Source organism: Aphelocoma coerulescens, chromosome 3 (assembly GCF_041296385.1).
Source record: "Aphelocoma coerulescens isolate FSJ_1873_10779 chromosome 3, UR_Acoe_1.0, whole genome shotgun sequence".
Taxonomy (NCBI): domain Eukaryota; kingdom Metazoa; phylum Chordata; class Aves; order Passeriformes; family Corvidae; genus Aphelocoma; species Aphelocoma coerulescens.
In genome coordinates this window covers 109,626,991-109,699,079 of record NC_091016.1, presented here as the reverse complement: position 1 = coordinate 109,699,079, position 72,089 = coordinate 109,626,991, and the positions used below count along the sequence as shown (strand labels likewise).

At 41.9% G+C, this 72,089-nt stretch overlaps 1 long non-coding RNA gene across 1 annotated transcript; it reads left to right on the top strand.

The window, feature by feature from the left end:
- The first annotated feature begins 46,691 nt into the window (after positions 1-46,691).
- On the top strand, positions 46,692-71,286 carry LOC138108628 (uncharacterized). Its single transcript, XR_011150032.1, has 3 exons — positions 46,692-47,013; positions 61,984-62,141; positions 70,422-71,286. It is a non-coding gene; the product is annotated as an uncharacterized lncRNA (long non-coding RNA).
- The last annotated feature ends 803 nt before the right edge of the window (positions 71,287-72,089 follow it).

Sequence of the window (72,089 nt, the reverse complement as noted above, 5' to 3'; positions counted from 1 at the left end):
ATAGATGTCAGGAGGATTATAGCATTTACATTCTGGTGATGATTATATATTCTAGATGCCAAATCAGATTGCATTACAAAATTCTAAATTAAGAAAATATTGTGCCTAGTTCTATGAGCCATTATTTTAAAGCTGATCTGGTTGAAAAATAGTGGCTGTTTTGCTTTGGAATAGCTATTATACAGCCTTACACTCTGATCTTTTCTGCTTCTTTCCCTTTGCCTTTGTTCTTACTCAGAGCACAGGAAATAAGTCACCGATTTCTGCACACCTTGCGTAAAAACAGTGCTTATGCATATTTATCAGAGCATCATACAGTCCTTCTTCCACCTCTTCTTCCTTTTCAGGTAAATTCTACTTAGCAGTTCATTTCTGTTTACCCTTGGTGATTTGCAGTACTTTGGAAATTCTCATTAAATGGTAGTGAATAACATTAAAAAAAAAAAGTAAAGCAGAGCTGTTTGTCTTGCTGTGTCTTTAAATCTGACCTTTATTGTTCAAGTTGCATTTGAAAAAAAAAAAAAAGTCAATTTGTTGAAAGATGACTGAATTCCATTATACTGTGCTCAAAGCACTGGGAAAATCCCATTGAGGCAGGGACACCAGCCAGTGTTTACAGTGCTGCATTTTAAATGCATCTTGGAAAAACAATGATAACAACATGAATTTCCTGCATCTAAGACTTCTATAGTTAAGAAAGCATAATTGCACCAAATGCCAGGATTTCTTTTCAAGAGCAACCTGATTCTCCAGTGGTGTCAATGAATTGTGTTGTGGCTTGAGAAGGGAAATTCTCTCTGGTTGTGCACTGATGCTCTCGGCTCCCTCCGAGAGAGGGACTCCGAGGCACGAGTGTCCAAGCATGGACGTGGTTGGAAGAGGGGCTTTGAAGGAATGTGGCTACCAACTCTTGTCTCACCTCTTCTGTGTTTCCTCTGACTCATACCTTTGTTTTGAGGTGGATTTCTTCTCTGCTCCCCCCCAGTAGATATATTCAGAAATTCAAACATATATAAATATATGTACATGCTCGTTTTTCTTTGCTTCAGGCGTCTTGCTGAAGGGACAGATTGCTTCATAAGAGTTGGATACTGGTCTTGCAGTCAAAACAAGTCAGGCCTGCAATAGTGGTGGTGGTACAGGAAAAAGATGTTGTTTTGCTGGGGGAGAGGGAAAAATAGAAACAAGAGGATCTCAAATAATGAGATCAAGCTTAGTGTGCAGGAAAACTTGGAACTTTTCTAAAAGGCATACTGAGTCAACTGGAAACCAAGTTACTATAGTCTAGAGCTTATTTGAATGACATCTGTGAATAGTTTTTTTCCATTAATTGTTGAATAAATGACTCAGAAATACATTTGCCCCTCTTTGACGAGCTTCATGTATGGTTGAATACTCTTTTCCAAATAAATTATTCATAAATTTTGAGCAATCATTGAGTAATTTATTCAAAATATTTTTTTCATTATACACTCCTGTATCCCATGGACTGTGAGTGAAACTCTGACTGTGTTAAAGTTAGTGAAAACATTCTAAATTGTTTGACCAAAGCCATGACTTCACCTAATTCAGAGCCTTTTGAGAACTAAGTATTACATTTACTTATGGAACTTTGGTTTAAATATTAGTGATAAACTTACCTGTGACCTTTTCAATGTGTAGAAAAAAATGGTCAGGAATTACTTCAGCTTTTATTAATCTAACTCATTTAAATTAAAATTTGACTCTGGAAATGTGAATTCACAGTCAAATTGTTTTTTTTTCTTGGATTTCTACAACATGATATTTCCTGTCACCTGGATTCCCAGTTTATGATGAGTGAAATCACTACAACAGTTGTTGAAGAAATCTCAGGTCTTGGGTGATTTCCAGTTTTTAATAAAGTTATTCAGGAGTACACCAGTGGGGTATTATTTTTGCTTTTGGGTTTTTTTTGTTAATTGCAGCAATCTTTGAAAGTGTTCAGAGTTTGGGTTGGGTTTAACTGTTCTCGTTGTTGACCAGATAAAAATTGTTAGGATGTTTCCACAATTCTGGAAATAAGTGTAATTAATTTTATTGTGAATTTATTTGCATTTTACAACTAGTTTTGGTAATTATAACACTCCAGCCTTAATTCTCCCTGCAAATATGACGTGAGTCTTCACTTCCTGTCCTAAATTTGTATTGTGTAACTTCATGCAATTAAGGCATGGCTGGCATTATGCCACTGTTCGTGGGTGAAATTATTCCTATGTAAATACTTCATTTTGTACTGTTAATTGGCAAATGGTATAGAGAGCTTTGGGATCCATCTGGAGAAAAGTTACTGCATATGCTTATGATCATTATTACTGTGTTATCTTGTTCCTTTAAGATACACAACTGCTTTATTATTTGCCGAGCTCCAGGAGAGTACTTGGTACTGTACAGACATACAAGGGGAAAATGCTACTGCTACTGCTACTGGAGCCTACAGTAGACTTGGCTGAGTGAGACAATAGGTATTGAGCTGTGTGAAATACATAGGTTCAAGATCCACATTTCTTATTAACGGGGATTTAAACATCTCTCTGTAGCATTATGATTAAGATACTTTGTGTGAGAAATGCACTGCAAGTGATTGACAAAAGAGGAGAAAAGTAACTTGGTGAATAACAAAAGAGAGAGCAAAGCCTAAAACAGAGGGGCAGAAAGATGAGAATAGGAGGAGGACTCACGTGAGGCAATTTAGAGATAGCTTGGAAGGAGGGAAGAGAGGCTGGGAAACTTGTGCTGTTTTACAGATATGATAGACGGAGGGAAGGGAGTAGTAAAGGAGATAAGCTGGTAGAGAACAAAGAAGAGCAGTGATTTTAGCACTGTGATTTGTATTGGGGAATGTGGGTTGCATAATGGGAAAATGATGACTGCTGATGTCTGGGGATGGAGAAAAAAAGAGGTGAAGATGAGTTGGTGAAAAATAAAACTGATTTAGTTGTAGTTTTGAGAGTCTGTGTAATAAAGAAGACTGGGTAACTTTTTGAGAAAAGGGATCTGTTTGACACAAAGAAAATCTGAGGTTAATGGTGTGATACTGTAGTAACTGATGATGTGAAATTTCACTGAAAGAGGAAGAAGAATTGAGATAAAAGGCTGGGTTTAGATGTGGATAACTTAAAATGTGGCAACCATTTCAGGAGCTGCCAATTCATTAATTAACTAATTTATTAGTTGGCTTTAAACTCAGACCTTTCTCTAAAGCTGGAAGATTCAGCCAGGCCTTTTCCTCAGAGAAAAAGTAGGAAAAATCTACTGAAATTTTTTTGTTTAAATATTTTGATGGAAAATAATTTTGTTTTCCTCTGTTGCTCAAAGATGTTGCTATAATTGAAGGCCCTGATCAATAAGGCATTGAGGAATCCGTGTCTTTGAAAACACATAGGGTAAGAAGGCATCTTAAAAGTAAGATACCAAACCAGAGCTTGATAGAACTGAGAACTGTTTCTGGCTTTCTTTAGGTATTTTTTGGGGTTTTGAACAAGCCAGCATTTCTGTGTCATTTCTTTGTACTTAATGGACATAACAGTTTATTTCTGTCCATCATTCTGGTCATTCATCTGTTTATTGTGTTGAGGTGTCTTTCTATCCTTATTGGCAAGACATGGATCAAAGGGAGACTGTATTCAAACTGGATACCTCATAGAGATGCCTATGTTGTATAGGGTTAGTTCATATTTTCATATGTCTGTGCAATGCAAAGCATAAACAGAATTACAGAATATTGTGTTCCACAACTCTAATTAAACTTCTTGTCATTGCCTGCCTATGGAGTCAGGTCTGAAAGCTCTGGATTATGGGTGATCTGAAGGGAATGCTATTCTCTGGAATTTCTTTGAGACTGCACTGGTTGTGATCCCTAAGTTAGCCATATACAGGTTGAATATGATCCCACATCAAAATAAAAATGATGCTGATATAGTATGGTAATCTGAAGATTCAAAATTAAAAAGACAGGCCAGTGAAATTGTTATCAGATGTTGTGTCTGAAATACCTCCAGTTTTCTCTAGGGGGAAAAAGGGTTGGCAGTGCAGTTGCATGGTATCAGTTGTCAAACAACCTTTTACAAGAGACTGCTGTAAAAAGACTTTTTCTGATGTGAAGGCCCACACGTGAGACATTTTTGTAAATACAGAAGAAAACAGTCATCTTAGCAATAAACTGTATCTTGTGTAAGTAGGTTGTGTAGATGGTGTGGAAGGCTAAAAAATGTTTTAAGTTTGTAGTTAAGTTCACTTAATATTACCTTGATTAATGGTAGTTTTTTCATGTATCCGATCATTTTGTGCTAATTCAGTACAACAGTGTCTGCCTAATAACAATCAATAGTAAATGATTTCCTGCTTAAATATCAATTGAAAATCAGTGATTTCCTGCTTCCAACTGCACTTGGTGTCAGTATTGCACATGGCGCTGCTTGACGCAAGTGATTTGTTTGTCAAGCACTTAGCACGCAGAGATGCGGCCTATCGGCGCAAAAGCACCATCCCCAGACAGTGATAAGGCCGGAAACATTTATTAGAAAAGCATACAGTTTTTATAATATTTTTACCATCAGATTAAAATAACATGCCTCTAGACAGCCAATAGAATTTATGATTTGAGCATCAGATAATTTCTTTCAGACCAAGTGTTTTGTTATAGCTTTATTGCAAACGACTGTGGTTCTATCTGTTACATTTTAGAAACTTTGTTACATCTTCTCCCCGGCTCAGCGGAATAAGCTTTTTTTATTTAACTAAGTGGTCTTCTTTCTTCTTTTACTAAGCCTCCTTTGTTTTCTCGTCCCATAGATAGATAGATAGACAGATATTTGAGTCTGGTTTCATCACAGTAGACTCTGAGAAGTTATTGAATTGTACATGACTTGGTTCAGTGCAACAGTCTCAGTCCAAATGAAGATGGCATTCCGCTAGACTGAGCATCCCCAGACCTGGCCCATGACTCACTGGATCAATTATTAGAACAATCCTGAAAGGTTCTTTTACTCCTAAGTAAATGAATTAATTATATGAAACTCAAATAGAATGATTTCTGTGCTTGAGGAATATCAAATTTCTTACTGAATATCTGACTGTCAAAAATGTGACAAAGAGATGCTGGTGAAAGGAAGGCTTGGAATTATTTTTTATGACAGTTTTTTCTTGGGATACTTTGCTATTTTGCTTCCAGTCCATTTCTTTTTGTGAAAGATGAACCAAAATGGCTGATAAAATCCTAGGCAGACATGAGGTGGCATTCTGGGCTGGAAAACCATCTCGCAGTGCTGCAGAGTACATCATCCCTCTTTCCATATGTCTTTGCTTACTAGTGAGGATGAGTAGGTGTTGCAGTAGGAGGCACTACCTGAATCATCTGAGGGAGTAATAAATTTCCCAGGGAGGCAGTTGCCCATCATCCTGTCTGCAGGTAGACAGGTACCCTGCTTTGGAAGTGCTCAGGTGTCTGTGTATTGAGAAATGTATTTCTTTTTCCTGGCTTTGTTTTCAATTTCCAAACTCCCTCTCCTAGATGATTATACTTCGTTTAGGAGATCTCTTTGTTAGTCTCAAGCGAGACAGATGCTCTGGCTTGAGCTGGTAATAGTGCTGTTTGGGGGCTGACAAGCTGGGTGAATTTGCAGTGTGGTTGTATACATCCTCTTCAGTCACCAGTGCCGTGTGTTTAACTTCTCAATATGTTCCATCTGTGGTAGCTAACAGGGGTATGGAATTTATGACTGCAAAGACTATAACATACCACAATACAGGAGTGCCTCTTGAGCTGAAATGGTGTTTTTAATCAGTACATTAAATGTTGCAGTTGATTGACAGATGGCTCTTTCTATTTTCTGGAATGAATGTACTTTAACTTAATTGTAACAAGAGTATCACATGTTTTATAACACCTTTTACACTAACAGGTACAGAATTTTAAAGTCCACATGCAAAGAACACTTCATACATCATGGAAATGCAACCACCTTGGGTGAAATGTGGGGAATTTAGGTAGCGAGAATGTAATTACCCGTGCTGGAATTTGGCCAGCACCCTGAGATTAAAACCCGTAATCTTACAAAGAGTACCATGGGATCTCTAATGACCACAAATGGTCAGATCACAATTTTATGTCTCTGGCTACAATGCTTTACTACAACAAGGGTATTTTCAACTGTATAGTGCATTCATTATGATTATGCAGCTAATTTTATTCTCATTGTAATTTCTAATAATAAAGTTACAATACTGCCATTAAAATGTTTGAACAAAATGATATGACACAATGTTATGTTACATATATTTTGGGGGCATATTCTGCTCTCACTTATAGTGGCATCTTTCTTTGAAGCCAATGGAATTCCTCCAGGTTTGTGCTGGAATAACTGACAACAGAAGTTGTCTTTCCAAGAGAGCATTTTTTTATGCACATATATTGTAGATATGTTTGAAAAGTTAAATATTTATATTCTGTCCAAGTATGGGAGAGTCTTTCTTCTTTTATTTTTAAAACCATAAAATTGTTAGCAGATCCATGAAAAAAGAATATTATGGCTCTATGTCTGTTGGTTAACCTTCACCACAAAAATTGATCTGTGGGAATTTCTCACAGTGTAACATACTGTATCCAATTCCATAGTTATTACTGTAAACCTATTAGTGCCACCTGGGTTTGCATATCCGCAATGCTGTCCAAGTGAAGACAGATTAGCTCTATCACATGTTATGCCAGAGGGACAGCCTCACGAGGAGCCTGCCCTCAGGGAAAAAAAAAGGGCTCAGACCTTTAATGAGAATACAGTGCTTTATAATAGTGTTTGGTGGCCTAGAGATTTTCTGTCAAGTCATTTCAAATTAAATTGGCAGCCTTGCAATGTTCAGCCCATATGAGTTTTTGTGCCACGTGCATCGTTAGTGTTAAACCAATTCGTACAGAAGATGAACACAGAGGCACTGCTTGCATTGGTCCCTCTTTTAAAGTCTGGGCCTTTATAAACTGCTGAAAAATGCTTTTTCCAGGACAAAATCTAACTTTGGCCTGATTTATTAATGTGTAAATTCAGGCAATTTATTTGTGAAATTATTTGTAAATAATTATACGTTTCTATATAGTGTAATAATGAAATTAGTACCAGTCTAGGAGTGAACCAAACGACTTTGTTACCAATTAGTGTGACTCTACTCCCACTTCCTCAGGCTGACTCCCAAGGAAAGGGTGCAGAATTTGCCACTGAGAACTCCATTTATTTCTGTAGCTTCCAGGACTTTCCTTTTTTAAAATGTAACATTTATGTGGTATTTTAGTCCTTCTAGTGTCTGAAAATTTAAAAAGCAGATGATACTTAAAGCTGAACTGCTATCATTATGCAGGAAGTTTTTTCCTTAAGTGTTTCTCACATTTTTCATTCAGGGCTAAGCCTGAAAAACTCACATTGGTATAGTCTTTCTGTGATGTATTGATTCATTAGTTTTATGGGAAACTGGGGTTTGCATCCTCAGAAGTAGGTAAGTACCTTGTTCAATGGAATTCAAGAAGAACTGGGCAGCTGAATAGCTATGAGGATCCCAGTTTGCATTTCCAGTTATGCAAATTCCTAAGAATATCTGCGAGATTCTGAAGGTTTGTAAGCTATGTTACATTTAATGATAAAGGAAGTAGTTTTTAGTTTTACAATTTCTAAGCACAGAGCATTAGCTGTAGCTAGTACATGATAATATTAGATCAAAGTGTGCTTTCCAGCTGGTTTGGTAGAAAGGAAAGTCTAACTCACTGAAATAAGTGAAAAAAGGGGCTATTTGTGTGTTTGGAGCTACAGGTTATCTTAGTCCATTATTGTACTAATATCAGGTGAATAAGATTAGTCATATAATAATAAAACCAGGTTTTTCTTTTACTAGGGAGCATGCAATTTCCACGTTTTTCCAGAAAAGCTCCTAAGATCTTCCATTCCATATTTGGTATGTGCACATTTGTAAATCAGACATGAGTATTAGTTTTGTTAGAATTATCTAAGTAAAACCGAAGCACCACAGTCATGAAACAAGTTTGAATACCCCCTTTTATTTAATATAATCCTTGTTTTGGGATACAGTCCAATACTGTGATTTCATAACATCCCCTACCCTCTGTATTCTCTTTTGTAATTGAAGGAAAAGTGATGACAGAAAATCTTCCTAATGTGATAGCATTCTTATATGTAATTGTAAAAAGAAAAATCCAAATCTCGCTTCTTCAAATTAGAGGAGTAAGTCCACTTCATTTGGTAAGAGATTTACACTGCCAGAGCAAGCATGACATGATCCTGTGTGTGATGCAAGCACATTTTTTTCCTATCTGTTAAATGTGTAGTCTTACTTCAGTGCATGTTCCTTTGGCTTAATTTAGCTCAATTTTCCTAACTTGCAGCGCTAGACCAAATTCAGCTGTGCTCCAAATCCATTGTCTTCTTTGGAGTTACTAAATTATTGGATTTGACATAATACACTCTTCACTGAGTGCCATCTTGCTTTTCAGGGAGGTTAACACAATAAAATTTTCTATTTCTGCACTCAAACATAAGCATCTTTTTTTTTTTCTTTTAATTCCTGTTAGAGGGAGTAGACAAACTGCTGCTGTAAATAGTGCTAAATATCTAATGGGTATCCACAACTGCCTTGAAACTTCACTTTGTCAGTTGAAATCAATAGTAAAATTCCTAGTGACATTAAGATGGCAGGAATTTTCCACTGTTGCACCTAGCTATTCTTATAGTCAGCTCTCCTTCCATAAAAGTGCAGCATTATTTCCATTTCACAGGCAGCAGTGTTCATACCTGGAGAAGAACCTGGAAATTAAGGCCCTAACAGTAATGTGCCTTCCACTGACACACAGACTGTGTGCCCACATTAGCCAGCAGAGTAGATGGACAGCAGCACACTGGCAGGAAGGAGCAGTCAGTCCTCTGAACCTGGTACTCACTCTGAGCACATCTCAGGAGGGTGCTTCATGCTGATGCTAGCCTAGCCCCGTGGACAGAATGTTAGCAAACTCTGTGAGTAAATAGGGGCTCTCAGGAACATTTCTTTCTCTTTTAGTGCTGAGGCCACCCCGCAATGTGAGCCCAAGTGCAGTAAATGGGGATGATTTGTAGGTTTGACTCAAAAGAGTCCCTGTGATCCCAGCTAAAGCAATAGTACAGATGCACCCACATGGAGTAATTTCTGTCTGTTAAGTGGCTGCTTTCAAATCTTAATTTGCTTTTCTCGAGACTTTGTATTTAATTCTTGTGCCATCACTAACCTGTTCAGGAAGAGTCAGTGCAGGTGTGTGTTTCCTGAGAGCATTGATCAAAGGTTTCTACCTCTCTGGCCTTGTTGTAGAAATGTAGCAGCACATGCAGATTAACAGTGATGATATGAAATGCAGCTGTGTGATCTGAATGTCCTTATTGAGTAGGCTTTGATTAGCCAGTCAGCATAGTAGTTTATTTTAAATAATTTTTTTCTCCTTGTGATGTCTATTGGTATACCTTGGTTCACTGAACACATCCCCGAACACATCACCCTTGAATATCACAAATACACATACTCTGCTCAGATTGCACTGAGGTTTGTGGTACTATATAGATGCAAACCAGGAAGAACCACAAGTTGGAAAATAAATTTGAAACTCTCTCGCTGAGGAGTGGTACTACAACTGAAAAAAATCCACAACAGAAACTAGATCCAAACACATTGCTGATTATTCCTCTGCAATTCGCCTTTAAAACTTCTGATGGTCTTTAAACTGTTGTACTAATGTTTCAAAAGAAATGTAATTTTACAGAGTGACTTGTCTGGAAATAGAATGAGATGGAACATCTGTCCTTCTGAACTGTTGGAATTGCTTGGCTGAAGCAAATGCAAGATGAAAAAAAGGGAGATGAAAAGACAGTTGAAAAAAAATAGGATTTGTTAATCTTTTCTCTAAAACACATACTAAACTTTTCAAGTTAAATTTACTCATACTATTTCCTGCTATTTTATACTACTACATCTTCCCACATAACAACTGAGTTAAAAAAGGAAAAAAGCAAAACTGGTTTCATTACAGAGATAACAGCATATGCTAGGACAATTGAAAGTTTGATGCATTTTCTGATCACAGAAATACAGTTTTGTTTTTTAAAATAATGAGGATGAAAACATTTAGTGGTCTTGACTCTTGATTCATATTTTCAGCATCTCAGCTAATTATTATGATGATCTTTATTTTGTTCTAAGCTGACATTCTAGAAAACATATTGGAGTAAACAACCATTAAACCTTCCATGCCAGAAAGCACTTAAGGCTAGTAAAAAAGGTAACATTGCCTTTTAAAAATGTTTTCAGCAGTCAGTAATCTATTTTCATGGTGTTCTGTAAACCCTATTATCAAGGCTGCAGATTCCTACACATGACCAGTCTTCAGTAGTGAACAAAAATGGCATCTAAATCCCAAGTGACACTCTTAAGTACTTGGCAGCAGAAGGGCTCTTCTGAGGAAGATTAAGTTAATGGAAGCGTTTGGGTAACATCTGCATGACTCTTCGTCCTGGTATGGCCAACTCACACTGCTGCAACACGTGATGGAGGATTTCTTCGATTATCACTTAAGAACAAAACTGGCTGAGGTTCCTTTCCAGGCACCCGTCAGGCTGTGATGTACGTCTTGGAGTACACATGCGGTGTAAACAGGCACCGTTAAAAAGAGCGGCTGCACGGCCTTTGAAGAGGACTTAATAAAAGTCAGATTACTCATTTAATGAAAAGCAGAAGAAATTGGGGGAAGATCTGTTGTTGTAGCTGGTGTTTATTTGTCTTATTTACAGCAAGATGTACTGTCTTTTCCAATTGAGGGCTGCTGCAGGCACACAGAGCCTTGTTAATACAGGCGATTAATGCACTTGCCCTTCACCTCAGTTGACCTGGGTTTAAATCTCTTATTTTGTTACAAGTTAGAGGAGTTTATTGGCCTTTCTTTAGCCCCTAGCTGGTGCCTTTCCACCTCGTAAAACCACTTCACAATTTGGCATGAGTGCTGCATTCTGGTGTGAAAAGACCCAGGTTTGCAGCAGCAGGGAAGAGGCAAGTCCTGGCTGAGGGACATCTGGGAAGGGGCGTGGGGGACTTTGTCCAGGGACTGGTTGTGTTGGACTGGTCTCACTTGGTTTTTCAGACCCGTTTGAAATCAGGGAGATCCTTCTTGTCTGCATAATGCAGCACTGGTTTCCATGCCTAGGCTGATCAGAAGTTACAAGGTTTCATTTTCCCTAGGACTAATATTAAAAAAAGAAGGATGGGGGAACATGGAGTCAGTTACACTAGTGCTAAGTGGCACTATTTATATTTGTTTTGAGATTTGCTGACAATAAGGACAGAGCGGAACAGAAATCTTAAATTCCTTGAAAAGGTTTTTATTTTCTACTGGGTATTCCCACTCCTTCAAGCCCCCTTCCTCCTTTCCTTTGCTTGCCATTATCAAGAGGTGATTTTCATCAACAGCTACAGGGGGAACATACAGAACAATGCAAGCTCCACAGAAATGCCTCCTCCACTCTACTTCAAGATCTGGCTAATTGGAAAATCATCTTGAATTGCTATTCCAAGATTTGGATGAAAAGGTGACAAATCACTGCAAGTTTCAAATGAGATCCATCCCGAGAAAAGAGAAGAAGCTCAATTTTTTTTTCCATAGAAAATGAGTGTTTTAGAGGAAATTGGCATTTTCCAGAAGAAAGCCTTGGAAACTGAATTTGAGATTTGTATATATCAACATAACACTCAGCATTTTGGACAGTTATACAGAAAAATAAAATTTGATGAACATAAACCAGCCTGAAATTAAAAAAGATAAAAACACTTCCAGAGTTTCACAGGAAAGAAATAAAAATCAAGGAAAAAGTTGCTGTGGCCCAAATTTGCTATCACATTAACATTCAGGTCTGAGCATTAGAGAAGTGAAATTGAGATCTATCTGCTGAAATTTACTGTCTTTTTCCTTAGCTTCAAATTCAAACATTACCATAAGAGAAGCCAACCAGTTGTTAATTATTTCCAGAATGCATTCTTTTTCTCCAAGGTATGTGTTCCTAGAATTTCCCCAGATTTGTTTAGGTAAAGGACTAGTTTTTCACTGCAATTACTTTTTCTTTAATCTCTTTCAAAGGAAAGGCACTGGCATGCAAAAATTGGTTTTGCCTGCAGATTTCATCTTTGACTGATGTTTTGTGTTGTAGGATGTGGTAGGCATCCACTGAAGATCAGCACACTGGTTTCAGATGTGCTTTCCTTTTTGTTGCTGGTTACCAACATTTTTTTTTTCTGTAATGCCATTGCCCCTACAGCCATGTGGAAAGAGACAGTGAGAATCTGCTTCAGGGTAGTGTCAGCCAGATTAAAGTAAAGAGCTTTTCTTGTGTTAAATTAACTTGCTAGCATTTGTATAGGAATGAAGAGGAGCTCTGCAATGTGGGCAGCTACTGGCCAGAGGGATGGTAGCAAACAGCTGAAGGGGGACCTTCTAAAAGCAGTTTCTTCAACAAGCAATTGACCACTACTTGTAAAGATTTTCGGTGTTTATACCTAGAAGTTGCTTCCATGAATTATAGTGTTTAATGTGTCGTCAAATTGCAGTGCTTCCTTGGGTGGTAGGGCTCAGGATACATCACAGGGCCCTGGGTTTTCCAATTAAAGATGCAGTGAATTAAGGAGTTTACATTTCTTGAGAATGAACAGATGAGTAGATGAGCCTTCTTATGAACTACTCTAGTAAAAGAAAAACCCCAAACCACCCAGACTGTATTAATAGCAGATTTTATTTTGTAAACTTCATTAAACTTCTGATCCCATTGACCTACCCACTTTAGTGATTGGACAGAAAGACAAGAACACTCTTGTTAAACCAGAGCCTGCTCATCACATTCCCAGTAGTCTCAACACGGAAGCAAAGCATCTTATCTAGGAAAGTGTGGGTGAAGATGGAGGTATGAGAATTGGTGGGGCTTGTTGTGAAGCTGGGTGGTCTCTCAGTCACAGCCACAGTCTCAGTCCCAGCTCACAATCTTCACTTCTGTAGGGAGAAGTCTGGAATCTCAGATGAGATTCTAGGCCTTTAGTTTGGTGACTGAAACTTAATAACTTGTAAGCCCCAAAGACCAGTGCCTGGTAGTGTTGTGTGTTGGCATTGGCCTGAAACCTTGCAGATGAGCTAAAAATGGTTGTTTTAATATAAAAATGCTGAAGACTTCTCATGAACTAAAGGATGTTAATTTAAAAACCAGTACCAATCTTTTTGATCTGTCAAAAGCACATTAAAACTGGTGCTTTTCAGTTTCTGATGGAATATGTTCCTTGGGCCAGATCCTCAGGTGCTGCAAACACTTGTGCCGAAGTCAAACAAGCAATGGTAGTTTGCAACAGCTGAAACTCTGGGTGCCTGTTGGTGTGTACGTGCGTTGTATGTGGCCTGGATATTTACTGTGGGGCTGGATTGCATGCAGGGGATCTGGTGGTAGTGTGCCAAATGGAGAAAGAAAATTCTCTTTCCATGGAGTACTATCAAAATCCTGCTTTTTTACTTTGAATCATCAGGGCTCTAGCTTTCAGGCTTGCAATTGTTTAAAGATGTAATAAATATTTCTGATATTCTGTTAAATGCAGTCTGCTTTGATTACCAAACCTAGCTTGAGTATTGCACTCTGGGGGGTAATGATAATATTGATTTACCTATGTATAGGGTGTAGTATATCAGTATTATCAGGCATGACTTTATTTTAGTAGAAACTTTACAATACAAATCTAATCTGATAGTTTTATATGATCTCTGGCTCTGGATGTTGGAAATAGGTTGCAGCTTGTGTTGTAATGGTTTTGTTTAACACAGCACATGGCTTTTCAAAAGCATTTGAGGGGTAACCTTTGCTCAGGATTTTGTTCCTACCCACAAATGGCCATTTTAATGATGACTCACAAGAAACTGTTTGAAATGTTTCAGAAACCTGTTGCCCTAACTTTGATATTCTTGTTTGAAGGTCAGCCTTTTAGAGGCAGTGAGCTGTGTTGCACTGTCTGAAGGATTCTGGAGAGAAACTTGCTTCTGAACAGGATTCAGAGTGGCTTAGGAGAAGAAAATATCTTCTCTTACCTGCTGCCTGTTGAGAACGGACCCTGCTGTAATTCATTTCTTGCTGCTCCTAATATACCCTTAAGGGAGACGAAGCCTTTGCTACAAGCCCGTCAGCAGAAAGTGGATCCACAGGGAACTTGGTTACATGGTACAGTCTGGGGCCCAGTTTAACTTTGCTTCATCTTTCTAGCAATCCCAGAACTCTTCAAAAATGTGGGTGGAGATCTATTACACATGCTTACTATGGTTACTCGCCATGAAAAACAGTATGAACGGCCAACACAGGCTCCAGGTGGTGGATCAGCATAAATCATAATAGACTCAGGGCAGAGGACTGGCAAGATACCATGAGAAATGGTTGTACATCCATCCCCTTGAATTCCATTTCCTCCCACAGGGGATAGGGATATGGAGGTAAGTGCCAGTGCCTCCATCTTCTGTTTCTAGCTATCATAAACCGTGATCTGCTATATGTCCGTGTCCTTTTGTCTGCAGGAAAAGGGTGCATGACACAACTCTCTGGTACAGTAGAGTTAGGAATCTGGGGATTTTGACAGCTTTCACAAAAAAATAATAAGGATTGAAGTCTGTCCTTCAAATTCATTTGGGTTTAATAGGAACAGCTTTTAGCAGTATTGCATGTTTGTCAGTACACTTGGCTAAAAAGCCATCCGGGTGATGAGCCAGAAAGCTCCATCTTTCTCCTCTTTCCTCTCCTCCTCTCTCATCTATTATATATATATTTCTGCTCATCTAAACCTGCAAGGGAAATGGTGTGGATATGGAAGAGAAGCAGGAGTGTTCAATGTGTTCGCAGCATGCTCAGAGCAGGCCTGTTGAGTGAGATACAAGTGGTGAACCAACTAGCAGGAGAAGAAGTTTGGGCTTGTGGTTGGTCTTGCGGCCAAGCTCTTTAGCTGGCGGAGCAGCTGCAGAGGCAGCCAGGGCTGAGCTGGCTGTGAGGAGATGGGGAAGTACACGGGCTCTGGTCAGTGCCCAGCCCTCCCCCTTCCCTCAGTGCAGAGTTGTGTAGGGAGCTCTTTTGCTAGAGGATGTTAGGACACAAGTGATGCCTCCACTGAACCACAGAGAGGAACAGCTACTGGAGTTGCTGAAATAGGGACTGTTAGATGCTGTGAGAGCTTACTGCACTTCTGGAGCATTTTCTGTACCCCATCCTCTTTCGCTGGAGGGCTGTCTCTCTTTTTTCTGCATCTTACCACTCCCCACAGTGATTTCACTTCATTTTTGCTCGTCTCTTCTGGTTTATCTTCATCTCTCCTGACCTATTTCTTCTTAAATCTTTCCTCATCAGTCACTTGTTTGTTTTGGTTCCACACACCCCACTTTATCTAAAGCCTGCACAATTTGCTGGCTGTGGTACTGCCTTTTCTCCAGCCTTTCCTCCATTTTTTGTTTTGGCTGTGAGACCTCCAGGCAGAGCCCGCCTGCAGCTCTGTGTGCACAGAGCCTGGTGAGAGTGAAGGCACTACCCTTGCCGTAGTTCCTAGGCACTGATGTTGCAAGCAGAATTAACAGCAATTTGAGTGGATGCAATTGCCGGTGTGAGCACAGACTTACAGTGCAACTGTGGGAAAGTTAAGTCTCGTGGTGTCTGATCACTACCTGTAAAATAACATTTTTCTTCTAGTCTTTAAATAAGAATACATGGTCAAAACTAAACTGTATTTTTAAATCTCTTTCACCATGAATAATCTTCGCCATGGTTAGCAAGAAAAATTAGGTATGCAGTTTTTAAATAGTATATTTTAGGCTTACCTATGTGCTTCTCAGAAGTTACATGATTCTGCAGTCTTAATGTACTGATTTGTCACTCATGCATCCACATCCGTACACAAACACATTCCCTTTTCAGTTCTGTTGATGCTTCTCCTTTGGAGGATCCCACTGGAAAATAGCAAGAAATAGGCATCTGGGAAAAAACTGTTGCAAGTTTAATATCCTTCCACCAACTTGTATCTTTTGTACCTGCACAGGGAGGGAAAGAATTGCGATGGCAACACATGGATATGCAGACATTTACATAGCTAGCACACTTCTAAACCAGAAACAAGGCAATGGTCACAGCTTGTTGATATTATATGAGCCCACTCATACAGTAGTACAGTTTTACAGCTCATAGAGAAGTGCAATGAGAGTACTGCAGTGTATGATATAATCACACTTGCATAGCTCAAGGAAATATAATATGTCTTATTAACTATGGATCACAAATATATTTTGAGATCCTCTGATTAAAAGCAGTATTGAGATATAATGCATTTCAACAGCACTGTGCTAATTTGCATGGTTGACTGGAAGACCTTTTGTGGTCAAATTAATTTCGCTATTTATTAAGTTTACATATCCAGCACAGCAAACCTCATGCATCACAAATTGCAATTCTTCAGTGTATTTTTACAACAGTATCATCTATTTTAATTATTTACAGTGCTTAATGACTTCCTAGTTATTCTCAGTAGCATCTGTTTTAAGAAAACCAGTGAAATCTTATTCATAGAGGCTGAAAGGGGTCAAGCATGTGGGAACGTTGGGCAGAGATGAAGTTAGAGGTCCCTTTCTTCTCTCACCTGCACACTGGCTGCTTGCCACTGCTGTCTAACTCAGCCTATTGTCTCTTCTCAGAAGTACTGGAAAAGCCCCTGAAACCAGCACTGTGGCTTAATTAGGGACTATTTAAAAGAGAGAGACGTTCCTGTTTGTATTGCATGGTGTGCAGAAGTGTAACTCGTTCTGTGAGCTTGTTGCTAAATTCTTGATAGTGGCCAAATAATAGATGAAAAGATGTTTTCTCTGTAAAGCAGGGTTTACAAGTTTGGAAACAAGGTCACTTTAAAGTAAAAGTAAAGATCTTTAGTGTTTGACAGAAGGTAAATTTGCTCAAATGAGACAGATAAGGTTTCAGATGACACAGCTTTCAAATATCAAATTGTCAAGCAGATGTTAGTATAGAATATGCTTGCTGATAAACGAAAAAAATACCTTACAAACAAGCAACTTGGTGAACAAAAAAGTCTCCTAAGCATTTTGATATGACTGTCTCATGCTGGTGAAGGGCCTAGTGAACAAGTCCTGGGAGGAGCAGCTGTGGGAACTGGGGTTGTTTAGTCTGGAGAAAAGGAGGCTCAGGGGAGACCTTATCACACTCTACAAATAGCTGAAAGGAGGTTGTAGTGAGGTGGGAGTTGGTCTCTTCTCCCAAGTAACAAGTGATAGGACAAGAGGAAATGGCCTCAAGTTGCACCAGGGGATGTTTAGATTGGCTGTTAGGAAAAATTTCTTCACCAAATGGATTGTTAAGCATTGGAACAGGCTACCCAGGAAGTGGCTGAGTCACCATCCCTGGTGGTATTTAAAAGATGTGTAAATGTGGCACTTAGGGACATAATTTAGTGATGGACTTGGTAATGTTGCGTTTATAGTTGGATTTGGTGATCTTAAAGGTCTTTTCCAACCTAAGTGATTCTCTGATTTTGTATAGTTCCTCTTTCTTGGCCTGATGGATCTGAAATCCTCACCCTCAAGATTATCAGGAGACCATCTGGATTTCCTTTGACACCAGCACATGGGATCTTTTTTTTTTCCTGCCCAGCAGTGCAGCATCTCATCACTCCCTCTCACCAACAATTCTGGCAGTCCTGGATTTTGCATCTCTTGCTATTCCAGGCAGCCCAGGCATATATGCTTTGCACATGTGCCAAAGCCAATAGTTTTTGCTGTTTCCAGCATGTTGGTGGTTGACTTAATTTTCTCTCTGTTTAACACTTCACTGGCATTTGGCACTGAGAGCTTGTTGTACAGACCGCATCTCCTAGTACAGAGCAGGTAGCACGGGCTGTTTAACCTGTCCTTCCTCATGCTGGACAGACATCTCTTTTCTGGATGGGAATTCTTACCCTCTTCTGCTTTAACCAAGGCTCTGTGCTGATATATTACTCCTGCTTCCACCCACAGGGAAGTTGGTGCTTCCCTTGCCATTGGGCTCAGCTTGGTGGTTGGTTGCCTTGTGGCTATTGCTTGTCCTGAAATCTAGTTATCTTGACAAAAACCAAATGCATATATAAAACAGAAAATAGACCATGCATGTCCACACTAATAATTTCAGACATCAGGCTTACCTAGGCCCTAAATCAAGTTAGGTCCAATCCTAGTCAAGTTGTTAGGAGACCATACACAATCTATTAATGTTGCTGCCTATGTGGGTTCTCCTCTTTCTCCACCAAGAGACCATCCAAGTGGCTCTCTCAGATAGTCTGTGGCCACTGAGCCTCTCCTGTAAAGATCAGAATCACAGAGTGGGTTAGATTGGAAGGGACCACAGTGGGTCATCAGGTCCAGCCTCCCTGCTAAACTTGTGCCACCCTAGAGCAGGTTGCATCCAGAGAGTTCTTGAATATCACCAGTGAGGGAGACTCCACAAACTCTCTCGAACCCTGTTCTAGTGCCCAGTCACCTGCACATTGAAGAAGTTCTTCCTCATATTGAGGCGGAATTTCCTGTACATCAGTTTCTGCCCATTGCCTCTTGTCCTGTTACTAAGAAGAGCCTGGTCCATCTTCTTGGCACCCTCCCTTCAAATACTTACAGAATTTGGTGGAGTCTGCACTCAGTCACCTCTTCCTGTGGTTGAACAGGCCCAGCTCCCTCAGCCTTTCCTCATAAGGGAGATGCTCCAGTCCTTTAATCAGGTTCATTGCCCTCTGCTGGACCTGCTCCAAGTGCTCCATGTCTCTCTTGTACTGAGAAGCTCAGAACTGGACACAGCACTCCAGGTGTGGCCTCACCAGGGCTGAGTAGAAGGCAGGATCATTTCCCTCGACCTGCTGGCATTGCTCTTCCTAATGCCCCTCAGGACACCGCTGGCCTTCTTGGCCACAAGGACACATGTCATGGACAGCTTGTTGTCCACCAGCGCTCCCAGGTCCTTCTCTGCAGAGCTGCTTCCCAGCAGGTCACCCCAGCCTGTACCAGTGCCTGGGGTTATTCCTCCCCAGGTGCAGGACCCTGCATTTGCCTTTGTTAATTTCAAACTGTTCCTCTGCCCATCTCTTCAGCCTGTTGAGGTCCCTCTGAAGGGCTGCAGAGCCCTCTGGGGTATCGGCCACTCCTCCCAGCTTTGCATCATCAGGGAACTTGCTGAGGAGACCTCTGCCCCTTCATCCAAGTCATCGATGAATAAGTCGAACAATACTGGGCCCAGTATTTAACTTCATCAGATGCCACTAGTCTCAGGAGACTTGAGAGAGATCTGTAAGACTAGGAACAGTTCTAAACAAGGTATATGAGTGTGCTTGTAATAGAGTTTAGGCATGCCATGCAGTCTGAACCTCAGCCTATTTTGGGGGGCATTGCAGAAAAGCTGGGATTTTCAAATTAAACCCAAGTCCAGCATAGCTCTACTTTTGCATCCCAGATTAACCTGCTGCAGCTCTCACCTTCTTTCTTGTTAGCACAAGTGTTTATATTTTGGGTGTATGAAGGGGAACAGCCAGTATCTTGTTTTACTGTAGTGTGAGGAAAATCTATTTAAGTGTCTGAGGAAGGAACTGCTGGTTGCAGGTGTTCATGAGAGATGTGTTCCTCTTCGCCCCTGCGCCCCTGGAGGGGAATTCAGCAAAAAGGACCTGCATGTGGATCACAGTCCCTGACTTCCCCAAAGCTATATAAACATAGCACAGACGCTGGTGGGCCCTGGTGTGCTGAGGATGTGTCCCCTGGTAGAAAAGAAAAGAGGCTTAGATGATGTGCTCTGTTTATGTATGTTAACCTGTGAAATTTTTACCCTTTTTCTTCATACACAGTTTGTGCTGGATGTTTGTGGTTCATATCTAAGGATTCTTTCAATTTATGACTTGTTTACTGAAATTTTCAAGACAATGAGCAGCAAATAATAATAGGCAAATAATGAATGTATAACAGGTAGTAGTCCAGCATGCTTATCACCTACAGACTGCTGGCATCTTGCTGGCTGTAATTTGTCCTCTTTAACTCTGACCTGGTAAAACCCTTGAACACATTTAGAAATGTATGAATAATTAACTAAAAATACCTATTGTTGCTTTCTTGAAATTAGACATGTCACTAGTTCCGTGTGCAGATGATGTGTTTACTCTCATGCTTATGAGCAATGCATCAGGCATCACTCTTTCACATACTCACAGAAATGCTTTATCGCTGGTGAAATATGTCACCTTCTTCCTTGAGCTGAATGTTTCATTCCTCTTGCTCACAGATCTAATACCACAGTGAATTAAATGTATTGATGAATCAGGACTGAAATCTACAGTGAATATGATTACTTAAAAATAATTCCACCAGACGTAGTTTGGAGATGTCATTTTTTGTGGGCACGTATGCTCAATGTATGGGTATATAAAGCAGTGTGTGGGAATGCGATGCTATTTAACTCGTAAATGGAGAGCAGAACTTTATTGGTCACAGTCAATATTTGTTCAGGGAAAAGGAGTGTAGGTGAGAACAATCCATATGAAAAGAAAGCAGGTTAGTACCCAGAACACTGAAAATATTGTTCAAGGACAGTTTATCCTTGTGGAAAATATGACCCCCTGTTAAGCTGCTGAGTCTGTTTGCAGATCTTTTCAAAAGAGAGTCCTTGCATTTGCCATTTTAGTTTGTTTTGGCTGTTGGTGTCCAAACTACATTCCTAGCAAATTGCATGAAGTGCTTATTCCATTATTTCTATTGTTATGTTTCTCAATAGAATGTGGTTATCTTTAGCTAGTGTCATGCTTTAGTATATTAGCACTAAAATGCACTGATATTGCAAAGAGAGTGTGAGGCAGCTGACATTGAACCTTGTACCTTGTACCTTGCCTCTAAAGATTCCTAAACCCGAGGTTGCTTTCAGCTTAAAATGAAGAAAGAATATTTGCATTTCTTTATAACCTGGTTGTCTCCTCTTGTGAAACTGACCTGCGCCAGTTCATATATGTTCTGCTCAAACTCTGTCCAGGTGCTGGGATGTGCTTGACTGGTCCTAACTGGTTTTTGGATGAGAGGTGCTCTAATCTGCTCTGAATTTTTATTTTGCATGGCTTCAGTTTTCACATAATGAGCCAGTTTTATCTGTCATGTGCACAGTTCTGCTTTCTTTACGTCCCAGTTCATAATTTTGTTACATGCCTTTTGTCCATAGAAAATAAAGGAATCACGGAACTGAAATTGAATTAGACTCAAAACGTGCTTGAGTTTCCTGTTTTTCTTGTATTAAAATACTTTTTTTATTGAGACCCGTCATGCGGCAGTTTCCTAACCACAACCACAGGGACTGCAAGAACACACTGAGTTCTGCCACACAGCACAGGGAAAGGGGCAGACCTGGAAGTGGGCTGGGGATGTGCTGGGCAGAGCAGCGTGGGGGGGACGCTGTCCTGCTGCACTGGCAGCTGCCCTGCTGCTGCTGGACAAACGAGTTATTTTTGTCCTGGACACTGGCAATGACTAGGTTTGTGGTTCACCCCTTGTCCAAGTCAGATGTCATCTTTCTCTTTCATCCTCCTTCCCTGCTGTTTTTTTCTGCTGCCCATTCTTTTCTCTCATCTCATCTTTTTTTTCCTATGCTGTTCCACTCCTCCTTCTTTCACTCTGTCCTCATTTTTTCTCCTCTGTTAGCCAAACAGACCTACTGAAATATAAAGCCTGACCTCTCTTAAAGAGGGAGGATGTCCTTTCTCTTTTTAAATTATGCACCTGTCTAGATGTTTTCGTCATGTAATTGCTATAGTCACTATTGGGAACACAGCTCCTTTAAGACAACCACTAAAAGCCTTTTGATTTAAAATTATGTTTTCAGTTTTGTGGCCTTTCTGTGTTTCTGGTAGTATCTTTCTGCAAAGCTTAAGTGGAGAGACAAAAGAAAGCAATGCAAGACCTGCCTCCAGCAATATTTCCACAGCCCTGTTACTGTGGAGGGCTGCTCACACTGAGGTCACTGCTAGTAGAGCTCGTCGCTGAGTGCAAAATACATTCAAAAGTTACTTTATTATAAGATTAACAGCTCTATCATGAAAACTAGCAACATTCCCAGGCTTGTGGGAATCAATTCTACTGCATTCCAGCCCAGGATGTCCTTTTGACACATTTTTTTTTTTCTGTGGAAACACTCATAAATTTGGCCATGGTACTTGGAGATGAGTTAGACCCTTTTGATTACAGCCCTTTTGAATCCACCCTCTCTCCTTCCTTTGTTCCAAGAAGGAGGTGCTCTGTCTCTTGAGTCTTATGTCCCTTAGTAAACTAAAGGATATTTTAGATATCTTACTGTTTGTTTTGGATTATGTGGTGCTGTTTAGGGAGTAATGTTCTTTTTGGTGTGAATGGGAGCAGTGGAATTTGTAGTTCCTGTCACAAGAAAAAAGATATTTTCACAATAGATAAAGAAGCATTTTTTTTTTATATGTAGGAGAGAGAGGCATGGTACAAGATCAGAATTTTGGAAACCTCCCAGTTTAAGGGAGCTGTGATTTGGGCATTGATAAAAAACCCTATTCTTAATGGTAAAAAAACCCCAGAAATGTGAATATGTTAAATTTGCAGTGATTTTACTTGTATGGACAAATTATTTAATACAGATTAATCAGATCCTTAATTTAGACACTAATTTGATGATCTGCCCAACAATGAAAAAAAGACTGTTGACTATCCATTATCTCACACAGAAGACAAACACAGTGTCATTGAAATGACTTACATACTTTCTGAAGTAAAATATTAATGCACGCATGCCTGTCCTAAGTTTCAGCCCATCACTAAAGCTCTGTGGTCTTCTTACACTAACATTTTGGTCTATTTTACTATGCATAGTAAAATAAAACTATGTTACACAATTAGGCAAAATACCCTTGTTGTGTTGAATGGCCACTTTCTGAAGGTACTGAATGCAACCTTTAATTAGTATTTCATCTATGGCAAGGGGTTGTACCTTGAATAAGCCCTAATAATATTGCCAACTTCCAGTTTTCTTAGGCATGTAGTTTTGAGTCTATTTGCTTGTTTGCGGTCATGTCTAAAATGAACTCTTTCAGTTATAAACCTAAGAAAACAAAGAGGAGTATAATCTCATAATGGCACACAGAAGTGGGGCCTGCACTAGATATTTCAATGTGCTCTCTCTCCTTATTATATTTACACCATGTCTTCCTTATTTACTTTTAATATGGACCATCAGTTTTCTCCTTAAAAGCCTCAGTCTGAAGGCTATGCGTGTCGACTGTACCTGCTGTTATGGGGGCCTTTTCTACCAGCACTGTTTTCCTCTGCTGTCAGATCTCCCCCACCTACCCATTCCTCCTGCTTAAGGCCTGTTTGACACTGTTGTAATGATTCCCCTTGGGAGATGTACAATTGGATTTCTAAGTTCCTGCATGGCTCCTGCTTCTTAATGTTTGCTCCTGAGTCAGCACTGTATGCACAACTGGCTGGGATTGAGTAAAAATTTGAATAAATATCTGTTCTGTTTTCTGGATTGTATTGCAGTTTGGTTGCAGAGAAGAAATGTGCCTCTGAAATGCTTCAGGAATCTTATACTCTCACACACAATTAGGTTGTAATATTTCGGATGCCTATCTTTCTATTTCCTAATCTTAGTAGTTCCTAATGATTTTTGTTAGAAGTAGCCTGATTTTCACCAAAGCTTTATCGTTAAATACAATGGATGATGGATTTTTTTATCACGCAGCAGCAACCCTTGATGGACAGTACAGGCTCTGCTCCAAGTTACATTTGGTCATAAAACATGTGGCAGTGTGAGACTAAACTTGTATGCTGTTAGAACAATGATCTCATAGCTAGACACTGGGGTAAAATTAGCTTTGGTCAAATTTACATTTTAGAGCAAAGATAAATGCTTGTCCCCTGTGTCCTAAGAAAGGGAAGGTTATTTCAGGGAATCTCGGGATTCCTCAAATGCTTCTGGAGTTCAGAATCAAATTATTGCTTTCCTATAAACAGTCTGGGGGTTAGTGTTTTTTCTGCTTCAGCCAGCCATGATGGGTTCAGCTCTTCTGTACACACAGGCTTGTATCCTTACATTACATGTTGATAATTCTCATTCTGTCATATACTGTGGCAGAGAGTGATGCAATCTATCAGAACCTCTGAGCAATTATCTTCTTTTGGGCTGCATATCCTTAGTAGTCCGGGTAGCAATTACCCAATCTGAATATTTGGCAACTAGTTTGTAATTCCTGTGGAGAAAGCATATGCAAGCCTGGCTCTGACCTGATTAACTTTCTTAGTTCCGTGACTTTACCATGCAGTACTGAACACCTAAAGGGAACTAGCATGTTCCCAGGTACTTGTGTCCTGAACAACATCAGTGAATGCTAATCACCCCGTCTGGATTTGGTGTTCCCTTTCATCTTGGGCTGGCTACATCCCAGGTGGGTGCAGCTTCTGGCAGCATGCCCTACAACGTGGGTGTTGCTCTCAGAACAGAAGTAGAGGACTGCCAGATGTCCAGTGTCACCTGCCTGAAGGAAATTTTCCTTCCAAATCTCTGGGTGGATTGTTTCACCAGGTGACTGTGCTTGTTGTTGTGGTCTGCTGATGTGACCATGTGACAAAAGGCACTGCTGGCTTCCGTGTTCAAGGGAAGTGGAATTTAACTTGCTCAGTTGTATTTTGCAGCTGCAAAGAAGGAAAAAAATAGAAGTAAGAGTACAGTACAGGATGGACTAACATATGTCTTATTTCCTGCATTCTGGCAGCACTCTTAGGGAGGAGGGACACAGCGCCCTGGCAGTGACTATGGGCCAAATCCTCATGAGTTCAAGAGCTGCAGTCAGGAGTGTACAGGAAGCTCAAGTATTAGGATCATTTTAATCCTTAGGTGACTAAGAACCTTGCATACAGAAGGCTGTTCAGTTCATAGTAAATCATGTTCATTTAATGATGTTCCCTTTTCCTGCTTTTTAGGGATGGTTGTAGATGGTCTTAATAGTTACCTAACTATTTCTCAGCTTTTTTGGACAAGCTTATCCTGTGCTTGCTTGCATGCTGCCAGACTTAAGTGAGATAGAAACATTGCTTGAGGACTAATTTCCTGCAACATCACCTTCTCATTCAAGGCTCCAGACTTTTCGCACAAAAATATATTCAATGTCACTGATATGAAAGGGTCTGGGATGGTTCAGTGTGTTCCTTTCCTCAGCCAAACACATCTGTCTGTTGTGTTCAATAGAAGGACTAGTTGTTCTTGACTCATCAAAAGGAATAGCTTATGTTATTTTGAGCTGGGTTGTCAAAGATGGCCCTTGACAAGACTTGAACTCATTCTCCCTGAGCTTAGTGGGGTGGTTTAACTGCTCATCTCCAGACAATAAATCTGGTAGTCAGAGGCACAGCAAGGAGGTACAAGGAAGTTCTTTTAATCTTCACGAAACTTCATGGGTGAGGTCAAGTTCTTACCCTATGATTCACCAGCAGATTTCATCAGGTTTAAGAGGTGAACATCAGCTCCCTCATACTGCTTTGTCAGTTCCCACATATCAGCATTCCTCTCCATCATGGCATAAGGGAAATGGATGTGACTCACACTTGACAGGTTTCAGGTAAAGCGGACATCAGAACATAAGAGATGTGTAAGGTTGTGACAGTGTTACAAGTGGTGGGTCACTTCTCTCCTTAGGAAATCCACTTAACTCCCTCAGACTATTCCAGAAAAGATCAAAAAAGAACGAAAAAAGAAAGATAGTGAGGGAAGGAAAAGGTGCTCCTATTTCTTGTGGCATTACTACACAAAGCTGAGCTGCCAGTTTAGTTAAGATCTGCAGAGAGATTGTGGTTAGTACTGGTGGTTGACTGGGTGCCACTGCATTCCTTGCAGTGGGACTCAGGCCAACACCATTACACCATCAACTCTGAAGGGATCACCAGTAGCACAGATTGCCAACAGGACAGGAAAATACAGCAGAATTTTTGATACCTAGAAAAGGTGAGCTTTACTGACAGTCTAGCTGTTCTCTCCACCACCATGAGTATCCCGGAAATATTAAAGTGTCAGCATGCCTGTTTGCAGTCTTTTCAGTCTGTAATAGAAAAGTTGCTGTCAAGAGTAGTAGAATGTAAATATTTGTGAAGTTTTATAGTTTGGCATTGTTTTTTTCTTTTTGTTTTTAAACTATAAATTCCCTCACTTCCTTTCTTCCTTGTTTTTAGCAATAGGCTGTGGGTCATTAGTATCAATAATTCAGATCTCTCTCATGACACACCTAAACTAAATTGTCAATAGGAGGTGTTGTAGGAGATTCACACATCATTCCAGCAACTGTAATATCTGTTGGGAAATGCAAAAACACCAGGTGCATAGCTGCTGGATAGTGTTTCCATTTACTTTACCTGGGGCCTTTCTGTAACATACAGCAATGTACGTCACATGCAGAAAAAAGTAGGTGGAAGGTTCTTTCCAAACCACATTGACTGAAAGAATGTATGTGTAAGGTAAGCTGTCTGCTGACATGCTCATGTGTTCTGCAGAGGAAAGGGTTACCTTGTCAAGGAAGTCTTCCTGGTGCAGGTGTGCATCCTAGCAGATTCATTCAGAGACTGAGAGACTAGAATGAGCCCTCCCTCAACTGACATGTACAAACAGCATTTTACCCATTTGTCTCCTAGGGCATTTGCTAGCTGTCTTGTTAATCTTTTACTCGAAGTCAGACATATGTATTGATGGGAAAACAAACCATAGACCACAGACCCCCTGCCTTGCATTCCTCACCTCCTCAAAATAACACTCACCATAGAAGCATGCAGACAGCACCCACAGCTCAGTGGGTTTGTAGCTGCATTTCCTTGCACTTCTAAAGCACCTCTTCCACTACTGTATTCATAAGCTCTTCTTTTTACTAATTATTTATACTGTTGAGTAACTACCTATGCCCTGCAGTCCATCACATCCCCTTCCTCATTTGCATTTTGCAGGTATATGATTCCTTCTGTACCTCTGACTTAAAGGTGGCTGAGAAACTGGGACTGGAATCTCTTCCTTTTAACACTAGGTCACAGTGTGCTCCATGCACCTCTTGCCGACCTTCTGGAGGCTTTAAAAGCACCATTAATTTTACTTTCTTCTAATAGAGCATCAAAAATTTAGGATCCAATCCTCAGCTAGTTGAATTGTTTTTAACTTTATTAAGAGGGCATAGGAAACTTATGAGCCAGATCCAGTAGCAGAGTACAGAAAGGGAGAAAGGGAAGTAATTTCAGGAACAGAAATATCTGTAAAGTTTAATCTTCAGTTATCTTGCTACTGTCTTCATCATCATCTGGTCCCAACAGACTTTGTGAGCTAAACAGTCAGGTTAGCTCAGTACTGAAATAAAAGAGCCTGGAGGTGTTGTCTCAGTGGTGTGAAATAGTGATCTATCTTACCCAAGCAAGCAGATTCTTTTGCCTCTTGCATCATTGCATTATCTGAGACTTTCTTGCATGTTTGCCTTCAAGCTTGCCAGGCTGATTGGTTGGGATTAGTGGCAGAGGTTTTCCAATGTTAATTTTATTTTTAATAGTATTTATTTTCTCCAACAAAGCTATGCATACTCACATGTTGCATCTCATTTTAAGTGAGCTCAGAATTTCTTTAAATAGTAATGATTTGAAAAGGAACAATACCTTCAAATTCCTGTAAGAATATTGTTTATAAATATTTGTATTTTACATCTCTGTAAATGAAAATTACCAAAGCAGAACAAGGATTTCTTTTCAGTTCTCTTTAATCTTAGAGCTATGCTTTGTACTGTATGACATGGAATTGACCTTCATGGGACTGGATCCAGTCAGAATTCGTATCTCACTCAAATACACATTTGTACATTGTTTAGGGTGTTTGGTCAGGAAGTTTTAGCCTTTCTGTTTCAAATATTTCATATTTCTAGTGTTCAGTCTCAGTAAAATCCACAGAAACTCCAGTAGGCTCTGTAATAATTTCTTCAAGTGAGAATGTATCCTTCAATAGGAATTTAGGTTTGATACAGTGGTAGAACTTGTCCTCTCCATTTAATTTTTTCCTAAATATTTTTGTTTTTAGCTTCTAGGTTCCCATTGCAAAAAAATTCACAAAAAACTTTTTGTAGTGCCTAGCACAAGGACACTGGGATCATAGCTTGTTTTGTAATACAAATCACCACTTAAAAGTAAAATAAGAAATAAGCTGTACAGAGTATTGACTCCTTCAAAAGGTAGTCAGAGGTTTGTAATAGCTGGTTCAGTTGACAGCCCAGGAAAGGGAAGTTCTGGAAGCCAGTGTTGGTGATAATGGTGTGACCTTTGCTGCCAGATCCTTCAAAACTGAAGTAAAAGCAAGTGTTTCCCGCTGTAATTCAGTTGTCAGTCCTGCACCATCCTTAGTCCTGGTGTGGAGGTCTGTCACAATGCCAACTCCTGCTGAGCTGGTAGCAGTATTTGGGAACTAGTAGGAAACCGCCGTTGTAGTTGGAGACAAACAGGTAAATTATGAAGTTGTTATTATTATAGATATAATAACAAGTCTGTAATAATCTGGGACAGATCTGTTTATAAACCCATCCTGAAAATTACATCAGTCTGTCTTTAACCCTGGGTTCACTGAAGACATTGAAGTTCAACATGTAGGTTAAAGTGAAAATTGCATTCAGTGTTGGCTTTTGCAAAGACTAATTTGTTGGCTGGAAAGCAGTAAAGCTAGAGAGAAGGCTGAAAAGCTAGTGAAAGTGCTGCAGCAACTCACTGTAAATTTCTAAGTCCCTGGTGGAGAGACTACATCCAATTGCTGTTACTTCTCATACACTTAGATCAATGGGTAATTCTTCGGGGAGTGGCATCATTGTTTTGTTCTGAATTGTTTTCGTGGTTGGTCCGTGACCATGCCTCCTGGGCTGAAAGATATTACAATAGAGATGGATCCTCTCCACCTTTGCAAGTGAATTGAGAAGGCCAGGTCTGGCTGCTGTGCCTTGGGTGAGCTGTGGGAGCAACTCCCATGCCTTCCTCCCTGTTATCCTGCTTACGGAGGTGCTGGAATGCAAAGCAGATGAAATGCCAGTGCATCTGCCAGCCTGTCCTGCCTGACTGAGTTTCATTGTTCTTCTCTTAATTTCATCCAGTATTTCATTCAGGGAACAGTAACGCAAAACTCAGCATCCTGGATGATTTCTTGCTCTCTTTCTTGGCCTCCATGCCCTTGCTGCGGTCAGTATCCTCCAGATATCCACAGCCGACCACGCTCTCCTGCCTTCCCTTTCTGTTCCCCCAGCAGCTTGCTGTCCTTCAGCCAGGTTACACATATTTTTTCAATCCCGGTTGTTCATGGTCTCTGAGCACAAGGCTTAGTGGAGTGCTGTGCTGCCAGTGCTGCGAGACGCCCCAAAGGGAGCCTGGCTGTGGCTCTGCTGTTTTCACACCTCTGCGCAGATGGACCCAGCTCCCCTCCCCGGCGCCCCTGCGGGCGCCCTGCCCACCCTTGGCCTCTGCTGTCAGAATGACTTTGGCAACTGCCACTGCTGGATTGCATCACCGTGCATGGCTCCCAGGTGGCTGCAGCTTTCAAACTCGCCTATCAGCCTCTCTATCTGCTATTAGCTTCTTATCTTGCCTCTCTATCCGGGGTATTGACTTCTGGGCTGCTTTTGCAGTTTTAATTGCAGTTTGGGCACGGCAGCACTGGGATGTAGGTGCTAGGTCAGCAAACAAAAATCCCGTGGTTGTTCAGGCTTGGACCACACTTCCATGGCACTGCTGCAGGAAATGGAGGTTCAGCAGGCTGAAGAGCACGGGAAGTAAAGCAAGTGCAGCATCTACTCGCGTGCCTCAGAAACTGCTCAGGGAAGGGAGCAGCACCGCGAGCAGCCACCAGCGCGGAGACACCAGCTTCCCCCCTGTGATTTATACGGGGTTTATAGTGGGGTGGGGCCAAATAGGGCCGGTAGGAAGCAGCTCATAGAGTTATGTGGGACTAGTGAGGAGTAGACAGCGGCAACGCAGGACGGGGCAGGGGGCTTGCTCGTGGGACGGCTCAGCCACAGAGGCAGCTGGCACCGGAGTGCTGATAAGGAGGAGAAACAGATGGCCATGCAAGCCCTTACACATGCCTTCCTGGTAGGCCTGCTGAAGGCTGGTCCACATCCCTTATTCCCCAAACAAAAATATGTCTTTTCCTTTCCCTTGTTTGAAGATTTCATGTGGCTCTTTAAAGTTTACTGGCATAAACATGCTCTTGAAGTCTTAGCCCAGTATGTTGCTGCCACTTGTGAATGGCACAGGATCAGTCCCATTCATGCCTCTACCATGTTGTTGTGACATGGTTATAGAGCCCTTTCTCTAGTGCAGCAAGTCTGCAAAGTTAAAGAAAATTAGGAAAAATGACAAAAGAAGGAGAGATAGCAATTATGTAAAATACCCCAAAACCAATTCCAGAATTGGCCTTGATACTGAGGGAAGCATGCAGCAACTCCTAGGTGTGCAGAAGGTAACGTGACAGACTGCTAAGTGGAACTTGTTGAAGATGTGTTCTGTATTGTGGCAGTAAGAGTAGTGCAGTGGGATGTGGCAGTTTCTGTGGAAGCCTTTTGGATGTATGGCAGAGGGGGAATGCTTTTGGCTGTATGGCAGAGAGCAGAATACAGGGCAGAAGGCAAGCAGAGCCCAGATAGTGCCTAGGTACTGGAGGCAAAGCTCCAGCATTTGGTATCCTCTTCCTACTGCAGTTCATTGCTTGCAGGCTTGTGTTATGCAGCTCTGTCTATTCTCCATTACTACAGAGCCACCATGGGGATGAGGTTTGGAAAAAGCACAGAATGTTTCTAGTAGTGCAGATGTTTTCAATGAATTCACCCTTCAGAACTGAAAGCGAAGGAGGCCTGGAAGGGGAAGAGTGTTTGTAGTGAAAAATATTCGGCTCATCCATATGTAGACCCAATGTGAGCCTGGAAGACACTGAGTGCTCCCTGTGAAGTGACAAGTGCCCTCAGTCTTCACTGAAGTTCTGCTGAAGGCAGTGGGTATGTCTGCATAGCAGTGGCAGCAATGACTGCTTTTTGGCTGGGTAAATTAGCCTTTGTGGCTGCGCTTCGGCTCCTACAGTATGCACGCTTCAGTATCTCTTTAGAGGCTTGTCTGATGAAAAGGGAAAACATTCAGCATCTTGCCAGATCAGGGCCTGGATTTTGAAATGTTTTTGTAGGTTAAAATGAGAATGCATATGCATGGGCTTGTTTTCAGGCGAGCTGAGCACTTGTAGCTTACAGAGTTGGGTGTAAATTTTAGATGTTCTGAATCTCCAGAAATCACTCTCAGAACACTTTTTCTGCTGATACTATCCTTATTGCCCTTACCTCCACCTCCTCTGCTGTTATATAGTATTTTAGCTATGCAACTGTACTATTTAAAGCATTTATGATACCATTTGTTTGGGAAACAGTATAAATCTGCTCTATCCTATTTAGGAGTTTGCACTGCTACTCAGCAATGTATGCTCCTGAGTGACTTCCATGTAAAATCAATCAACGATAGTGAAACCTAGTGGAAGGGCTGTGAATGCCACTCAAAATAAGGCTCCCTTTCCTCCACAATGGCCCTGTCTCAGCCAGCGAACTGGAGTCTGGCCTGTTTCACTCACCATGAAATGTTTGAGTACAAATTTACTCTTTTAACACCTGACCAAAAAAGGTCCCATGACCCATTCCCCACAGCTTTCACATTTTAGAGAAGTGATAGAGATGGAAAATTTGTGTGAGGACCCTTGCCACTGTAATATCTCAAATGGTAACATAATTCTGTAGAGTATCATCACTTGTAATCTTATATGATCAGGCTTTCTACAATATTTCTGGAAATATTTAAAAGGTGCCGATGTACATACAAAAAGGTGGGTACGGTATTAGGTCTATCTACCAGTTCTTTTGATGCCCTCCCTCCTTATCCTGACATCTGTTTCCAAGAATGTCATACCTGGAAAGAATCATTTCAAATTAATTCAATTTGTTTCAAAGCAGCCTAAGCTTCATCCCTCACAGGGGCCACTCAATCATATTACTGCTCCTGTGAAACTCCTAATGGGACACAAAACAAGTAAAAGTAGATTCAGGTGATCTCACATATTAAACATACTAATTAAATCTGGCAGCAAAATGACTTTGTGAATTTCCTTTAATCCTGTTTTTAAATTAGGCCATATGTATTTTGGCTGTAGATTTCCCATGCTCTCTTTCTATGAACTTCCTTTTAACCACGTCCTGTGGCCAGTTCACATCCAATTGTTTGAAAATCAGTCTTAGGTGATAACTGGATCATTACATATGAAGTGTCTAATTCTGCTTTCAAATCGACCTGTTCCTTTGAAAAACTTAATGAATATCTCACATGAGAGGTTTGAAGCTGAACTGATCTGACTGTCCCCATTAAAAACCCAAACGTGCTGGATCTCTGTGTTTTATGACAAATGTTTCCCAGAGGAAAACTAGCTTTAGGAAAATGGGGATTCTTGCTTTAAATCAACAGTAGTTTTCACTTTGCTACTTTATAGCATTGCCTGTGAGGAATATGGTCTTATTGATACGTTTTGCAGTGACATGCTGACTAACAAGATTAACAAGGGACATACTGACTAACAAGGGCTTCTTCCTGCAGTCCTCTTCTGTACAGTGTTGGTATTTAACCCACCCTGTAGAAGCTTGGTTCGCAGTTCAAGGAAGTCTATGTTTTTAGCCAAAATGTTACTGTTCAGTATCTGCTTGAATAAATATTCAGCCCTGATGGGTGCACTCCTGTGTTGTACACATTTTAACTTCACAAAGCCAAAGCTCCCTGTGGCACCCAGGATACATGGTGGTACCAGAATGGACCCTTTTAGGGGATGGGAGGAAATTCTCTGTTACTTCTGGGGCCCAGAGCATGGATGACACTTTCATGTCTCATGCTTCCTGTAGTACACTATGCTTTTTATCTATTTCAGGTGGGGTGTGGGGGTGTGGGTGTGACAGCAAAAATGTTCACAGTGTTCACAGGCCGTTCTGGGGAGAACATCTATTTATGTGGTTTTGGAGGGACTGGACTTGGTGAGCTAGGTGGCCCTGCTCCTCCTCATTGTATGCTGCACTCTCCAGACTGCACCAGTGACATAAATATGCGATAAATAATACAATCTACAGTAGTGCTACTTTCACATAATAGCTATGGCAGCAAAATTCTTTCCTGGAGCCAACCACTTAGTGGGTGTAACCTGCTACAGCTCTGTCAAGTTACGCAGGACTCCATCCGTTCACTGCAGCAGCAGATTTGGCCACTTTTGTTCCATCAAGGATTAGTGGATGGGAAGTTTACCTAGACATACACACAGACACAGCAGTGCCCACCCAGAGAACATAGCAGCATGGACTCACCAGAGCTCCTGTTTTGCTGGGATGACAATCTGGTCTGCTGGGAGTGAGTTTGTGTCAGCACAGTTCTCTTGATCTCTCTGCACTTAGTGACTCCTCCCTTGGGCAGCTGGAAAGCAATGAAATGCTGCCAGTGATACACGTGTTTGTGGGTGTGCAGACGTGCACATAGTGCAGAGAAAATAAGTGGCACTGTTGAATAAACGTCCTATCTGCAGAGGTGTGAGGTAGTCGCATTACTCAGAAGTGTGCTGAAATGATTGATGCTAAAAATGTTATACCACTGTACTTCACACAGTGCACATTAAAGGAAAGCCAAGTCAGGGCATATTAAATTTTATTGAGAGTGGGTTTTGCAACTTTTTAAGAGGCCATGTGCCATGCTTCCTTTTTTAGGATCCAACTACCAAAATTAAAACCACTAAATCTTTCTAAAAATAATCTGAGAAAAACTTTCCCCTATGTGAAAATGAAGCATGTTAATGTCCTCGTGTGCCTTGATTTTCCATAAAAATATTGCCTTGTTGGAAAGCAGAGTCTATTCGCCTTTCATGATACCAACTCCATGTACCACCTCTTCACCTTGTTGCCGATGGTGTGAAACTGGATGTGACCAGTCCTGGCGTTCAAGCCAGTAACATTGACAGGGATGGGAAGACGCTTTCCACTGATGGAGGCAGAAGACTCGGAAGACTGCCTGAAGAAGTGAACAGGACTAGGACCACTAGATTTGGGGAAGACGTAGTTGTGGGAAGATGAAGGATTTAAAAGTCAATCAGATACAAATTTATTGCATGGGTTTTAATGAGAAATGCGTGCTTTGTGGGCATAGCTGTATGCATACTCACTGTTTGCATTCAGTGAGCAAAGACACATGTGAAAGGTGTTTGCATAACATGAATTGGGAAGTAGGTAGGCTTGTTCTTTCTCACAGTCATTCTCTTTCTGTTTATATATATATAATTTACATTTATTGCAAAATATTATGTACTCAGACTGCAGCATATGTTAGGCTCACTATTTCACTATTGTATGTTGAATTCTTGGGGAGAGATGGAGAGGCAGTAAAAATATGCAGGATCCTGGGGAGGTGATAATTTCCAGTTAAAGGGGCATATAGTTTGCATAAGCAATAAGGAAAGAGATTATCTTATTGATTCTGGAGAATTTCTTCTGTGTGTACTTGGAGGCAGAAACAGAAGTGCTATTCAGATATTTTAAGACTGTGCCTTTGTGTCTTCCTCTACATCTAAGAAGCGCCCTGCCCAATTTGTGCAACTCTAGTTTAAACAGAAGAGTAGTGACCATTTCTGCATGACTATGTCTGTTTTGTGGGGCTGGGTGGAGGTGAATGTGGAGGGAAGCTCCTTTACTGCTGCTGGCTAGAACCAAAATGTGAAGACATGGGTGAAAAGGGCAACCCTGTGTGAACTCAAATAGCTTTCCCATCTCTTAAAATTGCTCAGCCTAGATAAAATTGTGGGATGTGAACTGCAAGTGCAGGCAGGAAGCTTAATGCTTTCTGGAAAAAGTAATGAGTGAAGGCTGCAGCAAAAACCAGAACAGCCCTTCCTCCCCTCAGCCCACTCTGCCCAAATGAGCACTTTCTCTGCAACTATTGGCAGTAATAATCTTCATCTAAAACATCTCTTGTTACAGCCTTTATTGTATTGGCAGTAAGTGCATAACAAGCCAGTGCTGTACTAATAGTTCTGTGCTGATAAAAACCCAGTCAAGTGAAACACAGAAAATATTTTTTTAAAATGCATTTTGAAATGCTTTCTTGCAGTGCTAAAAGCAGTTTACAGGAGATGTTGAAAACTAAGTGCAAGGTTTAGACACCATGTGTTTACTTTTTAAGGCTGGGGTAATGCCTGGGAAAATCTTTGCTTTTGAAACATGTTTCAAACAGAGGACCAAACGCACTGCTGTGTACTCATGCAAGTTCCAGCGGAGCAAAGGGGGCTGGACCTGTTTCCACCAGGAGTTGGTGCAATCACAAGCAAACTTCAATATGTCTTTCTGGCATTGGTGGGACGTGCCATGAACTGCTCTAGGAGCGAGAGCCAGGCTCCCACAGCAGCCATGACTTCTCAGGGATCTCTTTTTGTTCATATGTGCCACTTCTGCCCATTTCAAAAACTGTGGCCAGTTAGCTGTAAAAACAGATGTGCCTGTGATATTTCTCTTCCTCTAAAGTTACAGGCCAGACTGCTCTTGGTGCTTGCATGGCAAAAAGGCAGGAGGTGGGGAAGAGGGGAACAAGCAAGAAACCTTTGCTGGTCTATTTGCTTATCTACTGCGACACAAATATGGGGAATGGAGAGGAATCAGTGTTTTTTGTCAGTAACAGCCCTTACAGCAGGGAGGACAAGGGGAGGGATGGGGGAATGGAAGGGTGTTCTTTTCTCCGCAGCATCTCTGTATACCCATCAGCCTAAGGAAGGCAGGCACCCAATAGCAATCCAGTTCCTCAGTTTTCACTTCATCCCACTCCCTCAGGCACAGGGAGTTTCGGGAGTTAACCTGAGCCTTGAGAAGCAAGTCACCTCAGCTCTCTTCAAGAAGACATGAGCTGGCAGAGTCCCAGGAGGTGCGCAGAAATGGGTCTCTGTGCTGGTTTTAGAGGGAGCTAAGGAAATGCGCACCTCCGAGGTGAGGACAGCCACTGCTGGCTGCACGACGTCGGCCTCGGGTGGGCTGGGGCAAGGAAGAGGGCAGCGCTGCAGTGCTCCCTGCGCTGCTGTGCCTCCATGGCCAGCTGGACACTCTCCTTGGGCTGCTGTGCGATGTGGACACTCACCTAAGGCTTGCGCTGGAGGCATCTTTCTGAGGCTCCCTGGGCTGCTCCCTGCTGACCCCGGGGTAGTTTAGCTGCCTCCTCGGGAGAGCCGCCTGCTTGACGCCTTGGAGCCGTCTGCCAATCCCTCCCCTGTCACCACCTCTTTTACTCTGTGTGTGGCATCAGGGCAGCCAGCAGGGTGTAACTGTAGACTCACACTATTTAGGGCTGTCGCTGCTGACCAGCACAACAGTAGGTTGACTCACAAAGGACAAGGGTTTCTTTTTTTTTTTCAATGCAGTTTTTCGGGCTTAAATGCAGTGGACAGGGAGTGCTACTTAACTAGAAAAGCTGCTTTAAGAGAAAGTTTCCTCATTTTATTTTATGGTGGGGGAAAATAAGTTTGTTATCTTGCATGAAATATGATGGGAAGGCCAGAATCCCCCTTCCAGGGCTGGTGGGACACAGCAGTGGTGTGAGCCAATGTGAGCAAGGAGACAGCCTTGGGCACTTTTATACTGTGAGGGCTGGTGAAACTTTGGATCCCCTCCTGACTGCAGATCTTCACAGCAGCATTCCTTGTGTGACAAGCCTTTTTCACATTTCCCCATTCAGCTGATTGTGGGTGCTGTGCTATTTTAAACCCACATGGAAGTATGTTTTTAGGACCATCTGCTACCGGCCCTAACCCAGATGATACAGTTAGAGCCTGCCCACAGCATCCTCCCCTCCTTCAGACAGTTCCAGGAACAAGCGGTGAGTCAGTCCCGCAGCTGAACTCATATTTAGCTAACCCTGATATCCTGCCTATCGGAGAGAAATGCACAACGGCCTGCCCAGGTGCAAAGCCCCGTTGTTCCCATTATTTAGAGAACGCTTGGAATTTAAAAAAAAATACCACCACCAAAGCAAATGTCAGATCAGTTGGTGCATCGACTCCTTTTGTTCTGAAGAGTGAGAAGGAAGAAGTGATCAGTCCCCCCACAGCAGCTTGCCCCTCTTGCCTTTGCTTCCAGGCTGAGGGGCAGCTTCTGGCCCTGGCTGACCGGTGGGCTCGTAGCCCTCACCCTGTCTGTCGCTGCGGTGGTGCTGCCTTGGCAGCGGCTCTCCCTCGTGCTGAAACATCTCCGCACAGCTGGAGCATGGTTAATCCTTCCTTCGGGCACTGGGGGTGAGCGTAGGCGTCTCCTAGGGCTGTCTGAAGGCCAGTGTCGCCTGTCAGGGTCCTGCCTTCTCTCATTGAGCAAATGTTGTTAAACACACATCTGTGGATCTGGATGAGGCTCTTTCCCTCCACCTTAGGAGCTTTGTGAGCCTGAAATAAGGTTTCAGCCAATGGATCATCTGAAAAAGCCTCCCGGAGAGCAGCATGACTAAGAACCAGCGTTTATAAGCCATTACTTGATGTATTTTAAACTCCTGCTCTTTGATCCCTGTATGATCCAGCAGCCACTTTCTGGCTGTTTGGCAAAAGCAGCAAAACATGCCCTGCTCTGTCATCACATTTCTGCTGGATCCCCTCTGCATGCTGCATTGTTTCCCACCCAGCAGGTTAATGACCCATAATTACCTTCATCATATAATGAATAAAGTTCAGTATCTCCACAGTAGATACACTAGCACTCAGCCTGGGCACAGCCTTCAATGTTAAGTGATACCTGAGGCCCTGTCCTGCTCCTGCTGAAGTGGAAGTAAATCCCCCACCCGCCTCCGCATAGCCGCTGACTTCCCAATTCTGCAGCACAGAGAAAAAGCCCTCCCTGACGCTGCCGGGAGCATTACCTGCAAAATGAGTATGAAACATGAACGTTGTTTTATTTAGGCTATGCAGTGTCTGTGTGCTCCCATGCAAGCTCGGATCAGCCCCAGCTCAGAGGAGCTTTTGCTGGTATCCTGTTTCGATCAATGCTGATTTAAATAAGCATTGTGAATCTAATTATTTAGTACCACTCACATGACACTGCATTTGCTATAGTACCCTTGAGACAGGCAGGCTTTATCCTGCTCAACAGAAACATCCGCAGCTGTACCACGCTCTGCTTCAGGCTCCTTGGAGTTACTTCATCGTTGCCTGACAGCTGTGTCCCCTGACCATTATCTGGTGGCCGCATACTTCAATAGCCGACTGTATGTACTGTATGCACTAGACTACAGTGTGACCTGACAGCTTGGCTTCCTCTCCCAGAGTATATCTTCTGCTACTCTTCAGCATCCTACAGTTTATCTGTGGTCAGCTTTCTTACCCATTTCCTGCCAGCTGCTACTGGTCTTTTAGTCAGCTCCGCCAGGCACATGGGCAATGGTGAGCTTGCTGAGCCTTGTGCTGCATTATTTCTTGGATGGAGGCTCTGCAAAGGCTGCTCTGGAGTTTTGTATAGAGGATTTCTTCCTATGTAGTATCACGGCAATTAAAGAGTGCCACTCTTAAGAAATACACCTTGTATTTATCATGCGGTATCAATTTTATCTCCGTTCTAGCATTGTTGCAGAGTTATGGCTGAGACTTTGAAAGCACAAAATTGTTTCTAGCAAAAATTATAACTAATTTCATCAGCCTACAGAGCCCAGAATTTGGTATTCTTCTTACCTCCTTTGCCAAGTTGTCCCACAGAGATGTTAAAGCAGCTGAGGGCACAAGTCCCTGCTTTGGATCCAGAATTTGGCATTTTACAGGATCATAATTCCTCTGCCTAAGTCTTTTGGAAAATGGCTTGTTCTCCAAGCTGGGACTGAGTGATGGCACTGTGGTCATGTGCTGAGCTCAGCTTGGAGGTGTCCCTGTTGCCACAGCAGGGTGCAGAAGCTGTGGAGGGTCACAATTCATGGATATGTCCCTTGCTCCTCTTGCTCCTGTCAGGGCTGGTTTAGGTATATTGTTGGGGCTGTGCTGGGAAGCACCAGTTCTGGAGGAACCAAGTCACTGGAGCTCAGGGATATTAAGTGAGGGTTTGTTCTCCACCCTTCCGCCCTGACTTCTCCTATGTGGGAGCTTCATTCCCAGGAGCGCCCAAGTGAGTCCCAAATGAGATGAATGTTCAGTGAAGCAGAAATCAGGTAGAGAGACTCTGGTGCTCTGACCTATCAAAAAAGCATGGCTTTGAAACAGCAGAAGGAGAAGAGCTCAAAGCCTTGCCCAAATAATTTCCTCTCTTTGTTTCTTCTTTTTCTTTTTCTTTTTCTTTTTCTTTTTCTTTTTCTTTTTCTTTTTCTTTTTCTTTTTCTTTTTCTTTTTCTTTTTCTTTTTCTTTTTCTTTTTCTTTTTCTTTTTCTTTTTTTCTCTTTCTTTTTCTTTTTCTTTTTCTTTTTCTTTTTCTTTTTCTTTTTCTTTTTCTTTTTCTTTTTCTTTTTCTTTTTCTTTTTCTTTTTCTTTTTCTTTTTCTTTTTCTTTTTCTTTTTTTCTCTTTCTCTTTCTTTTTCTTTTCTTAGAAAAAAGTAATCACTTCAAACTTTTATGAGGTTTATGAGTCAGCATGTAATAGATCCTTATACTGGGATATGGATGGTGTGGGTGTTCCTGGGATTTCTTCTATGCGCTTTGCTAAGCCCAGACACACGCCATCAGTAGCAGGTTCTGTAAGATTAAGCACAGGGATGGATAAGGCCATGTCCATGTCTCATTCAGCCATGCAGCCTAACTGCACACCTGGAAACAGGAGTGCTTGGGCCAAAGGCTGCGGCAGATCACATGGAAAATCAAGAAGAAGAAGAAATTTGGCGCACACAATGGAGTTCACTGCTGAGCTTCTGAGACTGAATGCTCATGACACAGTGTCTCAAATGAGAAGCAAGGCAGAAATGTCTTCCTGCAAAGTGGTAGGAGGGATTATGTCCATCCTTTCCCATTCAACATTCATTCTGAAACGTGATGATGATAGCTGGGCATGAGTGTGGCGTTTTTCTTCTGAAACACCTTTAGAAGGAGCCTGACAATCTCAGCAATACATTGAGGATGCCTGGAGAGGTTTGTCTCATTGTCCTAGAGCCAGCAAGTGTGAATACTCTGGGTTCAGTGTTCAGCATCCTTGCCTCCTTCTCTCCTGGTAAATTTAGTAGACATACCTAGGAAAAATCCAGTCCAACTGAGCACCACAGAATGCTAAGATGGAAATTACCCATTAGGATTTTCTGTTCCTGCAGCAGGGCTCCTGCCATGTGTTGAGTGAGTTGCAGATTTTTAGGCTCTGGTGCATTGTTTCATTGGCTTATTAAAACTCAGGTTCCATGAATCCACTCGACCCAGTAATGCAGATCTGCCAATATAACTATTTTTCTCTCCATCATTTACTATTCCAGCAATTTTGAAATGAGATCTATTTTTTAATAGCAACACTTTTTCATTTTCTTCAAATTATTGCTAAGGATAGTGAACAGCACTGGGCTAAGAGGTTTCTGGGGTATCCCATTAGACATCTTCTGAAGATGGGGATGATTCAGTTAGGATTGCCTTTTTGAGCACTTTTGGCTCACCAGCTTTTAATCGATTTAATATGAGGTACATTAATTCTGGATAGTGCTAATTATTTTAATCCGAATGTTGTGTGGGACTGAGTTAAATGCCTCACAGATGTTGAAACCCATGACATAGACACAGCTATCTTTATCAGCTAAACTGGTAATTTCACTAAAAAGCAACACCGAGCTCATTTGACAAGGCTTTTCCACCAAGTCATGCTGATGACTATTAATTATGCTGCCATCTTTTAAGCCATTTTCAACTCTGACCCGCATGTACCCATCTGAGCGGGATGGGGGTGCAATGCAAATGAGACATGGAAGCACAGGGGACTTGCTGAGTTGTGTCATCTCCAGGCCAGGAGCTACACTGGGTAGTATCAGTCATGTAAAGACTGTTATCTCGCTAATCCTTCATGTCAATCTGCTTGACTCCTGGATCACTGTTAGGCTAGTCAGCCTGTGGTTGCCCAGACTGCTCTGTAAATAGTAATGAGCTTTTCCCCAGTCTTCTGAAAGCTCTCCAGTGGTCCCAGATGTGTGAAAAACCAACACAAACATTTTGGAAAACTCTTTGGCACATTTCTTTAGTATTCTGAGGTGCAACTTAAAAAGTGCTGCTGATTGAAAAATGTTCAGTTTTGATAGTGGCTGTTTAACTTTCCTGTAAGTAACTGATGGAATAGAAAGTGTTTCCTTATCACTATGAGATAGGAATACATCATCCTGCTAGTTTCCAAATACAAACCTGAAATATTTATTGAATATTTCTTCTTTTATGAATCATGACTGGCAATTTTGAGATTCCTATCTAGCTGTGGCACTATCCCATTGTTAGGATTTTATTTGTTCCTGATACATTTAAACAGTTCCTCTTTATTGTTCTTACTGGCTGCAGATTTGTGAGTTGGTGCCTTTAATTTCCTATGGTAATTTCCTCACTGCTGATATATGTACACCCACACTGATAGATCCAGATGCAAGTCCAATGTCCAAACTACTAAAGTTTTAATGAATCTGGGCTCCTGATTTTGTCTTGACCCAATACAAATGAACAGGTATAAAGCTTGGATTAAGGTTTAATTTCTGAATTTCATATCCCTTCTCTCCAATTCCAGAAAAACTGGCATGTTGCAAAGCCATCTTTTATTCAGTGGCTCTCAGTCTTTGAGAATCAAGATCAGAAAAAAAGAATCCCATTTCTTTCATTCCTGTGAATCAGGAATGAACTGGTTTGTGCTATGATGAAAATACCTGGGTTATATTTTGTGTGGTGACTATTGGGCTTGGCTACAGAGCTAACTGGTGGATGGGGCTGGTTGTCCTCTGCTCACCATGCAGGGCTCACATCTGTTGCAGAACTGGAGACTGCAGAGAGTAGGGGATTTCTGCAGGTAGGGAGAGCTTTTGTCCAGGCACTGCTGCAGTGTGTATCCATAAGGGCAGATGGACAATCACGGAACAGCTGGGAGAAATGAATTCATTGCATCAGAGCTGAGGCTGTGATGCCACCGCCTCATCCTCCTGGGCAGTCACTCAGTCCTGGCTGTGGGGGTAGAAGGGTCAGCCCAAGTGCTGCGCTGCTTTGAGTTTGGAGGTGAATGGCAGTGGCCTCTGGAGACAATGGTGGGATGAATGGGTCTTTCTCATTGCTTCCCTCCCAGCTGCTGGGGAGGTGTGAGACATTTTCCACCCTTCTTGTTGCTGTCTCTGACCTAGTGTGCTGCTGTCTGCTGCAGTTGTGCCCTGGGGGATTAGAAAAGCCCCTCTGGGTAACCGTACATGAATTGTTATTTTTGATTGCAAGTGGGTGACCATTTATTGACTCTTCAATTGGGTAAAGTTATTTAGAAAGTTATGCAGCTGGAAGAATGCTGCAAGCCTGGCTTACAACTCTCCTCTCTTTCCCAGTAATAGACTTTGATTTGCCGTAGTTCATTTCCCTCTGAAGTCTGCTTTTTGTAGATAACATAAAGCACTTGGCATAGTGGTTGATAACTGAATGTATGAAGCATGACATTTTCCTAGATACAGTATGCTACATGAACACTTGTCTTTTGTATCGGTACCCATAAACAAGAGTTGACTGAGGGCAAATAGCTTGCTCAGGTCCTGTGGAGAGGCAGGGAGTGAGTCAGTGCTGAGGGGAGCATGATGTGGTCACAGCTGCTTTGAGGAGGGCATGTGGCAAGAGAAGACAAAGCCCAAGGGCAAATAATCCCTGTGAGCCAGCTGGTAGCAGGTGAGGCGACTCATGATGTGGATTAAAAAAAAAGTATTTTGGAAACTTAATTTCCTCCTTACTTGTTTTTCTGTCCAGTGATTAAAATACTGACATGTTTTTCTGTCTCTGGAGCATGGCAATCCACCTCTCCTCCCACGTCCCCCAGACCAGCGAAAACCTCAGAAACTGGCATTAAGGACTGGGACACTCCTGCTGGGTTTAGACCTTGGCAGCCCTGTGGGGGTAGATGATGGTGCCCATGCCAAGCCATGAAACAAAGCAGTTAACCTCTTGGTTTCTCCCTCACCACCCACAAAGAGAAGCTAAAAATAGTAGGCAGTCTTACAGAGTTCTGGGAAAGAATTAAGTAAGAATAAAGCACCAGGCTGGGTGGCTGGAAAGCAGCACTCTGTGCTGTAAGATGGAGCATAATGTATACCAGTGAATATGCAGAACTGTGTAGTATATTTTAAAAGCAATGAAGCTTCACACCGTCAGCTATTAAAGCATTGCTGAGAGCTGGATTCACACTGCTGTGCTGCTGAGAGTTAGTAAGTGTGTGCATGAACCAAGGGAAAATGACTGCCCTTCTCCTTCACAGTTCTCATGGCTTTACCCCAGCTGCCTGGCTCCAGCCAACACAGGACTTACACCGAAAGGTAAAGGAGAGAGAAACAGGTCATGTCATGAAAGGCAGCTAGAAGGGTATAGGGAATACACAGCTCTGGTGAGTTAAATTGAAGATACTTGGGGTTGAATTTTTGAGCCTCCTTTCCTAAACTGTGTATGCAAGCTGCAGGCAGGAAAGTATAGGCCAGAGACAGCTCAAAGAAATGCTGACTTGCTCATGAAAATGCAGATTTTACAGTTGTGTGTGTAAGAACTTTTGCATAGCAAGTAAGAAGCTGTGAACTGCTTCCCTTGATGCAGACTGAGTTTCTTTGGTTCAGACTCAGTTGTGAGGGAAAGTAATCCAGTTACCAATTTTGAATGAGAATCAGGCATCTGTTTGCATCGAGTTTTTGCATTCTGTTTCAGCCATACATTTATGAGCTATCCAGAGGCGCGGGAACTGAAAGTGAAGAAAATATTTGTGGGATTCCACAGAGACGGAAGAAGCCACAGCTTTGCACGTGTGAATTTTGCCAGTGCATTTTGGTGGCTTAGAATGAAAGCCTGGTGCTGGCTCATAATGAAAGTTGAACCTAAAACTGACCATATCCAAATTCCCAGCCCCCAGCAAACTGGAGTGTGAGGGCTTAAGGCAGAAGAGAGGGGCTATACCAGGTAAAGATGCTGTATATTTATTTTAGTGCTTAGGGTTGATTAGAGTTGGGTGAAAATGATTAGCTGAAAGGATTCTGAATAAACCAATTTAAAATGTAATTATGAAGGGCTCAAGATAGTGTGTGTGTGTAATTATGTTTCTTGCCCGTGTGCACTGTACTCAGTGATTTTGTTCTGCAGCGAGTGAAAGGGGGAGGAAGGGATGTGCAGGGGAATAGCTGCATGGGGAGCAGCTGCTGTAGACAGGCAGCTTGTGCTGGGTTTCTCCTGTGATCTGGAGGTGCACTTTTAGCTGTACTTGAGGTAGCACTGAGCTGGGTATCAAACCCAGCATAGCCATAGCAATGTGTAGTTGTGTTTCAGCTGCTCAGAACTGGGAACAAAGCTGGGCAGGTGATTGCAGTGAGCTCCTTGCTCCCTTGGGGTTCTCCTAGCCTGTGACACAGTGAGCTTGTACAAAACCAGCTCAGGGTTGCCATGAAAGCTGTGTCATGTCTTGGGATGAGACCACTGACATTCTGGATTGTGGCATTTCAGGGTTGCTCATATCACCCCTGTGACCAGCAGCAGACAATAAGCCTCGTCTGGTCAGCAAGTTATTGCAGACTAGCTCACGTCCATGCTGTTGGGGATGAAGTCAGTCTGGGATGGGCTTGCTGCATTCACACTGTTGTCTCTGGAGTGAGTTGAGTCTGTGCAGAGTGGGTGTAGGATTGAGGGGATTTGTCCCCCTTGGTTGTGGTTGTCTCTCCTGTCATATGCTGGCCCGGGGCTGGAGCCTGAGGTGAGCAAACCAGCACAGTGCTGACACTGCACACATCCATGAGCCATGCAGGACAAACCACATGCAGGGTCTGGAGGCACCTTTTTGAGGCTGTTGCATCTGGGCTTTCCTCCAGATGCTTTTCTTCTGTACTCTCACATTACTGAAGGCACAAAAGGTCAGGAAATGTTCCTAGAATCCTTTTTACATTAAACAGGGAACACAGTGAGGAAGAGAAAGAAAAGTAGAAATTGTTGAAGGAAGATGAGCTGTGACAATTAAGGAGGCTAAGTCAGGAGTGCTAAAAGGCACTTTATCATGTGGTGAAGGGTGATTTTTTGTGGGCTTGATACTCAGTGAGTGTGTGTCTGAGTTAGGTAGCGAACTGTGCACAGAGGCACATTTAGGACAGAAAGTGAAAGGACATGCTCTGGCTGACTCACACATTCATCCACAGCGTGAGAGCGATCCCTTTTGTAAGACACAGCCCCAGTTGGGCAGCAGCTGTGCTGCACGTGACTCCCGCCTTCATCTGATATGGGAACAGAGGGCAGGAAGAGCCTCCTGGGATAGGTACTCAATCTCTCTTATTTCATCCTGTAATTCCTGATCAAGCATAATCTTAAAAAATAAAAAAGCCGTGTTATGCCCATGTTGTTTCATCATTTCCTTATGCTCTCTGTATGTCTGCTTTCTGTTACTGCCTTAATGGGATTGTTAGCTGCTTGTGGCAGCCATGGTCTTGTGCTCTCATCATTTGCTGTGGTGGGCCAGTATCATGCAGACTGTCATATCAGCACTTTGGGCACATCTGCTGGTGTTTTTGGACACGGGCTGCAAGATAGAGATGTTCCATTGGGACAGGCACATTTTCACAGCAGGAAACCTATGTTTCTGTTTTGTCCTTTGCTCAGTAGGTGCTGGTGTGTGTCAACTAATCCTTTTCCTACTTAATCATTCAGTCAGCACCGATGTGTTCCTCTGAGTAATGGCCTAAAGACCAGAACTTCTAGCCAAACCTTGTGTTTTGCTAAAACCACAAATCAAACTTGAAAAATAGGTGCAATAAGAAATAAAGCTTCCCAATAAAGAGAAAGGAATATTTCAGCTGTTGTCATCTTAACTCTTAATACCTTCTTGCAGGAAAGAACTGTTTTTGGAAGATGGCAAGGGAAATGAAAAGGGGTAGCACTGCCTACAGCTGATAACACTGACCTGTTTTCTTGGCATTCCTCCAAATGCAAGGCTAGCTCTGCTTGAAATGTAGGTGATTCATCAGCTGAATTGCAAGCAGATAGTGTGGTGCAGAAGCACAGTCATAGACATTATTATTTCAATAACCTGAGTTTTAGCTATTCCACTTTAAAAACTAATGAAGCAAATAATGTTGTGACACAGATGTAGGCAGTGAAAATGTGTCAGAGAAAGGCAATTAACCTATGTACTAATAAAGTCTGTCAAATCAGTAAAATATTTTTTATATATTATAATAGCTAATCAGAAATATATAGGCCATGAGTATTCAGTGCCACAAGCCTGTGGAATCTTTTATACCTTTGAAATCTAGATGTAAAACTTCATCAGGGAAAAGCAGGAGGTTTTTGATTTTTTTTTAGCACAGGTGTAAACAGTTAAAAAGTCACAAGGTGACTTTTGCTGGGGTGGGTTGTGGATTTCTCAGGACCTGTTAGCATTGTGTCTCCCCCTTGCAACTAAGGTTGGCCTTTTATTTCCACATACAGGCAGCCCTTAATCACTTACTGGCTGTATTATCAACGCTCTGCTGGACATTCATGGGGCATTCTGAGCTGAAACATGATTGATTACAAACTAAAGCAAATACATTCTGTAATCCAGCTACCTGGCTGGAGGAATGGGATTATCTGTGATGTATTCCTGGAGCAGGAGAGGTTCTCTCCATTCCATGTCCTCTCTCAGTCGTAATTTCTCCCACTGAGAGATAGCAGGAAGATGATGTTGGATGTGAACCAAGGCTAGGTAAGTTAAATCCAGGTTTGAAATTCTTTGCTAAGGTGTGTAAAAGTTATTGTGCACAAAACTGACTGCTCCTATAGGAGAAAGAGCAATATTTCTGAAACTGAGTGAACTTCCTAATGCATTAATATTGAAGGCATTGTGGTGCTATAACTATCACTTAGCTGCTTTATGTTGGATTTTAGTCTATTGGTGAACATCACATCTGGAGTTCTGTTGCACTGTAATGTCACAAAAGCTGTTGGATGCTCCAACATTGACAGTACAAATACACTGAAAAACAGCTTGACCTTGTGTATATCTTTTAGGATACACAGTAGTAAAACATTTATCCTGTTTGCAAATACTTAGACCAATGCATTAAGGCACCTCTTTATTACTCCAACAACAGTCATCTGCCGTATTTTCTTTTAAAGTTAAATGTTTACAATGTTGTCTCATATTCATAGTCCTACACAACCATTGTTTGTGCTGGTATGTGTGTGGTAAAACCAAAATTTTATCAAAGCCTTTTGTATCTTAACTGTGTTCTGCCTCTATACCTACAGAAGTGTTACTGTTAAAGATGTTAAATCGTATTCAAATATTAATAATTAACAACAAACACCTCGTATTAATTATTGCTATCGAAGGGCATGTGCTGCTGATTATGGCCTCTGTCGTTGTGCTCTCCCACACTTACCCTCTTACCTTTCCTGGCACAAAGGACCTTGCATATGCCTTCTGTGCTTCTTACCATGGCCAAGGCTTCTTGGATGGTGCTGATGGGCAATTTGGGTATGGACTTGAATGATGGCCTTTACTGTGGACAGACAGCCTGTAACTGTTTCCCTTTGCATACATAAGTCCTTCTGGATTCCAGTTGAGCCAGTTCGTGTGACTTTGACTAACCAGGTAAATGATCTGTTCACCCCCATGGCCTCCCACCAGGGTGCATGTCATGTCTTGTGCAGTATGCGGGAATGCTGATAGCTCTGTGTCTCAGTGACAGTTCCTGCTGCAGACAGCTTTTGTCATTGAGTGGGCTCATGTTAAATTGTGTTCACAGAGTCAGAGAATCATAGAATGGCTTGGATTGGAAGGGACCTTAAAGATCATCAAGTTCCACCCCCCCACCATCAGCAGGGGCACCTTTGAATAGATCAGGTTGCTCAGAGCCCCCTCTAACCCGGCCTTGAACACTTCCAGGTTTGGGGCATCTACAACTTCTCCAGGCAATCTGCGCCAGTGCCTCACTACCCTCATGGTAAAGAATTTTTTCCTAATACCTGATCTAAAACTACTCTCCAAGTTTGAAGCCATTCCTCCTTGTCCTGTCATGACATGCCCTCATAAATAGCCCCTCTCCATCTTTCTTGTAGACTCCTTTTGAGTACTGGAAGGCCACAATTACGTCATCCTGAAGCTTTCCCTTCTCCAGGCTGAACAATCCCAATAATCCCAGTCTTTCCTCACAGGAGAGTTGCTCCATCCCTCTGAGCAACTTGGTGGCTTCCTCTGGACTTGCTCCAACAGGTCAATGTCCTTCCCATGATGGGGACCGCAGAGCTGGATGCAGCACTGCAGGTGGGGTCTCACCAGAGCACAGCAGAGGGGCACCTCACCTGCTGCCCACATTGCCTTGGATTCAGCCCAGGACATGTTTGGCTTTGCGGGCTGCAAGGGCACATGACTAGGTCAAGTCCAAACTCTTACCCACCAGCATTCCCAAGTCCTTCTCAGCAGGGCTGCTCTGGATCTGTTCATCCCCCAGCCTGGATTGCCCTGACCCAGGTACAGCACCTTGCACTTGGTCATATTAAACCTCATGAGATTCCCATGGCCCCAATTCTCAGGGTTGTTCAGGTCCCTCTGGATGGCATCCCATCCCTCAGGTGTGTCAAGAGCAACACTCATCTCTGTGCCATCTGCAAATTTGCGGAGGGTGCACTTAATCCCCTTGTTTACATCATTAATGAAGATATTAAAACCACTGGTCCCAGTATGGATCCCTGAGGGCACCACTGGTCACTGATGTCCATTGGGACTCAGAGCTGTTGATTACAATCCTCTGAATGTGACTGTCCAACCACTTTCTTGTCCATCTAACAATCTACCCAGGGAATCCATATCTCTCCAAGATAGAGAGAAGGATGTTGGGGGGGACTGTGTCAAAGGCTTTACAGAAGTCGAGATAAATGACATCTGTAGCTCTTCCCTTGTCCACTGATGCAGTCATTCCATCATAGGAGGTCAGGCAGGACTTCCCCGTGGTGAAGCTGTGCTGGCTGTCTCAAATTCCCTCCCTGTCCTTCATGTGCCTTAGCATAACTTCTTGAGGGCTATGTTCCATGATCTTCCCAAACACAGATGTCAGGCTGACAGGCTGGTATTTCTCAGGGTCCCAGGTATTCAAAGGCTTAAACTACAAAATGTGAAGTTTGACTGAACTCCATAAAAAGAAATGGCAGAAGTCATGTTATTTTAATCAGGAGTGAGTTGTTGCCTTTGAATTTGTTCTAATTAAACATCAGGTCAGATTAACTACTCCAAGGGTCTTTCTTTTTTTACCAGGTCTTAAAGTAGTGAATAGTTTTATAAGTTTTGAATTATTTTAAATAGCTATTTATTGCTTAGAAAACCAGCTTTTTGTACTTTTTAATTACACAATGAAAATTATATTAAAAGTTAATTTATTTTACTTCATATCTATGTTTTAAGAAGCTTTGAAAGGATTAATTAAGCATCCAAACTACCTGCTGAGGTATGTAAATGTTACTATCTCCACTTTTCTGATGGGGGAATCTGAAGCACAATGCTGTGTAAAGCCTGAATCCACCATGTCTCCATTTCAGAAAAAGACAAGGAGGATCAGAACCTGCCAGGGAGCAATTAATACATTAACACAATCAGGTGAGAGTGGCTTTCCCAAGGTCAGACTATAATGTCATGGGTAGACAGTTGCAGGAATTTGAGTTAATGAGTTACTGATGGTGAGCTGTACTGTGAAAACTCACAGGATACGTGCTCCTGCTCACAAGTGGTGTACATGACAGTACAGATTGCCCTGAAACAGTGTTTGTGGGGCATTAGTGTAGCTTTGCCATGGCTCAATCTGATTTTCTAAGCCACCACAGCATTTTAATATCTGATGGTCCTGTGTCCCTTTGTCAAAGTCCTCCCCTGCTCCCCCTGTGCTGTGATTTGTAGGGATTCCAAGATCTCCTCTGCCGATCCAGTCATGGGGAAAAGGAGCTAAAAGAGCCAGTTTGGCTCTGGTTGTTGTCAGAAGTATCTGTGGACTTTGATGATTTCCACACCTGAAATCTGAAGCATTTTCTTATTCTCAAGGAAGTTCTTCACTTAAAAAACTCCTCCATCAAATCAAGCCTTCCTGTTGGTTTAGTAGTTTTTACTAAAAATGGCAGAATCTACCATTCATCTGTACTTAATGATAAGCTCCTACGAGAACCATCATTCATCTATAGGCTGAGAACAGCCCTTCATCTTGCAATCTTTCTGCTTTCTCTTCATCTGTATCCCAGTCCTCATCAACAGTTTCCCATGGGAATTGTTATATTAAAAATGTAATGACAGAAATGCTGTTTTGTGCAGGACTGTTCAGGAAAATGATGAATGCTGTGCAGATGTGTGTATTGAAACCTCTGTATCTCTAGGAAATATACTGCTGTGTTTTCATGGTTTTCTCTCTAAAGCTGCAATTAACAACATTCAGCAGAATGCTTGAAAGGGTTAAAGGAAAATAGATTTGAGGAAATACTCAAAGCCGTGTGTAGGTGCTGCACATTCAGTGTTGCAGTTGCATGTGTGCTTGCAACAAACACAATGGGAAGTGTGTCAATTGCCTCTCTTTGCAGATGGATGTAAGTCTGTGTAAGCAAGACGCTGGTTACCACATAATTAGACCACGAGGTTCTGTCCTAATGCCCCAGTTTCTGCTTGTAACCCTGCAGTGATCTGGCACTTGACAAAGGACAAAACATTCAGCTTCTCCAGGTCAGTGCCATCAACAAATCGGGGTTGTCACACCTCTGGTGCCGAGTACAAAGCTCAGTGTTAGTCACGATGTTATCTTCCTCACTGTTTGGGTATTTGCTATGTCCAGTTTGAGATCTCAGAGCTTATCTACATGTGTTGTGTAAACACCTGATAGATTGTCTGAGGCTCTGCAACAAATATTTCCTTTTTTTTGCTTCTGCTAAAATTTTTCAGGTTCTTACACAAGTCTGTGGAATAAATGTCAGTAAAATGTGTGACCGACCAGAAACCTGGGTACTTTGCTAAGATGCATTTCTTCAACTCTGCCTTTAGTACTGAAAATACAGATAATAGCAGGCATCAATAAGCATATTATAAAAAATTTATATATAATATATGAAGGTATAAATACATTATATAGCTATTTTTGAAAAGTGAACTGAATATATTCATATTTATTTTCATCTATGAAGATTTCTCCATGGGAGGAGAAGAGAAAAAAAGAAAGATCAACTTGTGACAGATGCACATCAGGGAAGTGGGTTGTTGCACTGCAGGGAGGTGTTGAGATATCACAATCATGGGCATGCTACATAGACCTGAGCAGAACAAAACACTCTCTTAGGAAAATTGAGCTGAGGTACAAATCATTAACTGACTTAGTGAGAAATGGTCCAGAAGTGAACTGCAATTTTTAAATAACATGCAATATAGAGAAGTCTCTGTGAAACAGGTGTTAAGAGTTTCAAGTTGAACTTTTTACATTTGTCCCTAAAGGCAGATCTGTTAAGTTTTTCCTTTGTGAGGGTATAGGCTTGAGGGGAATCACCTGTACCACAGCGGTGTCCTTTGCTTTTAGAAATGGAGTTGCAATCTGTTGCCCCTGCTGCTCTGAACTGACCTTTGAGTCTGCTCTTGCAATCCAGTATCTGCTTTCTGAGCCTGAGCTGTAAGTCACAGGCTTTGCAGCAGTCTCCCCAGAGAGCTTTGAGGCAGTTCATCAAAGCAGGTGAAAAGAAGACTATGTTGTAATAGATCTTTCATTCTTGCATATGAGTAACGAGGAGGAACAAAACATGCTGTCTATAGGCATAATTTTTCTTTAAAAACGAATCATACCAGGACTATAAATACAAGTAATGTATTACAGGTGCTACATACGGCTTTAAATATTCTTCTCTGGTGCCAGAGTGTGTGTATTGGTGTGATTTTGTTGTGGATGGAGAGAAATACTGTCTTTTGTTTTTGTGACAGCTCAAATACTGTGTTAAACAAATTACTTTCAGAACATTTCAAACATTTTTATTGTTTGAGCAGCTCAATTCAAACAATTAGTTTGTGTTCAATTTCCTAGGTAAGTTAATAAGCTTTTTAGAGTATTTCATGATTGCAGTTTAACTGGTGTCTCAGAATTTATGCTTCTGTTTTGTTTGCTTAGCATTAGCATTGCTCATTCACTAATCAAGCACTTCCTAAAGTGGCCCCTTCCCCTCCTCAGTACCTGCACTCCATTCCCCCTTGAACCTTCACTTTTCTGGTAGCTTTTGTGTGTTCTGAAGGATATGTACCTCTACCTGGGATAAATTATCCCTTGCTGGGCCTATTCCAACAGCATTCAAAAACTTACAGACACCGTTCGGAAATGAGTATGAAGTTGAAGCTAGCAGCTCTGCTGCCCAGGAGATTGAGTTGCTGTCATATTGCATCTGACTTGCATCAGATCAGAGTTTAGGATTTGGGTGATTTGTTCTTCAGATTAATGTCAATCTGTTTTAAATTAAAACACCCTGGGGCAAATCCTTTTCTATGATCAATGAACTGTCTGGCTGCAGTCAACCAACATTACAACAGACATGAATTTGGCCTCCTGGTTCGTTGCCTCATCTCCTACATCACTTTCCTTATGTGGTTGAGACATCAAGCCTTTGATCCTATAAGTTGTTGACCATCTTCTACTGAAAGCAGTGAGAATGGAGGGTACTTCAATGTTCAACACCTTGTTGGTTTGGGCACAAGAAATGGACCACATATCTGCTCTACCTAAAATATAATTATGGTATATCTATGAGCGGGCAATCTGCTTTGCACCTGTTTTACTACAGGAACAAAAGGCACAGGAAGTGTTTGGAAAATGAGGAACACACCTGTGTGTGAGAATAAAACAAAGCATCTTTATATATAATCATTTGCCATAAGTCATTTTAGAGTTGACAAGCTGTTTTTCAACTTCGTGTCACTACTGCCTGATGCATCTAATTAGTCCTGTTCTCCAGCTGACAAATATCAGCTGCTCTTTCTAAAACATGGTTTCTCCCTTAAGTACATCCCTCTGGCAAAGTTAAATATTAATTATCCTTTTTTAAAATTTTATGATTATTCATGTGTGCTAATGTCACTACACAATGAATGGGTAAGTCAATACCACAAAATATTAAAAGCATTGTTTCTAAAGCTCTGCAGCAGCCAAGATGTACAGAGCCATTCTGGAAATGAATGAGGCTATGGTGGCTGGGCTGTGCCACCAGTCACGCATGTCAGTGGTGAGACTCAGAGACTGTGGCTGTGGGATGTGGGCCTGGATATGGGAAATGTACCTTCTCTTCCCAGTTCGGATGCTGGCCTGTTTTATAACTGCACAAATCACAGGACTTTTTATTCTGCATACTGAAACTGCAGGGCACACAACAGCATGGATACTGAGGCATCCAGGTACTCTGCAGATCTGAGCTCTGTGGACCTGTACTTTTGCTGAGTGTTTGGGTGGTGCTAGTCTGCTGGAGTTTCTCGCCTTCCTTTGTGTGCTGGCCATCTTTGTGTGCTGGCCTTCAGGAAGATCCATATCCATGCCTTGTGAAACAGTCTTGAAAACAGACACTGAGAAGGAAGATACGTTGTATTCATGTTTCCTGAGACCAGTTATACCGGCTGCACCCAGGCTATGACACCCTTAGCTGTTCCCACTAAAACGAAGTTGCCCATCTTTCCCACTTGGCTGCCACAGTGACATGAAAGCTTGTGCATGTTCTTTTGTTCTGGAGGAGATTTTGTATTTATTCTGTCCAGACAGATTTGCAACTGGCTCCATTCAAGGACTGATGTAGCAGTGCAAACCCATATCTTTTGTGCCTTTCAAAGCATTGTGGGGCAGCTTTGAAGCTGTTCCTTTCCCCAGGCTGCACTTCAGGGTATGCAGGCTCACTTTTATCTCAGTGTCTTTTGCTCACTGTGCTCTATCCTTCCAGCTCTCCATGTGAATCAGAAAGATGCTGAAATACAGGAGGATCTCCTGTAGCTGTTCCTTACCTTATTCCAGTTTCTCACCTTACCATTGACCTGACTCTCTGACCTAGCTTCTTTGTGAGTGTTTTCTAGCATGACTAGCATTTTCTTACCCACATCACACAACCCAGCATGTCTGTCTAGCCCAGGGTGCTAGACGTGCCTTCCCTCCCTTTCTGTAGCCACTGAAGTAGTTGGAGTTTGATTGACTCACTGAACCAGTCCATAGGACTGAAGTAGCAACTGACACTTGTTGGAGCTTGGGCTAACATTTTTGCAGTGCGATATCCTAGAGCAGTATGTTTTACAAGCTCAAAGTATTTGTGGATATATTAGTTGTAAAGATAAAAATTAATAACATTTGTTTGCATTGTGAATTGCATTGCTTAGAAAATGGAGTGCAAATAGTGCTGGGTACCTGCCACGTGTTTAGATCATGGTTTTATTACATGAAAATTTGCACATCTCTCTTGTCTTTCTAAGTGTATGTCACCTGATGGAGATTTCGAAGAATGCTGGCTTTTTTGCATGTTAGATACCTACTAAAGATCCAACTCCCAGCCAAAAGAAACTGAGGTGTGTAGGATCAATGTGAACATGAAAGCTTCCAAACTGGCAGTCATGGAGGATATCCAATCATTGTAATTATTTCCAAGTAATTTAGTGTAAATCTAATTATAATATGAGGTCATCTTGGTGCAAAATAATGTCTAATTAGGCACAATCCTTTTCAGATAGTCATAATAGATGCCAGAGAAAAACCTTTTGGCTCCTCTTACTGTGAGCTTTTAATTCTTAATTTACAATTTTTTTTGGTAATTAATTTTTTGAGCAAACAGGGCAAATCAATCTATTTGAGTTAATTAGCATTTCTTCCCTGGTTTCCTAGTCTTCCTCTCTGTTACTCCTCTTTTTCTTCCCCTTATTTGAATATTACTGTAATTTATTCACATTTGTTTGCAACTAGTGCATAATGATTTCAAGCCATGGGCGAACAAGAGACTGCAGCGACAGGAAAGGTTGCAGCTCTGGGAAGGAAGGAAGGAAGGAAGGAAGGAAGGAAGGAAGGAAGGAAGGAAGGAAGGAAGGAAGGAAGGAAGGAAGGAAGGAAGGAAGGAAGGAAGGAAGGAAGGAAGGAAGGAAGGAAGGAAGGAAGGAAGGAAAGTAGGTCTGCAGAAAGGTTGTGGTGGTCACCTTAATTTATTTGCAAACACCAAATTGCATCAGGGCTGATAAGGGCAGCAGCAGAATTAAGCAGAACTCTGGGGCTGAGGTGGGATAGGGTAGCAGAGCAGTGGAAGGAATCACTGCAACTACAGAAAAGGAAGATGATGAGCACCCAAGCAGGGAAACGGACTGATCTGCATTTGCTAAAAACCATTTTAAGCTGAACATTGTTTCACCTTGATACTTTATAAGAAAGTCCCTATGAGATCAGTTTTGCAAAGAACACCCAGGCTGCATTCACAGAAACCTATCTCATCTTTATTAGTCAGTATTTGTCCAGCCACTTGCTTATTTCAGTGCTTATACACATCTATTTTTTTACCTAGTGCAGATGTACTCTATGGACTGCAGCAGGCAGATTTCTGCTCTAGTGCATGCATGCTTGCCCTTTTTCCCCTTGGACCTGTGAATCTCTTGAGCTGTGTGAAGCAATGCTATCCAGTGGTTTGAGCTGTAGGCTGAGTGCCAGCAATTCCTGATGTTGCCTTGTCTTGGTTCCTTTTGTTACTGATGTTAGGAGCTCTCTAAAGACAGACACAGAGTCTAGTTTAGAAAGGAGACATTGTTTATTCCGTGCAGGGTGAAAGGTGGAGGTTTCCACAAATCAAGCACACCAAGGGGTAAAAATTACATCTTTTATAAAGTAAAATTACCTGAACCTTCCTATCTAATACATATTCTCCGACTACCTAATGCATATCTATTTGTGTGAGATAATCTTACGCAATGCTTGAAAACACAAAGTACCTTTTTATTAAGCAAATTCTATTGTAGAAGTTATCTGAGGACCTTAGTTACTTTTACAAAAGGTGAGAAAATGACATCAATTCCTTTTGTAGAAGTTATCTGGTGACATCTGTTACACTTTCAAAAGGTAAGAAGATTCAGCCTGGGGACAGATAATTCAGCTTGGGGACATCAGTTTCCTAACTTGTTCTGTATTTTTTGCATGTGTCAAGCATGTGGATATCCTCCATGTTTTCATGTGGCCTGTGATGTGAGACACTTCAGTTTTGTTTGGAATGGAAGGGCTCAAAAAACAAAGAAATCCTAAATTAGGTGATTTTGTCCTCTTGTTTACCACCTGTTTTTCTATAAAAAGGTGCATAACAATGCTTATATATATAACTCCCTTGGATATTGCAAAACTAATTTCATGTTTGTAATGCTCTTTGAAAATAGAAATCAATAAGTAGCATTAACTCAATCAGAATTTGTTTTTCTTTTAAACAGATCTTTATCTTTCCTATAACTTGCCTCTGCTGATCTCAGCTTGTACTTAATGTATTTGGAATTGAATCCAATAGGAGAAGCTTAGATTCAGGGGCAGAATGACCATGAGAGAGGAGGGTTTTGTAAGGTAGTAGATTGCTGCTTGGAGATGCAATCTACAATTTCAGTTCGAGGGCCACATCAAGGTGAAATAGGGCTCTGGCCTAATAGATGCAGTCATGTAATTTTCTGGTCAATTAAAAATCAGCCCAGACAATGCATGAAGACTGAAGGGAGATTAAATAGACTCTACAGAAATGTCTCAGGGAGAAAAAGAATACAAGAAAGCTGAGTTTGCTATGTTGGAGTGGTTGGGGTAGTCCTAGTAAGAGGCAGTGCCTGTCCTGGCAAGTTCTCTGTGCTGAATGAATTGTGGTATTCAAGATTGCTTCTACACTAGTGAATAAATAGGCCAGGGAACTACTCACTGGCCACAAGGCCAGCTGGAGAGTCACTGCTTTTGAACATAAATCCTTTTCCTCTCCCACGCTAACAAGGTGGCCCATCCAAACCATGTATTGGGAATGGTCCCTGGTTATTGCTGAAAGTGTCCAGGCATTGTGTGAGAGAGAGCTGGTTGCCTAGAACAAGTCTGTGCCAAGGACAGCACTGACAGTTGAGCAGCGGGTGATGCTGTGCCAGTGCTTGGGCCCATGCCCTGGCCCTCTTTGGTTGCCTAGTGCAGTAGCCCATATGCCTCTGACTCTCGGCCACATCCCACTGTTCCTTCAGCTCTTCCTGGAATTCTTGGCTTGGAATTTTACTTTATTTGTTTGTCTCAGAACAGCACTGCCAGGATCTGAGCTGCCTTCTGGAGCAGGTCAGATCACTCGGCCCGTCACTGGCTGCTGAATGAGCAGAGGGAGACGCACAGTCCTTGGGCACTGTGGAAGTGGGGGCCGACTGCTTGGCTGCATGGTGTGTGAAGAGTAAAAGGGTCAGTGCCCTGCCTCAGTACACACACACTTGTGCTATTACAGACCATCATGTTGATGCATTCACGGGGCAATTCTCCGAGCTGTCACTTCCCACTCATAGCCAGGCTCCTAGGCTGTAAGGACTTTGAAGCGAGGAAGTGGGTCTCAGCTAATAAAATACCTTCTGTATGCAGAAGGCAGTAGAAGTTTGGTAATGATATAGCTTTGAAAAGTGGGATGGAAAGAGTTTGTGAAACTGGAGTAACTTACTCTAGAAGAACTAATGTTTTCTAACTTGTAATGTGAGAGAGTATCATGTCGATCGTCTGTAGGTTTCAGTGTGTAGTTACACATACAAGTGTATTTATTTGACAAAACACAGAGAATGGGATGATGATCTAAAATAAGAGGCTGACTCAGATGACTGGAATTTAATTTGTCAGCAAGTGAAAGTAGTAGCAATGAATAGAAGAAATAAAATTACTTTATCAAATTTCCTGCATAGATCTTGTCTTACAGAAGGAACAGTGTACAGTATATCAAGCCAACTAAAAATATTATAATAATGTAAAATGATAGTCACTTTTAGCATAAGGCAGAAAGAAATAAAAAAACCCAAACAAAAGCCACTGCTTTCTAGAAGAGTGCAGATCGTGTCAGTCATGTTTAAGCTCTCCCTGTTCCCATGAAGAATGAGGAGAGGTCTGAGTGTACAAACTTCTTGTCTTCCTAGAAAGAAAAGCTTTTTAGTACTGTAGATTAACAGGTCATGCATGTAAATGACGCACATACTTAACTGATCTCCAGGACTGGGCTGTCTTTTGTCTTAGCAGCCAAAGACAAGTTTTACATTATCCCAAACCAATCCTCAAATAACGACATCAGTTGTATGGCAACTTTTGCTTTTCTTTAGGAGAAAGGTGTTCACCTTGATGCAAGAAAAGGGAAATTTTCAGTCTTGAAAGCTCCTCAAAAAGGTTCTCTTCAGAAAGGAGACATCACAAGATGAGGCCAAAACATTTTAAAGACTTTGACAAGTTCCTTTCAAGGTTTGGGGGACTTCTAAATCATTGTGAAATGCATAGACTCCTTCTCTTCTGCCTGTGACAAAATGAATTATGCTGTAATTCATATTGATAATAGCAACTGAGAGAGATGATCAGAAGTCTAGAATAAATGTAGCAATATTTAATTCCTTGTATTTTTTAAATGAGAGAATAAATTTAAGGGGACAAATAAGAGCCTGAGAAATTTATTACATGCAAACTGAGTTGGAATGAGCATGATTTCTCCTACTGAGACAACTAAAATGCAAAAGCCTGTCTAGAAGCTAGGAACAAGGGTTGGGCTATGGAAAAATAAAAACCAGCATTCCTTGGCCAAGAAAGCAGATGTTAATCATGAAATGATTGCAGACTCAAGATGCAGTATTCCTCTGCAAGTGTATGCCCTCTAATTCACCTGAAAGATTCTTATCTGTTTTCCCTCCTAAAGTGTGCATATATATCTAGATTACTCCTACAGATTATTTTGCTTTCTTTCAGGCTTCTAAACCTATGTTTTGCTATTGTAAGGAGGCTTTTCACTTGTGGTTGCAAGTTATTGTGGATGCTGTCCCGAAGTAGACTTGCTGGCTGTATCCAAACTGAAGTTCAGGCAGGGAGATGGTTGTGATCATCATATTGGAGACACAAACCCGAGCTGAGGGTAGCCAGTGACAGACTGCTGTTACTGGGGGCATCTACTTTATCTCACTGGGGTACTTGTGTGACATCCTTGCAGCACTGTCTGAAGCCTTTGTGTTGCATTGTGTGTGGGACGAAGAAGAGGAAGGTGGCACTAAGTTGTGAACTATGCAGTGCCCAAGGTCCAAGACTTAACAACCCCTCTCTCTGTCCAGCCCTACTTCTACATGAGAGGTGTCTCCAGTTCCTTCATACCTGAAATTTTCATGGCCTAATTTGTATTTGCTTTGGACATCAGAAAGCCAGCCTAAAACCTTGACTGTACTTCTTGAAAGGTGATCTTTTGAGTCTATCCCTTGGTGCTGGCTCTACCCCTCTGAAGCCAAAGTCTGAGAAGGAAGGAAGGAAGGCACCAGGAATCTGGCTGGCTTTAACTCTCCTTGAAATGCTGGTTGAGTGATCCTTCATTAGATCTTGTAAGATGTTAAAGCTGGTGGCCTTGTGAGTACAGAGGAAATCTCTGATGATCACAGAAGCAAGGTTAAGGCACACAGAGTGAAATTCTAAGGAACTCTTTGGGCCTGATGATGATGAGAGTAGGTAGAAAGCCAGGGGCCTTCCTGAGGCCCACACTGCTTCTCTGGCATGAAGAACAGGTGACTAAGGAAAGGAGCTGGAGAGGGAAAAGGCACATAGGTCCTTTTCATCCTTTTGATGAAAAGGTCTGCCTTTTTCTCCTTTTGGATACACCTTGAGGGGATAGGGTCTTCTTCTTCTCAAGAACACATCATACATCTAACTGTTGTATGTTGCTTAGAATGAGCAAAAACAGGAATGGTTTCTTCTGTTCAAAACCTAAGAGAAGTCTTGTTTTAAGAACATCTTTATTAAATAAAGTGATGGAAAAATAGTCCTTTGACACAAATGGCTTAGACGCTCCTGTTATAGCTGCTTTCCTATGTCAGTAGTGTGTGATACAGTTTGAGCTTCACATGGTTGCCAACCCTTTCCCTCTATTTTTTAATGTTTTTAAAGCAGTTTCAAGTGTGCCTAATTCCAAAAATATTAATTCAAATGACATTAAAAGATGTTTCTGGTGCTCCTGTTTAGACTGTTCTTGGCAGAGGGCTGGGGAGTTCAGTTAGAGCTGCCCAGGCTTGCTGAAGCCAGCTAAGCAGCAGGTCCCCCCTCCTCCTCCCTCCACGACCAAGAAGGGAAAAAAATCTGTTGAGCCTTAGATAAGCTTTGAAAATGCTAACAGAAAGAAGTGGAGAATGGCCTAGAAGCCAGATGTAGTGGTGAGAGAGAGGAAAAGATCTGGACAGTCATGAAATGGTAGAGGGGAAGGGATTTATCACAGGAGGGTAGGAAGGGCTGTAGAGGGGATTAAAAACAGGCAAGTGAACATTACTGGAAGTTGATGATATTACAAGGGAAATAGCTACTTGCTGCTGGCTGTGTAGGAGGCCTGTCAGACTTGGGGAAGTAAAAGCATAGTGCTTACATCGACATGATTTTTTTTTTTAATGGCATCTGATCCTGTGTTGCATTTGGGCATGATATTTAGTGACCTACCTATATGTGACACATTTACTGTAGGCAGTGCTGGTTGCTGCAGCTGGCAGGGACGGGAAAGCTTTCAGAGGGGAGTTCTAGAGAACGGAGAGCCAGTACTGTCCAAGCCCTGAACAGGTCCAGGCTGGGTACATCAGTGTCAGCACCAGAGGTGTCCTACTGGTGATTTAAGCTGTGTGTTTCAATGTTCCAGCTTTAGCTCTTGGGAGCCACTGTACTGAAAAGAAAATGTGTATTTGATTATGAGTGGAAATGAGTGCCTGGGCCATCTTCAGCTATTTGAAAAAAAAAAAAAAAGAAGGATTTGGTTTGGCTGTATTGTTCCACAGAAAAGTGGGGCACAGGGAGGGAGGGGGAATTCCTGCCCTCTCCAGCTCTGGAGCAGCAACCTGGGGACAACCTGAAATTGCTGTGCCCATGCAAATGCCACTACCTGGGCCTGGGCTTGGCCCCATTCAGTGTTGGCTAACTGCTGAGATTTCCTTCATAAAGAACTCTGTCTAAAAAGGCCCCAAGGCATTTAAAAAGTGAGGGAAGAGACCTAAGTTGGGCCTTTCTGGTTCAGAGAAAGGGGAAGAACTGAGTGGATCTGGGCTGGGATGTAACTGGAATCTAGTAAAGCCCTGTCTGGGATGAAGCCCAGCTATGGCCCCTTGATTCTCTGCTGCATCTTCAGCATGGGTTGGATCAGCTCTTGCACACCAGGACAGGTGAGCTGCCAAGGAAGAGTAGTCAGAATGAGGTGTGCCCTTCTACAGCCTACCTGAAATCACAGGAGGCTACACTGACTGCATGAGCCATGGAGATCAGCTCCATTCCTGGGCAATCCCTAGAAAGGATTGAGCCAGCCCTAGACCCTCAGTACTTGCAAGAGCTAGCCAGGACCTACAGTCAGTCTCTACTGGAGCAGCCAGTTTTGTAGAGCTTTTACTGTAATATCAGGTTGTGACCCATATTTGGGATTGCTCAGATCCTTTCTATCCTTTCTTTGGCACTTGTGTGTTGTTTTCCTGATAGTAGTGCTCTGCTCTTTTCTTTAGATCCCAGCTGGCATTTGCTTGATGTGGACAAAGTGCAGAAAGTTTTCCAAGTCCATTTCAGAACATCTGATGCCCTTAAAGGTTTGAAAGGACTTATCAGTCAGTGACTTTGGAAGAGCATTTCAAACCCACTGCCAAATTAATGGGTCAGCTAAATAGTAAGTGGACCTTTTTTACTGCTGTGCGTCACAGACCTCCTTCTGTTTCACTGGGCTAGAGTTTTATTGCATGAAAAGGGTTTGGACTGGATAAACCAGCATTCTTTCCTGAGGACCTAGCAGAGCATGATAATCACACAGTATTGTAGGCAACAGAGTGAATAGGAGCAATTGTATCCAATACCTGAGTTATTGGAACATGTTTGCCTGTTCATGTGAGCCAGGAGAGAAAGGTTGTTTTTCCTTTCTGAAGAGGGAAAATTGGAGAGAAGCTGTGCCAGAACCTTTCCAGGTTTAGAGAAGTGGAGGAAACACCTGCTACGCCATCAGCATTCTTGTTAACAGCGACTGCATGAGTGACAGAATCTGTCCTTTCCGGGGATGATTCAGACTCAGAAGACTCTTGGTAGTGATGACACAAACGCCTGGTAGCTCCTGAAAGCAGAACTAATGAGCAGTGCCACTCACTTAGCGTATGGTTTGACAACAGATGCACATGTTGGTAATTAAGTATTTGGCTGCATTACATTATTTTATTTTTGGATTTCTCAAACACACACCCATTGCAATCTCTAGGCACATTTGCATGGTTTAAAAGCCCTAAACTTATAGCAAACAGAAAAATCAGCATAGGAAAACTATACCCCACTTTTAGAAGAGCTCAGTAGCACATAGGCCTTCCTGTGCACCCCAAGCCTAGGAAACAGAGGCTCTGTATGGCAAAACTGTACTCAGGGAATAATCCCAAGGATTTCTTCCACATTGAGCAGAGCTATGTCTGTGGTTTCAGATCAAATCAGTACACAAGTCTTGAGCCAGGGTTTTATTCTACTGTATCATCACATCCATCACTTCTTGTGACCCAGCAAAGCCTTGGAATGGCTTTGAACTTCTTGAACTTCATAAATACCTGAATGCAATTATACCTTGCAGTGCTTAGGGAGCAGACTCAAATACTTCATCTTAGAAGAGATCTTCTGGAATGTCTTACTTTGTCCTTGCATGCCAGCAGTTATTTATGTCTACATGTTAATGCTGACCTCAGCTACATCCGGCAAAATATGTACATAATGGTGCTTGCTGGAGCACCTTGCTCCCAACTTGTACACCTTTGCTAACTCAGTCTAGATTCTTATTAAGACTCTCCCTTGGAGCCCAGGCAGCATTGCCCTATATGTCAGATATACTGGAGGAACAGCTACTCCAGAAGTTGTGGAAATTATATTCTCATCCCACTCTACCCAGGTTTCTGTTGTGGGTTGTTAAGGAGGAATTAAGGTGTGTCGTAAGGGCAAGATGGAGAAACATATGATGACTGGGGAGGTCACCTGGTCCAGGAATAATGCATGGAATTAGGGTTTTTCCTGCACATTATGTTACAGGATGATAATTTCCTTTTGCGTGAAAGTTAGGAGCTGAGCCAATTACACTGAACTTGAGTTTGTTTTGAGATTCTGAAAGCAGCAGAACTAGTGAGAAGACCTATTCTTTATCTTGACATTAGTAATTGTATACAGCAGAGGTCCAAGATCTACTGGAATATCCTTGTAAAACCACCTGTAAAGTTGCTAAATATTTTGAGTCTTGCCTAGAAATTCTCAACCTTGTTTTACAATTCAGGGAAATTCCAATAATTTGTCACCACTGCCTTCCAAAAGTATAGCTGGTCACAGACTGTGCCATCTTTTCACAAAAAGATAGAGTAAAATCTCTTTGGTTTCCTCTCTATATTTGTAAGCCTGGTTCTAGAGCTAAAATTGGAAGATTCTTGTGCAAGGACACTATTTGACTGACTGAGAGGTGTCTCTGTGTATCTCTCTGTGTTCCTATTCACTGACTGGAAAGTCTGCCTGTGTAACCAGAAAATGACTACAGCTTAAGCTGATGTAGGTGTTAGCTATGCTTAATGAAAGAAAGAATTCCAGTTGGTGCTGACACTGAGAAGGATATTTAGAATTTTGAAGGAGAAAGACAGAAATGAGAAGACTAAGAAAGATGTGACCAGGCAGCTCCACCTACAAACCATAACCCTCCAGGGCAATCTCGGGTTTCTGCTCTGTACTAGCATACAAAACAGATTACATGCTAACCTAGACTGCAAGCATGAGAGTATTGGAAATCTGTTGCAGGTGTTTGATGGTAAACAGTGTTTATAGCTGCCAGGATGGAAACATTAATGTGTGTGAGTGAGTGCAAGTGGAGGGCAGGCCTCAAACTTTCACCCCATTACCTTCACATTTCAGTTTTGCTTTGCAGAGTACTAGCTCCCTGTGAGTTCAGACTGCTGGTGAAGCTACTATGTGATTTTACTTGAGCATGTCCTGTGTTCAAATTTGAAATGCCAGAATCACCTGGGAAGTAGTGGGCTAATTTATCACAGGAACAAAAATATACAATGGAGACTGAATGGAAGAGGATGAGTTCTGACAGGCATGCCTTTACTTTTTCAAGCAAGTATTTTTGCTTGGGTGGGTGGTGCATTAGTTATATATACAACTCATGCTTTTAGCTACAGCAAAATGTGAGAAGACATAATAATAGCTCTTCACGCTAAGGCTTCCTCTTTTTTTTTTTTCTTTTTTCTTTTTCAGTTCAGTTAGTTTGAGAGTTTAGATTATTCTCTTTCTGAGAACTGAGGGAAGTATTTTTAATACTTCTCAGTGTGAGAGGTGGCTGGGCTGCCCTTAACCTCAGATGAAAATAGCAGTACATTTACTAGGGAGCTGGGCCAGAAGGTTGGACTTCTAGTGCAAGGCTCTTGATTACTGCCTCACAGTGGTTCCCAGCCAGTCAGGAAGATAAAAAAATCTATCCAAAATAAAAGGCAAATTCACCTTTGAAGACTTAGTGTGTGTGAAGGGCTAAATATGTTTTACTAGTATTTTTTTTCCATAGGGAAAAAAAAAAGTAGTAGTATAACTAAAGGAGAAATGTGTTTACCAAATTTTTGCTCTACACACAAGTAGTTGACAATTGCCCACAAAGAAACTGCAGCATGAGAAGGATTCATGAGCCTGTTGGTGTCCTCCGTCAGGGCTGTGTGCAGGCTAGGGTGGACAGTGAGGGGACAAGAGGTGTTTACTACAGCCCCAACACACCCACTGCTGCTGTGATCTGTGGGTGGGGTGGGTGTTAAGGAAGGAGGTGAATGAGCTTGTTCAAGTGATCGTGAGCAAGAGACTAAGGGAACAGCCTATCTCTTTGGGGTAAAACTTCCCCCTGTGCTTTGTCTTTTGGAAAATGCAGTTCTTAACTTCCACCTTTGCACTCTGGAGTAAAAAAATACAAGAACATAAAATGGCTGGTCTGGCTCTATCTTTTGACAATGATCAATCTGATGCCTAGGGAAGGGTATACAGGGTAAAAGCAGGAATATTTCCTTATCGGTTTCCTGCCTTCCTAAGCCACCAAAGTCTATGTCTAGTACCCAAATGGATATCTGTCTTCTTAATTTGTGTAACTGCATCTTGAAACCATGCACTGTTCACAATGTTCTTTGGCAACTAACTCCTCCATTTAACTACCAGTTCTGTTGAGAAGAACCTCTACTTGCTTTGGTTCTGTCTCCTCATTCCTATTTTGTGTCCCTCATTCTCAGTGCCCATTTCTTATTCCCCTTCCTATGTCACTTTTTGTAAGAATCCTACCCTTTCAGTTTCTTTACCAGGTAATGGAACATCTGTCGCTCCATCACATGTGCACCTTTGCATGTTCAATGGAGGCTGTGATATGGGGCTGGAGAGGGTCTTTCCAGCTGGGATTTCTTCAGTATAGGCTTAAGGTGGCATCACCCCTGACTGCAGAGCAGCACTTGTGTTCCTCACCTCCAAGGGAAATGAGCAGTCAGGTTGGCTGAGGTATGTCTGACCTCAGGGAGAAGTAAAGAAGTCATTCTCCTTTGCTTAATACATGAGAATGAGGTATAGGAGCAAGGGCACACAGAGTGGGAACTATGCATCCTGCTCACTTCAGAAAACTCAAGGGGTCTATAAAATCATCCTATTAATAAAAATATGCCTTTTCTAAATTCTGGGAAGGTGCAAGCACTTCAGAAACCTAAAACAGTTTAACCTTAACACAGCATAAAAAATCTTGAACAGGAGTGAGGTAGAACTGATGAGAGTTCTGGACTGGGGTCTGCAAAGCTTCATCCATGCACAGAGTCCTACCTCCTCTGAGCTGCCCCTGGAGCTTCCTGGGGGGCTGGGCATGTTGAGGAGTGGAGGGTGCAAGCAGGCATTTCCACATTGAACAGTCTGAGAGCATTTGAAAATCAGAATGCCCAACTTTCCTTTTTTACTCCTTAAAAAAAAAGGCAGATGCTTTAAAAAGCAGACACTTCTTTAATTTGTAGCTGTTAATTCATTTATAAACTACATGTGCTTCATGAGTGATTATGCTAATGTACTTAAGACTATTTAAACCCTTGCACTGATTAGCCTAACCATTCATTGTACAAATAAGATATTATCTTCAAAATGTGTCTAGCAAAATTCAATAATCACAAACATGTTACTTTATTGAATACAACTATTGGCTTTACTGAATTCAGCCACTTACGCTTTAATTTTTAACATCTTTTTTTGCATTGTATTCATGTATTCCATACTGATATGGTGGGACTAGGCTGGTGGAACATATTTAATGGCAAAAATAGGCAGTTAAATTTATATTTCATCCTGTCTCCAGGCAAAAGAATTTGTGGGGTCACACTCACCTCATGCTCGCAGAGGAGCAAGTGGGCTGTAACCCCTCTGAGGCAGGTGGGACGCACTGGCTCTGTGCCGTGAATTAGCACACCATAGCCCTGGCCCTAGTTCCTGCTCTGAGGTCTGCCAGGTGCTGCGGAGCTGCAGGCAAATCACTTAGCCCAAAGAGTCTGGTTTTCCCCATCTGAATGGGGTAATGATGCTCAGCTACCTTCGACATTCACTGCTAAGTGCTCTCTGAGTCACAGGCGTTGTTATTAAAGATATCTGGAGAGATATCTTTGGGCAGCTTTGTGCTGAAGGTGTCTGAGGCCATTTCTGGGCAGATTTCCCTGGGGCTGCCATGGTGTCAGTGTCATCATCTGGTGTCATGTCTTGATTAAATGATCCAGGGAGATTAAAGAAAAATGAGGGTCTGTACTTCCTCCATAGTACTGTGAAAGCAGCAAGGTGTTTTGGGTGATCTGCCTGATATAGAAAGCTTGTTGCCAGCTTGCAGAAGGTCTTCTGCCTGAAGAGTGCCAAGATGGGATTCTGCTGGTGGGTCAGGGCTCTGGCCTTTTGGTTTGGAGAAGGATCAAACCTCTTTTGCTGTCTTTGAGGCAAAATGACAGAGCTCTCTGACATTTTTGTTGGTATATCTTTTTAAAATCTGTCTTGAGATGAATTTAAATTACAAAGATTTTTGGTTTTGTGTTGCTACATTATCCTGACATTCTGTGAAGTCAGGAGGGATGTTCTTTTGGGAAGGGGTACAGGGCAGAGTGTCTTGTTCCTTGACTGGCCTGCCAGCATCCCAGCCACTTTGGTTATGGGACAGGGCCATGCATCCTGCAGGTCCTGGAGAAAGCTGAGAAGGACTGGTGGTAATGAGGATGGGCACTTCTAATCCCTTGTGCCCTGGTCTGTGCTGGTTCTGCCTCTGTGAGCTGAGCACTCTGAGCAGCAGCCACTAGAAAGAGCTAACTGAGCTCTGTGTTTTGTGTGAAATAACTGCGAAGGTCAGATAGTGGAAGTAGAAAAAAAAGGTCTGAGATAGTTATCTGTATATCTAACATTGTAAAACTACTTTAAAAAATGTTCTGTGGATGGAACACACGGAAAAAGCTGTGCTACTTTGCTAAAATGTGATATTCAGACTAGTGTGCTCAAAGGGGCAACTGCTTATACACATGTAGCCCCATCAAGCAGAACCTCTGCACCCGCCCGATGGGAATAGTGACACCTGTGCAAGCGGGTGGTGACTTTTGCATACACAGAAGCTGCTTTTAGGGTGGATGAGTGCAGGCACTCCTCCCTGAACATCTGCAGGTGCGGCTGCATGCAAAGAGACAAAGGGAAGTTGAAAGGAGGCAATCATATGTGCCCTTCATGGCAAAAAGTCATGAGTCACACTTAAAAATACTGTAAGATTCCATGTTTTCAGGCTTTTCTCTGTAACCAGGAAGGCCAGAGTTTCAAGGGTAGACCTGCAGGAAAGAGGACAGGGAGCCCAACAAAATGCGGGAGCTGACAGCCCTGAAACTTTGCCCCCAAGTGTCTCAAAAGAGCTGCAGCTGAGCTGCCCACAGCACAGATTCAGTGTCATACTCTGTGTCACCACTGAAGTGGAAACCAGGAGACCCTCTGGCTGTCCTTGTAAGAACAGTGAAGCAAAGTGAGTGAAGCAAAAAGCTGCATAACTTATGGTGATGCAACTCCCACAAGAATGGCAGCACCAATGCAGGGATGTTGCACAGCACCACAGCTTCCTCTGTACATGTGTGCAAGCACAGCCTAAAAACAAGTGTGTGCATGTTCTGCTTTGAGATAAGGCATATCAAGGTCAAGCTAGATGCAAAAGAGTTAAACACTCATCTCACTGCAAAATGGTAAACAGTTGCATTCTCACATTTATGCATTTACTGTCATAAGAGAGTACTTTTCTTCTGAAGTTTAGAGATGTACGGAAGGTATGTTGGTTCTTAGGATGGATTATAGCCCTAACTGAAACCAACTAAACCATTAGCACAAAACCGTGCTGCTTCTTCTTCCATGCCATTAATTAGGGGAGTTAAAAGTCTTCCCTACTTTTTCATTAAAAAAATAGTACCAAGATTTGCACTTGTATGATTTCTTAGAATTTTTTATGGTCCTGAGAGTGGTATTGCAGGGAAACTTACAACTGAAAAGCAGATAGAGGCATCAAAAAAGGAAAGATGAGTAAGAAGAGGATCTAGTCTATGATTTAATTGGAATCAATGGGAATTGTGCCATTTGCCTTTGGTGGCAGCAGAATCAAAGCTGAAACACCAGCTGTAGTTTATTTTAGATTGCTGCCTGTCTGAGATTAGATTTCAGATATCTCCACAGGGTTCTTTTTTCTTTTAACTACCTACAATTTATGGCAGCAATATATATTCTAAATGTCTTCTTCTACCAGTGGCAGCTGAGCCTGTAAGGTCTATAGGTGAAACAAGCCCTTCCCCTTTGTTTTCCGGGGGATGAGTCTGCCAGGTGTGAGTCTAAAGGAGTGGGTACTGCACTGCAGGGAGACATCCCTTGGGACAAGGCCTCCAAAGCTGCATGAGTGCAAAAGTGAGAGATTCAAGCAAGTTATGCTACTCAGGACTTCTCAAGTAGATATATGGGAAGCAGAAGCCAGCTAAGTGGACTGGAGATGGAGCAGCCTGAGGAGTGAAAGTCTCAGCAGGCTGATGACTGAACTCTAGGTATAAGGAACTGATGGAAAAGATGGAGTGGAAGATCCTGATGTTGCTGAATAAATCCATAACCTCTTGGGAAGTGTGTACTGTAGTGAAACAGAGCACAGGGGGAAATACCCTTCTGTATGGAAGAAGGAAAAATTAAGGCCTGAAGTCAAAGAAAGATTTGCAGAAGACAACAGGGAAATGGTATCCATCTTGAATAGATGTAACAATCTTTGTAATGCTAACACTTGTATTTGAGTTGTGGTAGTCTTTTGGCTGCTAAATGTGTATGATTATCTTTGGGTGATGAATGAAAAATAGTAGTCGCTTAGTCTTTGAGAACAAACAAAGTAGTTGCTGAGGTGTCAGATCTTCTGCAGACCCTACCTGCTCTTTAATAGTGGTTAGTGGGCAGAGATCTCTGCAGGAGGTTTAGACAAACAGGAAGAAACTAGTGGTGAGCACTTGAGACAGGTGACCTAAAAAATAGGTAACTTTGATGTTGGAGGGAGAAGAAAAAATTTAGAAAACAAAATCCAAGAAAAAAGTCATGAATGAGTTGATGAGGGGAAATGCCTATGGGTCCAGGACACAAAAGCAGCTGAATTCTCATGGAAGAATATATGGAAACTATGAGCTTTGTAACAGCTAGTCACGAATCACTAAAAAACAAAACAAAACAAAACAAAACAAAACAAAAAAAAAAACAAAAAAAAAAAAAAAAGAAAAAAGAGGCAAAGTGCATCTTAGAGAAAAAGTTGTGGTTTGCAGAGCTTTAAAGTTTCCTGGATTGCTCCTGCTGTGGGTCATTTTGCCTTAAAGGTTTACTGAGGTGAAGGGTCATGACTGTGTTTTCTCCCTATTTCTTTTTATCTGGTCAGAGGCAAGAAAGAACCAACATGAAATAGGCACTCAAGTCTGCTCCAGTCCTCTCAATGGCCAGGATCAAGCCACCGATCAAGCCTTCATACTTCAAAGGAATAATGAAAATCCCCACACTCTTCTACTTATAAACTGTCTCCCACCCATGTGTGTTACTGAAGACGCCCAGAGCAGGCATGATCTGACATTATAATAAAAAGCAACTGATAGGCAATTCTCTCTACTAGAGCAACTAGTCCTGAAGAGCTGATTTAACCTCTTATAAGCAAGGACAAATGATGATTGAGATGTTTCTATTCCAGTAAATTGTATAACACATGCTCTGCTGTCCTTTGGTCTGATTCTGTATTTCTTGAATGTTCTAACATGCAAGTGATGTTCACAGGAGTTCTGAGCATGTCAGGAATATAGCTGGGGCTCAACCTGTAAAAGGTGTTAGCAAAATATTGCCTGAAGCACAAAGGCCACCTGGACTTGTGACCGCAAAGGTTCCAGTGGCAGTAACCAAATGAGGTTTTGTTGAGTTGCTCTGAGTAGGGAAGATATTCTTGCTTTGCTAAAGAAACTAGAATTTGTAGAGCTAAATATTAATGAGACCATTCAAAACTGAAAGAAGAGTAAACTATGTCTGTCAACTGTTTTGAGTAATACCATACTGGAGTTAAAAAACCAAACGCGAACAAAACCCCAAACAAACCAAAGCAAAACACTTTGTGTCAATTTTCAATTCGTTATCATGATTTGAGTGTTACAGGCTTTCTGCACCTCTCTGAGCCACAAATAAATAGATGGGGTCCATCCCTAAGTTATCTTTCCTAGGGTCTCCTTCCTCATTTCAGTGTGATTGCATTGTGTTGAAAATGCTTTGGGTGGATGTTTACATTCAGATACTCTTACTAAAAAAAGAGAGCAATTAGCAGAAGAGGGGACCAAACTATTTACATTATCTGTTGTTCAGCTTAAAAATTCAGTTTCTTTTTAACAGGTTTTCTCTGCATGGTGTCATGAAGGATAATTTTTGGAGGAAAGTTGTTGAGAAGGGAAAATTGTTCAGGAGCAAGACAGATCTCTACAAAGTGAAATTTACCTGTTCATTGCAGACCCAGAGCCTGAGAGTAGATTCTGACATATGTGTGAGCCCAGAAGTAAACAAAAGGAGTTTATTAATGTGGGTGGCATGATTGGCATGAAATGGAAATAGTACCTAACATTTATAAAGTATTACTACTCTGATTAAATTAAACAATTTCGATGTAATGGTTCTTTCCGACAATATCGTTTTTAAAGGTAAGAAATGAGGCTTATTAAGGCTTCATGACACACGCGGGGTCACACCATGAGTTTGAGGGATAAGCGGCTGAATTAGAAGACCTGACTTCCAGTACAATGCTCTACATTAGATGACAATGCACAACAGAAAGAATGAATGGAAATAAGACAGATGGTGAATGAAAGGAAACACGCATAAGTGTTTGAAATAAATATATGCACTGGGCAAGAACGAAACTGGTAATTGAAACCTTTGCTCACTTTAAAATACAATTAAATGTATTTGCTTGCAGTGCATGTGGAATAATAGGCTACTGAAAGGGATGAGGTGGCCTATGAGAGAAAGTGAAAGCATTTACTGAGGGTGTTGCTAAAAGCTATATTTTTGCCTCCATTTT